Below are 70,762 nucleotides of genomic sequence, written 5' to 3' on the forward strand. Positions count from 1 at the left end.
ACACTGCCGGCTCACGTTCAGCCGGCTGTCGACCAACACCCCCAGGTCCTTTGCCCGCCGGGCAGCTTTCCAGCCACTCTTCGCCAAGCCCGTAGCGTTGCACGGGGTTGTTGGGACCCGGGTGCAGGACCCGGCACTTGGCCTGCTTGAACCTCACGCAGCTGGCCTCGGCCCATCGATCCAGCCTGTCCAGAGCCCTCTGTAGAGCCTTCCTGCCCGCCAGCAGATCAACGCTCCCGCCCGGCTTGGTGTCGGCTGCAGCATGCCGTAGCTTAAAGAGGGATTGGTACAGTAGCTAAAGACCAGTTGGTACAATAGTCAGGGAGGGAGGCTTTTGCTCAGAGGAGGGGTACGTGGTTGGGGCGTGCTGAGTCTTCCAGCCCCCCACCTCGGGAAGGCAGCCTGAGGATCGGAGCTGCCGCAGGTTTCCACTTGCGCCCAGAGCCCCCGGGGTTTTGCCTTGCCGCTGCCTTTCTTTTCCACGTCAGCCTTTCCTGTCCCGTTGGCGTGGGGCTGAGGCCGGCCAGCAGCCAGGCGCCCCTCCTGCCTGTGGCTCCCCGCCCTCTCCCGTGGGAAGGGGAGGGAAGAGAAAGAGGGCGAAAAGCCTGCCGGCTCAGGACGACGACACGTTACCGAGGAAAGCCAGAGCTGCCCGCGGAGCGCGAGCCCAGGTGCGTGCGAGGCGCTGGCGAGGGGCAAGGCGAGGCGCGCGGGGCGGGGCCGCGCCGGCGGGCTGCCCGCGGGGCAAAAGGTGGTGGGGAATCGAACTCGGTGCCCTTGGGCCCAGCGTCCCGCGACCTGGCCGCTCGTCTAACGGAGATCCCCACCGACGGCGGCCGCACAGCGACCCCTACAGGCCTCACGCCGCCCTGCGCCCCGCCGCTCGGACCCGCGCCCTGCGCGCCCGCCCCGCCGACGCGCGCCGCCTCCCGCGCCCACGGCACCCCGACGCCGCCCGCCTCACGCCCCGCTCCGCGCACCAGCCTCACCCTCCCCGCGCACAACAGCCTCTCGCCGCACCCGCCTCCCTTTCTCCCGCTCTGCCCGGGACCTCGAGCCACACACCAACCCCACCTGCCCGCACCCCCCACCCCCCACCCCCGCCTCCAGCTGCACCCGGGCGGCACCGCCACGGCCCCTCGCCTTCCTCGCCGCTTCCCTGCCCGCTCCTCCCCCTCCGGCAAGCTTCTCCTCTGCTGCCAGAGCCCAACACCTCCTGCTGCTGCCAGGTACCCGGGTGCTCGGGGCCTCGGAGCGTCACCAAAATTTCCCAGCTGGCCCGTGCCCACCCCGGAGACAGGCTGCTGCCCTGCGCAGGGGAGCAGGGCAAGAGGAGTTCCTTCTTCCTGGGCACGAGGTGGCCCCTTCCAGCTGGGGCGCTCCGAATGCGCTTTTACACTTGGTTCTCATGCTTTTTGAGCGCTTCAGGTACGGCAGGATTTGACCCCTCGCCGCTCAACACGCGCACAGGCGCGCACACACACACACGTACTGCTGTTTTGCAAAGCAACTCTAAGCCTGCGGCGTCATCATCCACCTGCTCCTTTCTTGATCGAAACGTCCCTGGCCGTCTGTCCTGCTACAGTTACTCCCCTGCGATGCCAGGTAACGGGAGGGTTTTGCAGAGGTGCTGGAGGGGCCGGCGCGCTGGCCTTCTCTCGGTGGTCCGGGGGTGTCCCTTATTCCTCGGGGGGTGGGGGGGTGGGGGGGGCCGTCCTTCTCCTCCTTGCAATGAGCTGGGCTCCTTTAGTCGTGCTTACTTAACCATGACCGTGCAGCAGACCGCGTAAACCACCTACCTACCTATCTTCGCCTTACGAAACTTCCTGCCAGTTAGACTCATAGAATCCTTTAGGTGGGAAAAGACCCTTAAGATCATCAAGTCCAACCGTAAACCTAGCTCTGCCAAGTCCACCGCTAAGCCATGTCCCTAAGCGCCGCGTCGGCACGTCTTTTAAAGACCTCCAGGGGCGGTGACTCCACCACTTCCCTGGGCGGCCTGTTCCAGCGCTTGACAACCCTTTCGGTGAAGAATTTTTCCCTGAGAGCCGATCTAAAGCTCCCCTGGCGCAACCTGAGGCCGTTTCCTCTCGTCCCATCGCCCGTTACCTGGGAGAAGAGACTGACACCCCCCTCGCTACAACCTCCTTCCGGGTAGTTGTACAGAGCGACAAGGTCTCCCCTCAGGCTCCTCTTCTCCAGACTGAACGACCCCGGTTCCCTCAGCTGCCTCCTCAGCAGGCGTGTGCTCTAGACCCTTCACCGGCTTCGTTGCCCTCCTTTGGCCGCGCTCCAGCACCTCAGTGTCTTTCTCGTAGCGAGGGGCCCAAACCCGAAGACGGTACTCGAGGTGCGGCCTCACCGGTGCCGAGCACAGGGGGACGCTCGCTTCCCTAGTCCTGCTGGCCACACGATTTCTGATACAAGCCAGGATGCTGTTGGCCGCCTTGGCCACCTGGGCACACTGCCGGCTCACGTTCAGCCGGCTGTCGACCAACACCCCCAGGTCCTTTGCCCGCCGGGCAGCTTTCCAGCCACTCTTCGCCAAGCCCGTAGCGTTGCACGGGGTTGTTGGGACCCGGGTGCAGGACCCGGCACTTGGCCTGCTTGAACCTCACGCAGCTGGCCTCGGCCCATCAATCCAGCCTGTCCAGAGCCCTCTGTAGAGCCTTCCTGCCCGCCAGCAGATCAACGCTCCCGCCCGGCTTGGTGTCGGCTGCAGCATGCCGTAGCTTAAAGAGGGATTGGTACAGTAGCTAAAGACCAGTTGGTACAATAGTCAGGGAGGGAGGCTTTTGCTCAGAGGAGGGGTACGTGGTTGGGGCGTGCTGAGTCTTCCAGCCCCCCACCTCGGGAAGGCAGCCTGAGGATCGGAGCTGCCGCAGGTTTCCACTTGCGCCCAGAGCCCCCGGGGTTTTGCCTTGCCGCTGCCTTTCTTTTCCACGTCAGCCTTTCCTGTCCCGTTGGCGTGGGGCTGAGGCCGGCCAGCAGCCAGGCGCCCCTCCTGCCTGTGGCTCCCCGCCCTCTCCCGTGGGAAGGGGAGGGAAGAGAAAGAGGGCGAAAAGCCTGCCGGCTCAGGACGACGACACGTTACCGAGGAAAGCCAGAGCTGCCCGCGGAGCGCGAGCCCAGGTGCGTGCGAGGCGCTGGCGAGGGGCAAGGCGAGGCGCGCGGGGCGGGGCCGCGCCGGCGGGCTGCCCGCGGGGCAAAAGGTGGTGGGGAATCGAACTCGGTGCCCTTGGGCCCAGCGTCCCGCGACCTGGCCGCTCGTCTAACGGAGATCCCCACCGACGGCGGCCGCACAGCGACCCCTACAGGCCTCACGCCGCCCTGCGCCCCGCCGCTCGGACCCGCGCCCTGCGCGCCCGCCCCGCCGACGCGCGCCGCCTCCCGCGCCCACGGCACCCCGACGCCGCCCGCCTCACGCCCCGCTCCGCGCACCAGCCTCACCCTCCCCGCGCACAACAGCCTCTCGCCGCACCCGCCTCCCTTTCTCCCGCTCTGCCCGGGACCTCGAGCCACACAACAACCCCACCTGCCCGCACCCCCCACCCCCCACCCCCGCCTCCAGCTGCACCCGGGCGGCACCGCCACGGCCCCTCGCCTTCCTCGCCGCTTCCCTGCCCGCTCCTCCCCCTCCGGCAAGCTTCTCCTCTGCTGCCAGAGCCCAACACCTCCTGCTGCTGCCAGGTACCCGGGTGCTCGGGGCCTCGGAGCGTCACCAAAATTTCCCAGCTGGCCCGTGCCCACCCCGGAGACAGGCTGCTGCCCTGCGCAGGGGAGCAGGGCAAGAGGAGTTCCTTCTTCCTGGGCACGAGGTGGCCCCTTCCAGCTGGGGCGCTCCGAATGCGCTTTTACACTTGGTTCTCATGCTTTTTGAGCGCTTCAGGTACGGCAGGATTTGACCCCTCGCCGCTCAACACGCGCACAGGCGCGCACACACACACACGTACTGCTGTTTTGCAAAGCAACTCTAAGCCTGCGGCGTCATCATCCACCTGCTCCTTTCTTGATCGAAACGTCCCTGGCCGTCTGTCCTGCTACAGTTACTCCCCTGCGATGCCAGGTAACGGGAGGGTTTTGCAGAGGTGCTGGAGGGGCCGGCGCGCTGGCCTTCTCTCGGTGGTCCGGGGGTGTCCCTTATTCCTCGGGGGGTGGGGGGGTGGGGGGGGCCGTCCTTCTCCTCCTTGCAATGAGCTGGGCTCCTTTAGTCGTGCTTACTTAACCATGACCGTGCAGCAGACCGCGTAAACCACCTACCTACCTATCTTCGCCTTACGAAACTTCCTGCCAGTTAGACTCATAGAATCCTTTAGGTGGGAAAAGACCCTTAAGATCATCAAGTCCAACCGTAAACCTAGCTCTGCCAAGTCCACCGCTAAGCCATGTCCCTAAGCGCCGCGTCGGCACGTCTTTTAAAGACCTCCAGGGGCGGTGACTCCACCACTTCCCTGGGCGGCCTGTTCCAGCGCTTGACAACCCTTTCGGTGAAGAATTTTTCCCTGAGAGCCGATCTAAAGCTCCCCTGGCGCAACCTGAGGCCGTTTCCTCTCGTCCCATCGCCCGTTACCTGGGAGAAGAGACTGACACCCCCCTCGCTACAACCTCCTTCCGGGTAGTTGTACAGAGCGACAAGGTCTCCCCTCAGGCTCCTCTTCTCCAGACTGAACGACCCCGGTTCCCTCAGCTGCCTCCTCAGCAGGCGTGTGCTCTAGACCCTTCACCGGCTTCGTTGCCCTCCTTTGGCCGCGCTCCAGCACCTCAGTGTCTTTCTCGTAGCAAGGGGCCCAAACCCGAAGACGGTACTCGAGGTGCGGCCTCACCGGTGCCGAGCACAGGGGGACGCTCGCTTCCCTAGTCCTGCTGGCCACACGATTTCTGATACAAGCCAGGATGCTGTTGGCCGCCTTGGCCACCTGGGCACACTGCCGGCTCACGTTCAGCCGGCTGTCGACCAACACCCCCAGGTCCTTTGCCCGCCGGGCAGCTTTCCAGCCACTCTTCGCCAAGCCCGTAGCGTTGCACGGGGTTGTTGGGACCCGGGTGCAGGACCCGGCACTTGGCCTGCTTGAACCTCACGCAGCTGGCCTCGGCCCATCGATCCAGCCTGTCCAGAGCCCTCTGTAGAGCCTTCCTGCCCGCCAGCAGATCAACGCTCCCGCCCGGCTTGGTGTCGGCTGCAGCATGCCGTAGCTTAAAGAGGGATTGGTACAGTAGCTAAAGACCAGTTGGTACAATAGTCAGGGAGGGAGGCTTTTGCTCAGAGGAGGGGTACGTGGTTGGGGCGTGCTGAGTCTTCCAGCCCCCCACCTCGGGAAGGCAGCCTGAGGATCGGAGCTGCCGCAGGTTTCCACTTGCGCCCAGAGCCCCCGGGGTTTTGCCTTGCCGCTGCCTTTCTTTTCCACGTCAGCCTTTCCTGTCCCGTTGGCGTGGGGCTGAGGCCGGCCAGCAGCCAGGCGCCCCTCCTGCCTGTGGCTCCCCGCCCTCTCCCGTGGGAAGGGGAGGGAAGAGAAAGAGGGCGAAAAGCCTGCCGGCTCAGGACGACGACACGTTACCGAGGAAAGCCAGAGCTGCCCGCGGAGCGCGAGCCCAGGTGCGTGCGAGGCGCTGGCGAGGGGCAAGGCGAGGCGCGCGGGGCGGGGCCGCGCCGGCGGGCTGCCCGCGGGGCAAAAGGTGGTGGGGAATCGAACTCGGTGCCCTTGGGCCCAGCGTCCCGCGACCTGGCCGCTCGTCTAACGGAGATCCCCACCGACGGCGGCCGCACAGCGACCCCTACAGGCCTCACGCCGCCCTGCGCCCCGCCGCTCGGACCCGCGCCCTGCGCGCCCGCCCCGCCGACGCGCGCCGCCTCCCGCGCCCACGGCACCCCGACGCCGCCCGCCTCACGCCCCGCTCCGCGCACCAGCCTCACCCTCCCCGCGCACAACAGCCTCTCGCCGCACCCGCCTCCCTTTCTCCCGCTCTGCCCGGGACCTCGAGCCACACACCAACCCCACCTGCCCGCACCCCCCACCCCCCACCCCCGCCTCCAGCTGCACCCGGGCGGCACCGCCACGGCCCCTCGCCTTCCTCGCCGCTTCCCTGCCCGCTCCTCCCCCTCCGGCAAGCTTCTCCTCTGCTGCCAGAGCCCAACACCTCCTGCTGCTGCCAGGTACCCGGGTGCTCGGGGCCTCGGAGCGTCACCAAAATTTCCCAGCTGGCCCGTGCCCACCCCGGAGACAGGCTGCTGCCCTGCGCAGGGGAGCAGGGCAAGAGGAGTTCCTTCTTCCTGGGCACGAGGTGGCCCCTTCCAGCTGGGGCGCTCCGAATGCGCTTTTACACTTGGTTCTCATGCTTTTCGAGCGCTTCAGGTACGGCAGGATTTGACCCCTCGCCGCTCAACACGCGCACAGGCGCGCACACACACACACGTACTGCTGTTTTGCAAAGCAACTCTAAGCCTGCGGCGTCATCATCCACCTGCTCCTTTCTTGATCGAAACGTCCCTGGCCGTCTGTCCTGCTACAGTTACTCCCCTGCGATGCCAGGTAACGGGAGGGTTTTGCAGAGGTGCTGGAGGGGCCGGCGCGCTGGCCTTCTCTCGGTGGTCCGGGGGTGTCCCTTATTCCTCGGGGGGTGGGGGGGTGGGGGGGGCCGTCCTTCTCCTCCTTGCAATGAGCTGGGCTCCTTTAGTCGTGCTTACTTAACCATGACCGTGCAGCAGACCGCGTAAACCACCTACCTACCTATCTTCGCCTTACGAAACTTCCTGCCAGTTAGACTCATAGAATCCTTTAGGTGGGAAAAGACCCTTAAGATCATCAAGTCCAACCGTAAACCTAGCTCTGCCAAGTCCACCGCTAAGCCATGTCCCTAAGCGCCGCGTCGGCACGTCTTTTAAAGACCTCCAGGGGCGGTGACTCCACCACTTCCCTGGGCGGCCTGTTCCAGCGCTTGACAACCCTTTCGGTGAAGAATTTTTCCCTGAGAGCCGATCTAAAGCTCCCCTGGCGCAACCTGAGGCCGTTTCCTCTCGTCCCATCGCCCGTTACCTGGGAGAAGAGACTGACACCCCCCTCGCTACAACCTCCTTCCGGGTAGTTGTACAGAGCGACAAGGTCTCCCCTCAGGCTCCTCTTCTCCAGACTGAACGACCCCGGTTCCCTCAGCTGCCTCCTCAGCAGGCGTGTGCTCTAGACCCTTCACCGGCTTCGTTGCCCTCCTTTGGCCGCGCTCCAGCACCTCAGTGTCTTTCTCGTAGCGAGGGGCCCAAACCCGAAGACGGTACTCGAGGTGCGGCCTCACCGGTGCCGAGCACAGGGGGACGCTCGCTTCCCTAGTCCTGCTGGCCACACGATTTCTGATACAAGCCAGGATGCTGTTGGCCGCCTTGGCCACCTGGGCACACTGCCGGCTCACGTTCAGCCGGCTGTCGACCAACACCCCCAGGTCCTTTGCCCGCCGGGCAGCTTTCCAGCCACTCTTCGCCAAGCCCGTAGCGTTGCACGGGGTTGTTGGGACCCGGGTGCAGGACCCGGCACTTGGCCTGCTTGAACCTCACGCAGCTGGCCTCGGCCCATCGATCCAGCCTGTCCAGAGCCCTCTGTAGAGCCTTCCTGCCCGCCAGCAGATCAACGCTCCCGCCCGGCTTGGTGTCGGCTGCAGCATGCCGTAGCTTAAAGAGGGATTGGTACAGTAGCTAAAGACCAGTTGGTACAATAGTCAGGGAGGGAGGCTTTTGCTCAGAGGAGGGGTACGTGGTTGGGGCGTGCTGAGTCTTCCAGCCCCCCACCTCGGGAAGGCAGCCTGAGGATCGGAGCTGCCGCAGGTTTCCACTTGCGCCCAGAGCCCCCGGGGTTTTGCCTTGCCGCTGCCTTTCTTTTCCACGTCAGCCTTTCCTGTCCCGTTGGCGTGGGGCTGAGGCCGGCCAGCAGCCAGGCGCCCCTCCTGCCTGTGGCTCCCCGCCCTCTCCCGTGGGAAGGGGAGGGAAGAGAAAGAGGGCGAAAAGCCTGCCGGCTCAGGACGACGACACGTTACCGAGGAAAGCCAGAGCTGCCCGCGGAGCGCGAGCCCAGGTGCGTGCGAGGCGCTGGCGAGGGGCAAGGCGAGGCGCGCGGGGCGGGGCCGCGCCGGCGGGCTGCCCGCGGGGCAAAAGGTGGTGGGGAATCGAACTCGGTGCCCTTGGGCCCAGCGTCCCGCGACCTGGCCGCTCGTCTAACGGAGATCCCCACCGACGGCGGCCGCACAGCGACCCCTACAGGCCTCACGCCGCCCTGCGCCCCGCCGCTCGGACCCGCGCCCTGCGCGCCCGCCCCGCCGACGCGCGCCGCCTCCCGCGCCCACGGCACCCCGACGCCGCCCGCCTCACGCCCCGCTCCGCGCACCAGCCTCACCCTCCCCGCGCACAACAGCCTCTCGCCGCACCCGCCTCCCTTTCTCCCGCTCTGCCCGGGACCTCGAGCCACACACCAACCCCACCTGCCCGCACCCCCCACCCCCCACCCCCGCCTCCAGCTGCACCCGGGCGGCACCGCCACGGCCCCTCGCCTTCCTCGCCGCTTCCCTGCCCGCTCCTCCCCCTCCGGCAAGCTTCTCCTCTGCTGCCAGAGCCCAACACCTCCTGCTGCTGCCAGGTACCCGGGTGCTCGGGGCCTCGGAGCGTCACCAAAATTTCCCAGCTGGCCCGTGCCCACCCCGGAGACAGGCTGCTGCCCTGCGCAGGGGAGCAGGGCAAGAGGAGTTCCTTCTTCCTGGGCACGAGGTGGCCCCTTCCAGCTGGGGCGCTCCGAATGCGCTTTTACACTTGGTTCTCATGCTTTTCGAGCGCTTCAGGTACGGCAGGATTTGACCCCTCGCCGCTCAACACGCGCACAGGCGCGCACACACACACACGTACTGCTGTTTTGCAAAGCAACTCTAAGCCTGCGGCGTCATCATCCACCTGCTCCTTTCTTGATCGAAACGTCCCTGGCCGTCTGTCCTGCTACAGTTACTCCCCTGCGATGCCAGGTAACGGGAGGGTTTTGCAGAGGTGCTGGAGGGGCCGGCGCGCTGGCCTTCTCTCGGTGGTCCGGGGGTGTCCCTTATTCCTCGGGGGGTGGGGGGGTGGGGGGGGCCGTCCTTCTCCTCCTTGCAATGAGCTGGGCTCCTTTAGTCGTGCTTACTTAACCATGACCGTGCAGCAGACCGCGTAAACCACCTACCTACCTATCTTCGCCTTACGAAACTTCCTGCCAGTTAGACTCATAGAATCCTTTAGGTGGGAAAAGACCCTTAAGATCATCAAGTCCAACCGTAAACCTAGCTCTGCCAAGTCCACCGCTAAGCCATGTCCCTAAGCGCCGCGTCGGCACGTCTTTTAAAGACCTCCAGGGGCGGTGACTCCACCACTTCCCTGGGCGGCCTGTTCCAGCGCTTGACAACCCTTTCGGTGAAGAATTTTTCCCTGAGAGCCGATCTAAAGCTCCCCTGGCGCAACCTGAGGCCGTTTCCTCTCGTCCCATCGCCCGTTACCTGGGAGAAGAGACTGACACCCCCCTCGCTACAACCTCCTTCCGGGTAGTTGTACAGAGCGACAAGGTCTCCCCTCAGGCTCCTCTTCTCCAGACTGAACGACCCCGGTTCCCTCAGCTGCCTCCTCAGCAGGCGTGTGCTCTAGACCCTTCACCGGCTTCGTTGCCCTCCTTTGGCCGCGCTCCAGCACCTCAGTGTCTTTCTCGTAGCGAGGGGCCCAAACCCGAAGACGGTACTCGAGGTGCGGCCTCACCGGTGCCGAGCACAGGGGGACGCTCGCTTCCCTAGTCCTGCTGGCCACACGATTTCTGATACAAGCCAGGATGCTGTTGGCCGCCTTGGCCACCTGGGCACACTGCCGGCTCACGTTCAGCCGGCTGTCGACCAACACCCCCAGGTCCTTTGCCCGCCGGGCAGCTTTCCAGCCACTCTTCGCCAAGCCCGTAGCGTTGCACGGGGTTGTTGGGACCCGGGTGCAGGACCCGGCACTTGGCCTGCTTGAACCTCACGCAGCTGGCCTCGGCCCATCGATCCAGCCTGTCCAGAGCCCTCTGTAGAGCCTTCCTGCCCGCCAGCAGATCAACGCTCCCGCCCGGCTTGGTGTCGGCTGCAGCATGCCGTAGCTTAAAGAGGGATTGGTACAGTAGCTAAAGACCAGTTGGTACAATAGTCAGGGAGGGAGGCTTTTGCTCAGAGGAGGGGTACGTGGTTGGGGCGTGCTGAGTCTTCCAGCCCCCCACCTCGGGAAGGCAGCCTGAGGATCGGAGCTGCCGCAGGTTTCCACTTGCGCCCAGAGCCCCCGGGGTTTTGCCTTGCCGCTGCCTTTCTTTTCCACGTCAGCCTTTCCTGTCCCGTTGGCGTGGGGCTGAGGCCGGCCAGCAGCCAGGCGCCCCTCCTGCCTGTGGCTCCCCGCCCTCTCCCGTGGGAAGGGGAGGGAAGAGAAAGAGGGCGAAAAGCCTGCCGGCTCAGGACGACGACACGTTACCGAGGAAAGCCAGAGCTGCCCGCGGAGCGCGAGCCCAGGTGCGTGCGAGGCGCTGGCGAGGGGCAAGGCGAGGCGCGCGGGGCGGGGCCGCGCCGGCGGGCTGCCCGCGGGGCAAAAGGTGGTGGGGAATCGAACTCGGTGCCCTTGGGCCCAGCGTCCCGCGACCTGGCCGCTCGTCTAACGGAGATCCCCACCGACGGCGGCCGCACAGCGACCCCTACAGGCCTCACGCCGCCCTGCGCCCCGCCGCTCGGACCCGCGCCCTGCGCGCCCGCCCCGCCGACGCGCGCCGCCTCCCGCGCCCACGGCACCCCGACGCCGCCCGCCTCACGCCCCGCTCCGCGCACCAGCCTCACCCTCCCCGCGCACAACAGCCTCTCGCCGCACCCGCCTCCCTTTCTCCCGCTCTGCCCGGGACCTCGAGCCACACACCAACCCCACCTGCCCGCACCCCCCACCCCCCACCCCCGCCTCCAGCTGCACCCGGGCGGCACCGCCACGGCCCCTCGCCTTCCTCGCCGCTTCCCTGCCCGCTCCTCCCCCTCCGGCAAGCTTCTCCTCTGCTGCCAGAGCCCAACACCTCCTGCTGCTGCCAGGTACCCGGGTGCTCGGGGCCTCGGAGCGTCACCAAAATTTCCCAGCTGGCCCGTGCCCACCCCGGAGACAGGCTGCTGCCCTGCGCAGGGGAGCAGGGCAAGAGGAGTTCCTTCTTCCTGGGCACGAGGTGGCCCCTTCCAGCTGGGGCGCTCCGAATGCGCTTTTACACTTGGTTCTCATGCTTTTCGAGCGCTTCAGGTACGGCAGGATTTGACCCCTCGCCGCTCAACACGCGCGCAGGCGCGCACACACACACACGTACTGCTGTTTTGCAAAGCAACTCTAAGCCTGCGGCGTCATCATCCACCTGCTCCTTTCTTGATCGAAACGTCCCTGGCCGTCTGTCCTGCTACAGTTACTCCCCTGCGATGCCAGGTAACGGGAGGGTTTTGCAGAGGTGCTGGAGGGGCCGGTGCGCTGGCCTTCTCTCGGTGGTCCGGGGGTGTCCCTTATTCCTCGGGGGGTGGGGGGGTGGGGGGGGCCGTCCTTCTCCTCCTTGCAATGAGCTGGGCTCCTTTAGTCGTGCTTACTTAACCATGACCGTGCAGCAGACCGCGTAAACCACCTACCTACCTATCTTCGCCTTACGAAACTTCCTGCCAGTTAGACTCATAGAATCCTTTAGGTGGGAAAAGACCCTTAAGATCATCAAGTCCAACCGTAAACCTAGCTCTGCCAAGTCCACCGCTAAGCCATGTCCCTAAGCGCCGCGTCGGCACGTCTTTTAAAGACCTCCAGGGGCGGTGACTCCACCACTTCCCTGGGCGGCCTGTTCCAGCGCTTGACAACCCTTTCGGTGAAGAATTTTTCCCTGAGAGCCGATCTAAAGCTCCCCTGGCGCAACCTGAGGCCGTTTCCTCTCGTCCCATCGCCCGTTACCTGGGAGAAGAGACTGACACCCCCCTCGCTACAACCTCCTTCCGGGTAGTTGTACAGAGCGACAAGGTCTCCCCTCAGGCTCCTCTTCTCCAGACTGAACGACCCCGGTTCCCTCAGCTGCCTCCTCAGCAGGCGTGTGCTCTAGACCCTTCACCGGCTTCGTTGCCCTCCTTTGGCCGCGCTCCAGCACCTCAGTGTCTTTCTCGTAGCGAGGGGCCCAAACCCGAAGACGGTACTCGAGGTGCGGCCTCACCGGTGCCGAGCACAGGGGGACGCTCGCTTCCCTAGTCCTGCTGGCCACACGATTTCTGATACAAGCCAGGATGCTGTTGGCCGCCTTGGCCACCTGGGCACACTGCCGGCTCACGTTCAGCCGGCTGTCGACCAACACCCCCAGGTCCTTTGCCCGCCGGGCAGCTTTCCAGCCACTCTTCGCCAAGCCCGTAGCGTTGCACGGGGTTGTTGGGACCCGGGTGCAGGACCCGGCACTTGGCCTGCTTGAACCTCACGCAGCTGGCCTCGGCCCATCGATCCAGCCTGTCCAGAGCCCTCTGTAGAGCCTTCCTGCCCGCCAGCAGATCAACGCTCCCGCCCGGCTTGGTGTCGGCTGCAGCATGCCGTAGCTTAAAGAGGGATTGGTACAGTAGCTAAAGACCAGTTGGTACAATAGTCAGGGAGGGAGGCTTTTGCTCAGAGGAGGGGTACGTGGTTGGGGCGTGCTGAGTCTTCCAGCCCCCCACCTCGGGAAGGCAGCCTGAGGATCGGAGCTGCCGCAGGTTTCCACTTGCGCCCAGAGCCCCCGGGGTTTTGCCTTGCCGCTGCCTTTCTTTTCCACGTCAGCCTTTCCTGTCCCGTTGGCGTGGGGCTGAGGCCGGCCAGCAGCCAGGCGCCCCTCCTGCCTGTGGCTCCCCGCCCTCTCCCGTGGGAAGGGGAGGGAAGAGAAAGAGGGCGAAAAGCCTGCCGGCTCAGGACGACGACACGTTACCGAGGAAAGCCAGAGCTGCCCGCGGAGCGCGAGCCCAGGTGCGTGCGAGGCGCTGGCGAGGGGCAAGGCGAGGCGCGCGGGGCGGGGCCGCGCCGGCGGGCTGCCCGCGGGGCAAAAGGTGGTGGGGAATCGAACTCGGTGCCCTTGGGCCCAGCGTCCCGCGACCTGGCCGCTCGTCTAACGGAGATCCCCACCGACGGCGGCCGCACAGCGACCCCTACAGGCCTCACGCCGCCCTGCGCCCCGCCGCTCGGACCCGCGCCCTGCGCGCCCGCCCCGCCGACGCGCGCCGCCTCCCGCGCCCACGGCACCCCGACGCCGCCCGCCTCACGCCCCGCTCCGCGCACCAGCCTCACCCTCCCCGCGCACAACAGCCTCTCGCCGCACCCGCCTCCCTTTCTCCCGCTCTGCCCGGGACCTCGAGCCACACAACAACCCCACCTGCCCGCACCCCGCACCCCCCACCCCCGCCTCCAGCTGCACCCGGGCGGCACCGCCACGGCCCCTCGCCTTCCTCGCCGCTTCCCTGCCCGCTCCTCCCCCTCCGGCAAGCTTCTCCTCTGCTGCCAGAGCCCAACACCTCCTGCTGCTGCCAGGTACCCGGGTGCTCGGGGCCTCGGAGCGTCACCAAAATTTCCCAGCTGGCCCGTGCCCACCCCGGAGACAGGCTGCTGCCCTGCGCAGGGGAGCAGGGCAAGAGGAGTTCCTTCTTCCTGGGCACGAGGTGGCCCCTTCCAGCTGGGGCGCTCCGAATGCGCTTTTACACTTGGTTCTCATGCTTTTCGAGCGCTTCAGGTACGGCAGGAATTGACCCCTCGCCGCTCAACACGCGCACAGGCGCGCACACACACACACGTACTGCTGTTTTGCAAAGCAACTCTAAGCCTGCGGCGTCATCATCCACCTGCTCCTTTCTTGATCGAAACGTCCCTGGCCGTCTGTCCTGCTACAGTTACTCCCCTGCGATGCCAGGTAACGGGAGGGTTTTGCAGAGGTGCTGGAGGGGCCGGCGCGCTGGCCTTCTCTCGGTGGTCCGGGGGTGTCCCTTATTCCTCGGGGGGTGGGGGGGTGGGGGGGGCCGTCCTTCTCCTCCTTGCAATGAGCTGGGCTCCTTTAGTCGTGCTTACTTAACCATGACCGTGCAGCAGACCGCGTAAACCACCTACCTACCTATCTTCGCCTTACGAAACTTCCTGCCAGTTAGACTCATAGAATCCTTTAGGTGGGAAAAGACCCTTAAGATCATCAAGTCCAACCGTAAACCTAGCTCTGCCAAGTCCACCGCTAAGCCATGTCCCTAAGCGCCGCGTCGGCACGTCTTTTAAAGACCTCCAGGGGCGGTGACTCCACCACTTCCCTGGGCGGCCTGTTCCAGCGCTTGACAACCCTTTCGGTGAAGAATTTTTCCCTGAGAGCCGATCTAAAGCTCCCCTGGCGCAACCTGAGGCCGTTTCCTCTCGTCCCATCGCCCGTTACCTGGGAGAAGAGACTGACACCCCCCTCGCTACAACCTCCTTCCGGGTAGTTGTACAGAGCGACAAGGTCTCCCCTCAGGCTCCTCTTCTCCAGACTGAACGACCCCGGTTCCCTCAGCTGCCTCCTCAGCAGGCGTGTGCTCTAGACCCTTCACCGGCTTCGTTGCCCTCCTTTGGCCGCGCTCCAGCACCTCAGTGTCTTTCTCGTAGCGAGGGGCCCAAACCCGAAGACGGTACTCGAGGTGCGGCCTCACCGGTGCCGAGCACAGGGGGACGCTCGCTTCCCTAGTCCTGCTGGCCACACGATTTCTGATACAAGCCAGGATGCTGTTGGCCGCCTTGGCCACCTGGGCACACTGCCGGCTCACGTTCAGCCGGCTGTCGACCAACACCCCCAGGTCCTTTGCCCGCCGGGCAGCTTTCCAGCCACTCTTCGCCAAGCCCGTAGCGTTGCACGGGGTTGTTGGGACCCGGGTGCAGGACCCGGCACTTGGCCTGCTTGAACCTCACGCAGCTGGCCTCGGCCCATCGATCCAGCCTGTCCAGAGCCCTCTGTAGAGCCTTCCTGCCCGCCAGCAGATCAACGCTCCCGCCCGGCTTGGTGTCGGCTGCAGCATGCCGTAGCTTAAAGAGGGATTGGTACAGTAGCTAAAGACCAGTTGGTACAATAGTCAGGGAGGGAGGCTTTTGCTCAGAGGAGGGGTACGTGGTTGGGGCGTGCTGAGTCTTCCAGCCCCCCACCTCGGGAAGGCAGCCTGAGGATCGGAGCTGCCGCAGGTTTCCACTTGCGCCCAGAGCCCCCGGGGTTTTGCCTTGCCGCTGCCTTTCTTTTCCACGTCAGCCTTTCCTGTCCCGTTGGCGTGGGGCTGAGGCCGGCCAGCAGCCAGGCGCCCCTCCTGCCTGTGGCTCCCCGCCCTCTCCCGTGGGAAGGGGAGGGAAGAGAAAGAGGGCGAAAAGCCTGCCGGCTCAGGACGACGACACGTTACCGAGGAAAGCCAGAGCTGCCCGCGGAGCGCGAGCCCAGGTGCGTGCGAGGCGCTGGCGAGGGGCAAGGCGAGGCGCGCGGGGCGGGGCCGCGCCGGCGGGCTGCCCGCGGGGCAAAAGGTGGTGGGGAATCGAACTCGGTGCCCTTGGGCCCAGCGTCCCGCGACCTGGCCGCTCGTCTAACGGAGATCCCCACCGACGGCGGCCGCACAGCGACCCCTACAGGCCTCACGCCGCCCTGCGCCCCGCCGCTCGGACCCGCGCCCTGCGCGCCCGCCCCGCCGACGCGCGCCGCCTCCCGCGCCCACGGCACCCCGACGCCGCCCGCCTCACGCCCCGCTCCGCGCACCAGCCTCACCCTCCCCGCGCACAACAGCCTCTCGCCGCACCCGCCTCCCTTTCTCCCGCTCTGCCCGGGACCTCGAGCCACACAACAACCCCACCTGCCCGCACCCCGCACCCCCCACCCCCGCCTCCAGCTGCACCCGGGCGGCACCGCCACGGCCCCTCGCCTTCCTCGCCGCTTCCCTGCCCGCTCCTCCCCCTCCGGCAAGCTTCTCCTCTGCTGCCAGAGCCCAACACCTCCTGCTGCTGCCAGGTACCCGGGTGCTCGGGGCCTCGGAGCGTCACCAAAATTTCCCAGCTGGCCCGTGCCCACCCCGGAGACAGGCTGCTGCCCTGCGCAGGGGAGCAGGGCAAGAGGAGTTCCTTCTTCCTGGGCACGAGGTGGCCCCTTCCAGCTGGGGCGCTCCGAATGCGCTTTTACACTTGGTTCTCATGCTTTTCGAGCGCTTCAGGTACGGCAGGAATTGACCCCTCGCCGCTCAACACGCGCACAGGCGCGCACACACACACACGTACTGCTGTTTTGCAAAGCAACTCTAAGCCTGCGGCGTCATCATCCACCTGCTCCTTTCTTGATCGAAACGTCCCTGGCCGTCTGTCCTGCTACAGTTACTCCCCTGCGATGCCAGGTAACGGGAGGGTTTTGCAGAGGTGCTGGAGGGGCCGGCGCGCTGGCCTTCTCTCGGTGGTCCGGGGGTGTCCCTTATTCCTCGGGGGGTGGGGGGGTGGGGGGGGCCGTCCTTCTCCTCCTTGCAATGAGCTGGGCTCCTTTAGTCGTGCTTACTTAACCATGACCGTGCAGCAGACCGCGTAAACCACCTACCTACCTATCTTCGCCTTACGAAACTTCCTGCCAGTTAGACTCATAGAATCCTTTAGGTGGGAAAAGACCCTTAAGATCATCAAGTCCAACCGTAAACCTAGCTCTGCCAAGTCCACCGCTAAGCCATGTCCCTAAGCGCCGCGTCGGCACGTCTTTTAAAGACCTCCAGGGGCGGTGACTCCACCACTTCCCTGGGCGGCCTGTTCCAGCGCTTGACAACCCTTTCGGTGAAGAATTTTTCCCTGAGAGCCGATCTAAAGCTCCCCTGGCGCAACCTGAGGCCGTTTCCTCTCGTCCCATCGCCCGTTACCTGGGAGAAGAGACTGACACCCCCCTCGCTACAACCTCCTTCCGGGTAGTTGTACAGAGCGACAAGGTCTCCCCTCAGGCTCCTCTTCTCCAGACTGAACGACCCCGGTTCCCTCAGCTGCCTCCTCAGCAGGCGTGTGCTCTAGACCCTTCACCGGCTTCGTTGCCCTCCTTTGGCCGCGCTCCAGCACCTCAGTGTCTTTCTCGTAGCAAGGGGCCCAAACCCGAAGACGGTACTCGAGGTGCGGCCTCACCGGTGCCGAGCACAGGGGGACGCTCGCTTCCCTAGTCCTGCTGGCCACACGATTTCTGATACAAGCCAGGATGCTGTTGGCCGCCTTGGCCACCTGGGCACACTGCCGGCTCACGTTCAGCCGGCTGTCGACCAACACCCCCAGGTCCTTTGCCCGCCGGGCAGCTTTCCAGCCACTCTTCGCCAAGCCCGTAGCGTTGCACGGGGTTGTTGGGACCCGGGTGCAGGACCCGGCACTTGGCCTGCTTGAACCTCACGCAGCTGGCCTCGGCCCATCGATCCAGCCTGTCCAGAGCCCTCTGTAGAGCCTTCCTGCCCGCCAGCAGATCAACGCTCCCGCCCGGCTTGGTGTCGGCTGCAGCATGCCGTAGCTTAAAGAGGGATTGGTACAGTAGCTAAAGACCAGTTGGTACAATAGTCAGGGAGGGAGGCTTTTGCTCAGAGGAGGGGTACGTGGTTGGGGCGTGCTGAGTCTTCCAGCCCCCCACCTCGGGAAGGCAGCCTGAGGATCGGAGCTGCCGCAGGTTTCCACTTGCGCCCAGAGCCCCCGGGGTTTTGCCTTGCCGCTGCCTTTCTTTTCCACGTCAGCCTTTCCTGTCCCGTTGGCGTGGGGCTGAGGCCGGCCAGCAGCCAGGCGCCCCTCCTGCCTGTGGCTCCCCGCCCTCTCCCGTGGGAAGGGGAGGGAAGAGAAAGAGGGCGAAAAGCCTGCCGGCTCAGGACGACGACACGTTACCGAGGAAAGCCAGAGCTGCCCGCGGAGCGCGAGCCCAGGTGCGTGCGAGGCGCTGGCGAGGGGCAAGGCGAGGCGCGCGGGGCGGGGCCGCGCCGGCGGGCTGCCCGCGGGGCAAAAGGTGGTGGGGAATCGAACTCGGTGCCCTTGGGCCCAGCGTCCCGCGACCTGGCCGCTCGTCTAACGGAGATCCCCACCGACGGCGGCCGCACAGCGACCCCTACAGGCCTCACGCCGCCCTGCGCCCCGCCGCTCGGACCCGCGCCCTGCGCGCCCGCCCCGCCGACGCGCGCCGCCTCCCGCGCCCACGGCACCCCGACGCCGCCCGCCTCACGCCCCGCTCCGCGCACCAGCCTCACCCTCCCCGCGCACAACAGCCTCTCGCCGCACCCGCCTCCCTTTCTCCCGCTCTGCCCGGGACCTCGAGCCACACAACAACCCCACCTGCCCGCACCCCCCACCCCCCACCCCCGCCTCCAGCTGCACCCGGGCGGCACCGCCACGGCCCCTCGCCTTCCTCGCCGCTTCCCTGCCCGCTCCTCCCCCTCCGGCAAGCTTCTCCTCTGCTGCCAGAGCCCAACACCTCCTGCTGCTGCCAGGTACCCGGGTGCTCGGGGCCTCGGAGCGTCATCAAAATTTCCCAGCTGGCCCGTGCCCACCCCGGAGACAGGCTGCTGCCCTGCGCAGGGGAGCAGGGCAAGAGGAGTTCCTTCTTCCTGGGCACGAGGTGGCCCCTTCCAGCTGGGGCGCTCCGAATGCGCTTTTACACTTGGTTCTCATGCTTTTCGAGCGCTTCAGGTACGGCAGGAATTGACCCCTCGCCGCTCAACACGCGCACAGGCGCGCACACACACACACGTACTGCTGTTTTGCAAAGCAACTCTAAGCCTGCGGCGTCATCATCCACCTGCTCCTTTCTTGATCGAAACGTCCCTGGCCGTCTGTCCTGCTACAGTTACTCCCCTGCGATGCCAGGTAACGGGAGGGTTTTGCAGAGGTGCTGGAGGGGCCGGCGCGCTGGCCTTCTCTCGGTGGTCCGGGGGTGTCCCTTATTCCTCGGGGGGTGGGGGGGTGGGGGGGGCCGTCCTTCTCCTCCTTGCAATGAGCTGGGCTCCTTTAGTCGTGCTTACTTAACCATGACCGTGCAGCAGACCGCGTAAACCACCTACCTACCTATCTTCGCCTTACGAAACTTCCTGCCAGTTAGACTCATAGAATCCTTTAGGTGGGAAAAGACCCTTAAGATCATCAAGTCCAACCGTAAACCTAGCTCTGCCAAGTCCACCGCTAAGCCATGTCCCTAAGCGCCGCGTCGGCACGTCTTTTAAAGACCTCCAGGGGCGGTGACTCCACCACTTCCCTGGGCGGCCTGTTCCAGCGCTTGACAACCCTTTCGGTGAAGAATTTTTCCCTGAGAGCCGATCTAAAGCTCCCCTGGCGCAACCTGAGGCCGTTTCCTCTCGTCCCATCGCCCGTTACCTGGGAGAAGAGACTGACACCCCCCTCGCTACAACCTCCTTCCGGGTAGTTGTACAGAGCGACAAGGTCTCCCCTCAGGCTCCTCTTCTCCAGACTGAACGACCCCGGTTCCCTCAGCTGCCTCCTCAGCAGGCGTGTGCTCTAGACCCTTCACCGGCTTCGTTGCCCTCCTTTGGCCGCGCTCCAGCACCTCAGTGTCTTTCTCGTAGCGAGGGGCCCAAACCCGAAGACGGTACTCGAGGTGCGGCCTCACCGGTGCCGAGCACAGGGGGACGCTCGCTTCCCTAGTCCTGCTGGCCACACGATTTCTGATACAAGCCAGGATGCTGTTGGCCGCCTTGGCCACCTGGGCACACTGCCGGCTCACGTTCAGCCGGCTGTCGACCAACACCCCCAGGTCCTTTGCCCGCCGGGCAGCTTTCCAGCCACTCTTCGCCAAGCCCGTAGCGTTGCACGGGGTTGTTGGGACCCGGGTGCAGGACCCGGCACTTGGCCTGCTTGAACCTCACGCAGCTGGCCTCGGCCCATCGATCCAGCCTGTCCAGAGCCCTCTGTAGAGCCTTCCTGCCCGCCAGCAGATCAACGCTCCCGCCCGGCTTGGTGTCGGCTGCAGCATGCCGTAGCTTAAAGAGGGATTGGTACAGTAGCTAAAGACCAGTTGGTACAATAGTCAGGGAGGGAGGCTTTTGCTCAGAGGAGGGGTACGTGGTTGGGGCGTGCTGAGTCTTCCAGCCCCCCACCTCGGGAAGGCAGCCTGAGGATCGGAGCTGCCGCAGGTTTCCACTTGCGCCCAGAGCCCCCGGGGTTTTGCCTTGCCGCTGCCTTTCTTTTCCACGTCAGCCTTTCCTGTCCCGTTGGCGTGGGGCTGAGGCCGGCCAGCAGCCAGGCGCCCCTCCTGCCTGTGGCTCCCCGCCCTCTCCCGTGGGAAGGGGAGGGAAGAGAAAGAGGGCGAAAAGCCTGCCGGCTCAGGACGACGACACGTTACCGAGGAAAGCCAGAGCTGCCCGCGGAGCGCGAGCCCAGGTGCGTGCGAGGCGCTGGCGAGGGGCAAGGCGAGGCGCGCGGGGCGGGGCCGCGCCGGCGGGCTGCCCGCGGGGCAAAAGGTGGTGGGGAATCGAACTCGGTGCCCTTGGGCCCAGCGTCCCGCGACCTGGCCGCTCGTCTAACGGAGATCCCCACCGACGGCGGCCGCACAGCGACCCCTACAGGCCTCACGCCGCCCTGCGCCCCGCCGCTCGGACCCGCGCCCTGCGCGCCCGCCCCGCCGACGCGCGCCGCCTCCCGCGCCCACGGCACCCCGACGCCGCCCGCCTCACGCCCCGCTCCGCGCACCAGCCTCACCCTCCCCGCGCACAACAGCCTCTCGCCGCACCCGCCTCCCTTTCTCCCGCTCTGCCCGGGACCTCGAGCCACACACCAACCCCACCTGCCCGCACCCCCCACCCCCCACCCCCGCCTCCAGCTGCACCCGGGCGGCACCGCCACGGCCCCTCGCCTTCCTCGCCGCTTCCCTGCCCGCTCCTCCCCCTCCGGCAAGCTTCTCCTCTGCTGCCAGAGCCCAACACCTCCTGCTGCTGCCAGGTACCCGGGTGCTCGGGGCCTCGGAGCGTCACCAAAATTTCCCAGCTGGCCCGTGCCCACCCCGGAGACAGGCTGCTGCCCTGCGCAGGGGAGCAGGGCAAGAGGAGTTCCTTCTTCCTGGGCACGAGGTGGCCCCTTCCAGCTGGGGCGCTCCGAATGCGCTTTTACACTTGGTTCTCATGCTTTTCGAGCGCTTCAGGTACGGCAGGAATTGACCCCTCGCCGCTCAACACGCGCGCAGGCGCGCACACACACACACGTACTGCTGTTTTGCAAAGCAACTCTAAGCCTGCGGCGTCATCATCCACCTGCTCCTTTCTTGATCGAAACGTCCCTGGCCGTCTGTCCTGCTACAGTTACTCCCCTGCGATGCCAGGTAACGGGAGGGTTTTGCAGAGGTGCTGGAGGGGCCGGCGCGCTGGCCTTCTCTCGGTGGTCCGGGGGTGTCCCTTATTCCTCGGGGGGTGGGGGGGTGGGGGGGGCCGTCCTTCTCCTCCTTGCAATGAGCTGGGCTCCTTTAGTCGTGCTTACTTAACCATGACCGTGCAGCAGACCGCGTAAACCACCTACCTACCTATCTTCGCCTTACGAAACTTCCTGCCAGTTAGACTCATAGAATCCTTTAGGTGGGAAAAGACCCTTAAGATCATCAAGTCCAACCGTAAACCTAGCTCTGCCAAGTCCACCGCTAAGCCATGTCCCTAAGCGCCGCGTCGGCACGTCTTTTAAAGACCTCCAGGGGCGGTGACTCCACCACTTCCCTGGGCGGCCTGTTCCAGCGCTTGACAACCCTTTCGGTGAAGAATTTTTCCCTGAGAGCCGATCTAAAGCTCCCCTGGCGCAACCTGAGGCCGTTTCCTCTCGTCCCATCGCCCGTTACCTGGGAGAAGAGACTGACACCCCCCTCGCTACAACCTCCTTCCGGGTAGTTGTACAGAGCGACAAGGTCTCCCCTCAGGCTCCTCTTCTCCAGACTGAACGACCCCGGTTCCCTCAGCTGCCTCCTCAGCAGGCGTGTGCTCTAGACCCTTCACCGGCTTCGTTGCCCTCCTTTGGCCGCGCTCCAGCACCTCAGTGTCTTTCTCGTAGCGAGGGGCCCAAACCCGAAGACGGTACTCGAGGTGCGGCCTCACCGGTGCCGAGCACAGGGGGACGCTCGCTTCCCTAGTCCTGCTGGCCACACGATTTCTGATACAAGCCAGGATGCTGTTGGCCGCCTTGGCCACCTGGGCACACTGCCGGCTCACGTTCAGCCGGCTGTCGACCAACACCCCCAGGTCCTTTGCCCGCCGGGCAGCTTTCCAGCCACTCTTCGCCAAGCCCGTAGCGTTGCACGGGGTTGTTGGGACCCGGGTGCAGGACCCGGCACTTGGCCTGCTTGAACCTCACGCAGCTGGCCTCGGCCCATCGATCCAGCCTGTCCAGAGCCCTCTGTAGAGCCTTCCTGCCCGCCAGCAGATCAACGCTCCCGCCCGGCTTGGTGTCGGCTGCAGCATGCCGTAGCTTAAAGAGGGATTGGTACAGTAGCTAAAGACCAGTTGGTACAATAGTCAGGGAGGGAGGCTTTTGCTCAGAGGAGGGGTACGTGGTTGGGGCGTGCTGAGTCTTCCAGCCCCCCACCTCGGGAAGGCAGCCTGAGGATCGGAGCTGCCGCAGGTTTCCACTTGCGCCCAGAGCCCCCGGGGTTTTGCCTTGCCGCTGCCTTTCTTTTCCACGTCAGCCTTTCCTGTCCCGTTGGCGTGGGGCTGAGGCCGGCCAGCAGCCAGGCGCCCCTCCTGCCTGTGGCTCCCCGCCCTCTCCCGTGGGAAGGGGAGGGAAGAGAAAGAGGGCGAAAAGCCTGCCGGCTCAGGACGACGACACGTTACCGAGGAAAGCCAGAGCTGCCCGCGGAGCGCGAGCCCAGGTGCGTGCGAGGCGCTGGCGAGGGGCAAGGCGAGGCGCGCGGGGCGGGGCCGCGCCGGCGGGCTGCCCGCGGGGCAAAAGGTGGTGGGGAATCGAACTCGGTGCCCTTGGGCCCAGCGTCCCGCGACCTGGCCGCTCGTCTAACGGAGATCCCCACCGACGGCGGCCGCACAGCGACCCCTACAGGCCTCACGCCGCCCTGCGCCCCGCCGCTCGGACCCGCGCCCTGCGCGCCCGCCCCGCCGACGCGCGCCGCCTCCCGCGCCCACGGCACCCCGACGCCGCCCGCCTCACGCCCCGCTCCGCGCACCAGCCTCACCCTCCCCGCGCACAACAGCCTCTCGCCGCACCCGCCTCCCTTTCTCCCGCTCTGCCCGGGACCTCGAGCCACACACCAACCCCACCTGCCCGCACCCCCCACCCCCCACCCCCGCCTCCAGCTGCACCCGGGCGGCACCGCCACGGCCCCTCGCCTTCCTCGCCGCTTCCCTGCCCGCTCCTCCCCCTCCGGCAAGCTTCTCCTCTGCTGCCAGAGCCCAACACCTCCTGCTGCTGCCAGGTACCCGGGTGCTCGGGGCCTCGGAGCGTCACCAAAATTTCCCAGCTGGCCCGTGCCCACCCCGGAGACAGGCTGCTGCCCTGCGCAGGGGAGCAGGGCAAGAGGAGTTCCTTCTTCCTGGGCACGAGGTGGCCCCTTCCAGCTGGGGCGCTCCGAATGCGCTTTTACACTTGGTTCTCATGCTTTTCGAGCGCTTCAGGTACGGCAGGATTTGACCCCTCGCCGCTCAACACGCGCACAGGCGCGCACACACACACACACGTACTGCTGTTTTGCAAAGCAACTCTAAGCCTGCGGCGTCATCATCCACCTGCTCCTTTCTTGATCGAAACGTCCCTGGCCGTCTGTCCTGCTACAGTTACTCCCCTGCGATGCCAGGTAACGGGAGGGTTTTGCAGAGGTGCTGGAGGGGCCGGCGCGCTGGCCTTCTCTCGGTGGTCCGGGGGTGTCCCTTATTCCTCGGGGGGTGGGGGGGTGGGGGGGGCCGTCCTTCTCCTCCTTGCAATGAGCTGGGCTCCTTTAGTCGTGCTTACTTAACCATGACCGTGCAGCAGACCGCGTAAACCACCTACCTACCTATCTTCGCCTTACGAAACTTCCTGCCAGTTAGACTCACAGAATCCTTTAGGTGGGAAAAGACCCTTAAGATCATCAAGTCCAACCGTAAACCTAGCTCTGCCAAGTCCACCGCTAAGCCATGTCCCTAAGCGCCGCGTCGGCACGTCTTTTAAAGACCTCCAGGGGCGGTGACTCCACCACTTCCCTGGGCGGCCTGTTCCAGCGCTTGACAACCCTTTCGGTGAAGAATTTTTCCCTGAGAGCCGATCTAAAGCTCCCCTGGCGCAACCTGAGGCCGTTTCCTCTCGTCCCATCGCCCGTTACCTGGGAGAAGAGACTGACACCCCCCTCGCTACAACCTCCTTCCGGGTAGTTGTACAGAGCGACAAGGTCTCCCCTCAGGCTCCTCTTCTCCAGACTGAACGACCCCGGTTCCCTCAGCTGCCTCCTCAGCAGGCGTGTGCTCTAGACCCTTCACCGGCTTCGTTGCCCTCCTTTGGCCGCGCTCCAGCACCTCAGTGTCTTTCTCGTAGCGAGGGGCCCAAACCCGAAGACGGTACTCGAGGTGCGGCCTCACCGGTGCCGAGCACAGGGGGACGCTCGCTTCCCTAGTCCTGCTGGCCACACGATTTCTGATACAAGCCAGGATGCTGTTGGCCGCCTTGGCCACCTGGGCACACTGCCGGCTCACGTTCAGCCGGCTGTCGACCAACACCCCCAGGTCCTTTGCCCGCCGGGCAGCTTTCCAGCCACTCTTCGCCAAGCCCGTAGCGTTGCACGGGGTTGTTGGGACCCGGGTGCAGGACCCGGCACTTGGCCTGCTTGAACCTCACGCAGCTGGCCTCGGCCCATCGATCCAGCCTGTCCAGAGCCCTCTGTAGAGCCTTCCTGCCCGCCAGCAGATCAACGCTCCCGCCCGGCTTGGTGTCGGCTGCAGCATGCCGTAGCTTAAAGAGGGATTGGTACAGTAGCTAAAGACCAGTTGGTACAATAGTCAGGGAGGGAGGCTTTTGCTCAGAGGAGGGGTACGTGGTTGGGGCGTGCTGAGTCTTCCAGCCCCCCACCTCGGGAAGGCAGCCTGAGGATCGGAGCTGCCGCAGGTTTCCACTTGCGCCCAGAGCCCCCGGGGTTTTGCCTTGCCGCTGCCTTTCTTTTCCACGTCAGCCTTTCCTGTCCCGTTGGCGTGGGGCTGAGGCCGGCCAGCAGCCAGGCGCCCCTCCTGCCTGTGGCTCCCCGCCCTCTCCCGTGGGAAGGGGAGGGAAGAGAAAGAGGGCGAAAAGCCTGCCGGCTCAGGACGACGACACGTTACCGAGGAAAGCCAGAGCTGCCCGCGGAGCGCGAGCCCAGGTGCGTGCGAGGCGCTGGCGAGGGGCAAGGCGAGGCGCGCGGGGCGGGGCCGCGCCGGCGGGCTGCCCGCGGGGCAAAAGGTGGTGGGGAATCGAACTCGGTGCCCTTGGGCCCAGCGTCCCGCGACCTGGCCGCTCGTCTAACGGAGATCCCCACCGACGGCGGCCGCACAGCGACCCCTACAGGCCTCACGCCGCCCTGCGCCCCGCCGCTCGGACCCGCGCCCTGCGCGCCCGCCCCGCCGACGCGCGCCGCCTCCCGCGCCCACGGCACCCCGACGCCGCCCGCCTCACGCCCCGCTCCGCGCACCAGCCTCACCCTCCCCGCGCACAACAGCCTCTCGCCGCACCCGCCTCCCTTTCTCCCGCTCTGCCCGGGACCTCGAGCCACACACCAACCCCACCTGCCCGCACCCCCCACCCCCCACCCCCGCCTCCAGCTGCACCCGGGCGGCACCGCCACGGCCCCTCGCCTTCCTCGCCGCTTCCCTGCCCGCTCCTCCCCCTCCGGCAAGCTTCTCCTCTGCTGCCAGAGCCCAACACCTCCTGCTGCTGCCAGGTACCCGGGTGCTCGGGGCCTCGGAGCGTCACCAAAATTTCCCAGCTGGCCCGTGCCCACCCCGGAGACAGGCTGCTGCCCTGCGCAGGGGAGCAGGGCAAGAGGAGTTCCTTCTTCCTGGGCACGAGGTGGCCCCTTCCAGCTGGGGCGCTCCGAATGCGCTTTTACACTTGGTTCTCATGCTTTTCGAGCGCTTCAGGTACGGCAGGATTTGACCCCTCGCCGCTCAACACGCGCACAGGCGCGCACACACACACACACACGTACTGCTGTTTTGCAAAGCAACTCTAAGCCTGCGGCGTCATCATCCACCTGCTCCTTTCTTGATCGAAACGTCCCTGGCCGTCTGTCCTGCTACAGTTACTCCCCTGCGATGCCAGGTAACGGGAGGGTTTTGCAGAGGTGCTGGAGGGGCCGGCGCGCTGGCCTTCTCTCGGTGGTCCGGGGGTGTCCCTTATTCCTCGGGGGGTGGGGGGGTGGGGGGGGCCGTCCTTCTCCTCCTTGCAATGAGCTGGGCTCCTTTAGTCGTGCTTACTTAACCATGACCGTGCAGCAGACCGCGTAAACCACCTACCTACCTATCTTCGCCTTACGAAACTTCCTGCCAGTTAGACTCATAGAATCCTTTAGGTGGGAAAAGACCCTTAAGATCATCAAGTCCAACCGTAAACCTAGCTCTGCCAAGTCCACCGCTAAGCCATGTCCCTAAGCGCCGCGTCGGCACGTCTTTTAAAGACCTCCAGGGGCGGTGACTCCACCACTTCCCTGGGCGGCCTGTTCCAGCGCTTGACAACCCTTTCGGTGAAGAATTTTTCCCTGAGAGCCGATCTAAAGCTCCCCTGGCGCAACCTGAGGCCGTTTCCTCTCGTCCCATCGCCCGTTACCTGGGAGAAGAGACTGACACCCCCCTCGCTACAACCTCCTTCCGGGTAGTTGTACAGAGCGACAAGGTCTCCCCTCAGGCTCCTCTTCTCCAGACTGAACGACCCCGGTTCCCTCAGCTGCCTCCTCAGCAGGCGTGTGCTCTAGACCCTTCACCGGCTTCGTTGCCCTCCTTTGGCCGCGCTCCAGCACCTCAGTGTCTTTCTCGTAGCGAGGGGCCCAAACCCGAAGACGGTACTCGAGGTGCGGCCTCACCGGTGCCGAGCACAGGGGGACGCTCGCTTCCCTAGTCCTGCTGGCCACACGATTTCTGATACAAGCCAGGATGCTGTTGGCCGCCTTGGCCACCTGGGCACACTGCCGGCTCACGTTCAGCCGGCTGTCGACCAACACCCCCAGGTCCTTTGCCCGCCGGGCAGCTTTCCAGCCACTCTTCGCCAAGCCCGTAGCGTTGCACGGGGTTGTTGGGACCCGGGTGCAGGACCCGGCACTTGGCCTGCTTGAACCTCACGCAGCTGGCCTCGGCCCATCGATCCAGCCTGTCCAGAGCCCTCTGTAGAGCCTTCCTGCCCGCCAGCAGATCAACGCTCCCGCCCGGCTTGGTGTCGGCTGCAGCATGCCGTAGCTTAAAGAGGGATTGGTACAGTAGCTAAAGACCAGTTGGTACAATAGTCAGGGAGGGAGGCTTTTGCTCAGAGGAGGGGTACGTGGTTGGGGCGTGCTGAGTCTTCCAGCCCCCCACCTCGGGAAGGCAGCCTGAGGATCGGAGCTGCCGCAGGTTTCCACTTGCGCCCAGAGCCCCCGGGGTTTTGCCTTGCCGCTGCCTTTCTTTTCCACGTCAGCCTTTCCTGTCCCGTTGGCGTGGGGCTGAGGCCGGCCAGCAGCCAGGCGCCCCTCCTGCCTGTGGCTCCCCGCCCTCTCCCGTGGGAAGGGGAGGGAAGAGAAAGAGGGCGAAAAGCCTGCCGGCTCAGGACGACGACACGTTACCGAGGAAAGCCAGAGCTGCCCGCGGAGCGCGAGCCCAGGTGCGTGCGAGGCGCTGGCGAGGGGCAAGGCGAGGCGCGCGGGGCGGGGCCGCGCCGGCGGGCTGCCCGCGGGGCAAAAGGTGGTGGGGAATCGAACTCGGTGCCCTTGGGCCCAGCGTCCCGCGACCTGGCCGCTCGTCTAACGGAGATCCCCACCGACGGCGGCCGCACAGCGACCCCTACAGGCCTCACGCCGCCCTGCGCCCCGCCGCTCGGACCCGCGCCCTGCGCGCCCGCCCCGCCGACGCGCGCCGCCTCCCGCGCCCACGGCACCCCGACGCCGCCCGCCTCACGCCCCGCTCCGCGCACCAGCCTCACCCTCCCCGCGCACAACAGCCTCTCGCCGCACCCGCCTCCCTTTCTCCCGCTCTGCCCGGGACCTCGAGCCACACACCAACCCCACCTGCCCGCACCCCCCACCCCCCACCCCCGCCTCCAGCTGCACCCGGGCGGCACCGCCACGGCCCCTCGCCTTCCTCGCCGCTTCCCTGCCCGCTCCTCCCCCTCCGGCAAGCTTCTCCTCTGCTGCCAGAGCCCAACACCTCCTGCTGCTGCCAGGTACCCGGGTGCTCGGGGCCTCGGAGCGTCACCAAAATTTCCCAGCTGGCCCGTGCCCACCCCGGAGACAGGCTGCTGCCCTGCGCAGGGGAGCAGGGCAAGAGGAGTTCCTTCTTCCTGGGCACGAGGTGGCCCCTTCCAGCTGGGGCGCTCCGAATGCGCTTTTACACTTGGTTCTCATGCTTTTCGAGCGCTTCAGGTACGGCAGGATTTGACCCCTCGCCGCTCAACACGCGCACAGGCGCGCACACACACACACACACGTACTGCTGTTTTGCAAAGCAACTCTAAGCCTGCGGCGTCATCATCCACCTGCTCCTTTCTTGATCGAAACGTCCCTGGCGTCTGTCCTGCTACAGTTACTCCCCTGCGATGCCAGGTAACGGGAGGGTTTTGCAGAGGTGCTGGAGGGGCCGGCGCGCTGGCCTTCTCTCGGTGGTCCGGGGGTGTCCCTTATTCCTCGGGGGGTGGGGGGGTGGGGGGGGCCGTCCTTCTCCTCCTTGCAATGAGCTGGGCTCCTTTAGTCGTGCTTACTTAACCATGACCGTGCAGCAGACCGCGTAAACCACCTACCTACCTATCTTCGCCTTACGAAACTTCCTGCCAGTTAGACTCACAGAATCCTTTAGGTGGGAAAAGACCCTTAAGATCATCAAGTCCAACCGTAAACCTAGCTCTGCCAAGTCCACCGCTAAGCCATGTCCCTAAGCGCCGCGTCGGCACGTCTTTTAAAGACCTCCAGGGGCGGTGACTCCACCACTTCCCTGGGCGGCCTGTTCCAGCGCTTGACAACCCTTTCGGTGAAGAATTTTTCCCTGAGAGCCGATCTAAAGCTCCCCTGGCGCAACCTGAGGCCGTTTCCTCTCGTCCCATCGCCCGTTACCTGGGAGAAGAGACTGACACCCCCCTCGCTACAACCTCCTTCCGGGTAGTTGTACAGAGCGACAAGGTCTCCCCTCAGGCTCCTCTTCTCCAGACTGAACGACCCCGGTTCCCTCAGCTGCCTCCTCAGCAGGCGTGTGCTCTAGACCCTTCACCGGCTTCGTTGCCCTCCTTTGGCCGCGCTCCAGCACCTCAGTGTCTTTCTCGTAGCGAGGGGCCCAAACCCGAAGACGGTACTCGAGGTGCGGCCTCACCGGTGCCGAGCACAGGGGGACGCTCGCTTCCCTAGTCCTGCTGGCCACACGATTTCTGATACAAGCCAGGATGCTGTTGGCCGCCTTGGCCACCTGGGCACACTGCCGGCTCACGTTCAGCCGGCTGTCGACCAACACCCCCAGGTCCTTTGCCCGCCGGGCAGCTTTCCAGCCACTCTTCGCCAAGCCCGTAGCGTTGCACGGGGCTGTTGGGACCCGGGTGCAGGACCCGGCACTTGGCCTGCTTGAACCTCACGCAGCTGGCCTCGGCCCATCGATCCAGCCTGTCCAGAGCCCTCTGTAGAGCCTTCCTGCCCGCCAGCAGATCAACGCTCCCGCCCGGCTTGGTGTCGGCTGCAGCATGCCGTAGCTTAAAGAGGGATTGGTACAGTAGCTAAAGACCAGTTGGTACAATAGTCAGGGAGGGAGGCTTTTGCTCAGAGGAGGGGTACGTGGTTGGGGCGTGCTGAGTCTTCCAGCCCCCCACCTCGGGAAGGCAGCCTGAGGATCGGAGCTGCCGCAGGTTTCCACTTGCGCCCAGAGCCCCCGGGGTTTTGCCTTGCCGCTGCCTTTCTTTTCCACGTCAGCCTTTCCTGTCCCGTTGGCGTGGGGCTGAGCCCGGGCAGCAGCCAGGCGCCCCTCCTGCCTGTGGCTCCCCGCCCTCTCCCGTGGGAAGGGGAGGGAAGAGAAAGAGGGCGAAAAGCCTGCCGGCTCAGGACGACGACACGTTACCGAGGAAAGCCAGAGCTGCCCGCGGAGCGCGAGCCCAGGTGCGTGCGAGGCGCTGGCGAGGGGCAAGGCGAGGCGCGCGGGGCGGGGCCGCGCCGGCGGGCTGCCCGCGGGGCAAAAGGTGGTGGGGAATCGAACTCGGTGCCCTTGGGCCCAGCGTCCCGCGACCTGGCCGCTCGTCTAACGGAGATCCCCACCGACGGCGGCCGCACAGCGACCCCTACAGGCCTCACGCCGCCCTGCGCCCCGCCGCTCGGACCCGCGCCCTGCGCGCCCGCCCCGCCGACGCGCGCCGCCTCCCGCGCCCACGGCACCCCGACGCCGCCCGCCTCACGCCCCGCTCCGCGCACCAGCCTCACCCTCCCCGCGCACAACAGCCTCTCGCCGCACCCGCCTCCCTTTCTCCCGCTCTGCCCGGGACCTCGAGCCACACACCAACCCCACCTGCCCGCACCCCCCACCCCCCACCCCCGCCTCCAGCTGCACCCGGGCGGCACCGCCACGGCCCCTCGCCTTCCTCGCCGCTTCCCTGCCCGCTCCTCCCCCTCCGGCAAGCTTCTCCTCTGCTGCCAGAGCCCAACACCTCCTGCTGCTGCCAGGTACCCGGGCGCTCGGGGCCTCGGAGCGTCACCAAAATTTCCCAGCTGGCCCGTGCCCACCCCGGAGACAGGCTGCTGCCCTGCGCAGGGGAGCAGGGCAAGAGGAGTTCCTTCTTCCTGGGCACGAGGTGGCCCCTTCCAGCTGGGGCGCTCCGAATGCGCTTTTACACTTGGTTCTCATGCTTTTCGAGCGCTTCAGGTACGGCAGGATTTGACCCCTCGCCGCTCAACACGCGCACAGGCGCGCGCACACACACACGTACTGCTGTTTTGGATATCGGAAAGGAGATGCTGGTGTGTGAAGCTTTTGAACATACGTTTTCGTAAGTCATGTACAGATTGTTTTCTAATGTATGAGGCGTGCGAAGAGGTGTAGGAATGTTTATATCAACCTGATTTTCCTATACTCTTAATAGAATAAATATATTCCTGTACATGATAGCTGAATATTGTAAATGAGTTTCTTTTCATTCTGGGTCCTTGTTTCCTCCTTTAAAACCTTTATCCTTCTCACTTTCTGTGATTCAGCTGACTGCCTCAGAAGTCATGCCTGAAAAGTGAGGGGAGTGTGGGCTTGGATGCCCCCTCTCGACTGGAATTCAGCAGCTGGCGCTGCAGCCACTTTGGCGTTGTAAATCCAAGTCTAAAGTTCAGCGGCGTGCAGTGCAGCACGTTAACCAGAGTAACAGCCAGCTAGAAAGCACTGCAGCCCAGCCCCTTGTCCTCGTCGGCTGTCAGTAATAGCCTGTTCAGCCGTCAGGAATTACGCAGTCTTGGTCATGAGGCACGGCCCGGGATCCCTTGTCACTCGTCCTTTTCCTAAGGTTGAACATCCGTGTGACTGGCTTAGCACGTGGGGGACGGCTGAGACTTTCATTTCAAAAAACCTGTAGTGTTCCGTTCTCTTAAAGACCCGGCTGCTGGATTTGGGATGTCCCAGCACAGCAGCTGCTCGGTCTGACACGTGTGATAACCAACCATCATGCAGGCTGCTGAATTCTGCAAACAAAGAGACACATCAGTGTATGTGCCTCTACAGAGCAAGGGTTGCTTTTTTTGTCTCCAGTAGTACCATTTTTCATGGACAACTACTTTCTTTTCAATTCATGATTTTTGGACACATGTTAGTATTTTTGGCAATGCCAGAGTTAGTTAACGAATGTTCTTGTTTGTCTCCTTCATGCTACAGGTACCATTTGAGCCTGGCACCAAAACTGTTAGCACTGTTAAATTCATAATGAAGTCACTGAAAAATCTAAAAGTCCTTTAACAAATATTGGTGTGAAAGAAACATAATGAGAAAGAAATCTAACTAGTATTACCCATAAAAATACATAAATAATTTGTGAAAGATCTTAAACAAGCACACAACCAATATAAATGTCTTCCTCAAGATCACAAACAGAGAGGGAGTTGGTACTAGCGACTGGGAGAATCAGGACATACGTTCCAGTTCTGGCTTGGGCTGCTAGTTGCAGGCCACCTTCAGAACAAAAGTATATATTAAATACTTAAAATGAGGGGTAAGATTAAAGCAAATTCTTACATTAAAAATAACAAACCCCATACACACTACAATACAGAGCTAATGAGAGTAGCAAATGAAATGTAGTAAGCATTCTCATTTGTAAAGTATCTATTAAAAAAAAAAAGGATGCGTTCTTTCCGATATGCATGTAGAACTTGCACTCCTCTTGTAATCCACCAGAACCATTCGTTGATATTAAAAGTGTCTCAAACCATTTTTATGTTGTTGATTAATTCTTTACGGCATGGATTTAACACAGCCTTTTTGTTTTAATTTAGATTACTCCAAGCTGCAGGATAATACTAGTATTCCTTGACATAGCTGAAATACTATCCTCTTATCCAACAATGAGGTAACATGAAGGGTGCACAAAATAACAGAGTTTAGAGGTTTTTAAGCATCTTATGATGCCAACAGAATTTTTATCATGTATCATTTTTATCAGCATATATCAGTTCTGCCATAAGCTACTGCTTTATGCACATTCATTATTGTACTTACATTGCTGCTTTCTAACAGATTCTTCATTTTAGCAGTAGACATCTTGGACAGTTTGCTGACTAAAAAACCAAAATACACATATGTGCACACAGATACCCTTCTCCCTCCCATATGTACGTATATGTATGCAAGTATCTTATAAAAATTAATTATTTTATTGCTGAACAAAAATATATAGTATCTTGTACTGGATTTACTGGGAGAAAATACAGCTGCTCTGACAGTCTGCAAAAGGAGGAGACTAATTCCAGAGGTACAGATCCACAGCGGCAAATGCCCAGCTGGCAGCTCTCCCCAGCTGATCCGTTGTGCTGTGGCACAGCCTGAAACGGCAGCTTCCCAAATCGTCAGGTTGCAGATCATTCAGGGTAAGACAGCGACGTAATCACTGTCATCAATTTCTGTAAAGAAATCAATTAAAAAAAAAAAAAAAAGTTGTCATTGCAAATGGCTCCTCTGAAAGACCACGGTAAGCAGGATGGCCTGTGGCCGTGTTGCTGGACAGATAGCAATAACTCAATTTGGTTTCTCGGTATTCTCTCTGCTATTGCAGGGCCAATGTTTAGGCCCCGTGACCTATGGACTGGGTCCTCCAGGAGCCCGTATGGAGGCAAAGCCTGCATTGTCTTTTCTGAGCCAGCAAGCTCTGTTATTAAACGGTTGTATCCATGTGAGACCCCTTCTTTCTGAGGAACAGTCAAATGTCAGAAATCATCCATACTTAGTAAATCAGATCAATAGCTGAGATAGCTATATGACTATAGCGTAACACACCATTTCTTCTCTAAATGAATACCCAACAGAAAAGCTCTCCTCCCAACTAAGGGAGGAGAGCCTGAAAAAACCCCTTCTCTCTTAGACCTTGTCAGATTTATTATGTTTTTTGAAAAGATAGTGGAAAGGCAGAAATTGGATGCTCAGGACTCCATCTCCACCGTGGAAACCTACTGTGCCTTCAAGCAGCCACCCTCAGACAAGCTGTTCCTGGGCTAGAAAACAATGTTCAAAACCGTCCAACAACCAGTTGGATGTGACCCCAGTCCCTTGAGGTGTTCCACTGGTTGCACTGGAGTGCTCGGTCCTGCATGTGCTGCAAAGCCAGCTGCTGGTGCAACGCGAGGGACCAGACCATAAAAATACGGTGCTTGCTTTAGGAAGCACTGTGGTGTTTTATGTGATGCCTGCAATTCGGAGAGATATCCATCATGACATTAACCTGAACTCCCCCTGTGAGCATGTAACAAAGCAGTCTGAGGGGCAAGTTTGGACTGCTGTATAAGTGAAATTTAAATTAAAATTGAACAGCAACAATTCCAAACTGATTTGATTATTTCTAAAAGCCTCCATTTTTATGACATCCACAAACATTTTGATAGTGAAATGAAAGGGTTTGTTTTCCTCCCTGTGAGTCCAGACCAGGACATTGTGCATCTTCTAGACAAGTTTATGTTGCAGGACCAGACAATAAAATATGTATTACACTTGATTTTTCCTAAAAATATATCCATGCTACTGCAGTATTTTCCACCTCCCTGGAGTGGCAATGACAAGATACCATAAAAACCTTTTTTAGAACAAATGTGGCATATCCACCTTAGTGATACAAGTAATAATGGGATGCTGGAGACACTGGAAATGTCTCTTTGCTACTGTTTCTCTCAGCAAGTTTGTTGCTGCACTAGCCCCTAAAAATGCAGCTTAGTGCATGAAGTGGTGGGGAGAGCTCACCCCTTCCCATCCTGTCTGCTTGACACAGGGAGCGCCAGAGCTGTTGCACTGTTGTTGTGCACAAAAAACCAGCATCTGTTGTACAGACAGGAGGTATGACTGCAGCACAGAGAGGCTGGCCCACACGACCGCATTTTAGCTAGCATTAGTCATGAGGTATAAATCACACAGAAGGTTGGATACTCCCAAGAATCTTTTCCTTTATGATAACTGTACTTAATGAAAGGATTTCCTTTGCTCCCGCATGCTCTGACTGTGGCTCTCACTACACTTGGTCTTCTAGTCAGAGGACCTAGAAGAGCTTCTAGGTTATTTTGCAGCCTGTGACCTGATGAATACTGCAGCTGAGCAATAAGAAAAGTGGCTTTCAAAAGTGCGTGAGGGATGCTGGCAAGTTACCAGTAGTATCTCTATTCATCCTCCCCAAACCAAGGACATAAAGATGACATGGGATTATAAAACACGGTCCACCACTTTATGAAAACCTCCATCTTTATTGTATCTATTTGCGTAACATTTCTGCCAGGTAGAAATATTGTATTCTTATCTTATCCCTGGCACTTGTAAGTTAGCAGAAGATCAACCAGAGACTGAACTCTCTGGTTCCAAAGCTGTGATCCTGAGCACAAGGCTATATGCTTATTTTCAACAGACTAACTTACAAAATGAGTCATATTTTAATACAAATCACAACAAACCACAAGTTGGCTGGCTTTTTTTTTCCCTTTTTTTCCCTAGCATCTCAAAAATAACTGAGTTAGATTTTGGTATAAAAATAGCTTTCAACCTGGACAACGAAGGTAACGGACAGCCTCAACTCCCAGTGAAGTGCAGGGGCCTGGCAGCTTGGCAGAACCACATAAGTAAAACTGGTCCTCAGCCTTCCCTAGCCTAGAAGCATCAGCACCCATGAAGGAGTGAGCTGTGGGCAACATCATGCTTTGCCTTCTGTCTCTCTTGCAATTTTGAATTGTTAATTTGTAGTGGATGAGGGTATGTAACCTGTGAGCTGGGAATAACCGTTTTCCAGTTAACAAAAGAGAGAAGGAAGGATGTTGAACTTCTGTCCATGCGAGCTGGTCTCAGAGGACACGTAGGAACTATTCACCACAAACCTGTCAATGCAGTCGTCTTAAAAAAAAACCACAAAGGCAGAGCTAAATTTCTCACCATCATAAATGTCATCCTTTCCTGACTTGAAGCGCTGGCTTCTTTGCAAGGCCTTTGGTTTCTTTACTGGGTAGCGAAGGTTTGTTATTAGTCCTTGATTTGGCTTTTCATAAGTGTATATTAGGTCCTTTAATGTCCTGAAGATCCTCTCTGGAACACCTTCAGAAGTCTGTAAGGAAAGGAAAATAGTTTGTTTGTAACTGCCCTTCACATAGAGTCCCCTAAATGAAAGGAACAATAGGTTGTTTCTTGTTTACAAAGGAGCTGTTTTGTAAACAGATTTGGTGACAGAATATTGTACTATCCTTAAACCACTAGGGACACCTGTTTGGTGGCGTGGTTATGGCACTGTGTGTAACCTCCCTCACCATCTTTTTTTTTGAGAAAAGAACATCAGTTTAAAATATTTGCTCAGATGTGTGCTGCAGCAATCCACTACAGCAGTGTCGAAGAGTGACAGCATTACAGACTTCCCTCTGGTCTTAGAGCACAAGTTTAGGGGCAACATATTTAGTTCTCACTTAAAATGTTGTATTTAAACAACTCTGTGACAAGCAGAATCCAAATGTTTTGCAAAATATCAGTGTTTTCAAGCAAAGGACATGTGCAGAGGCAGCGGACGTGTCTGAGGATCCATATGAAAGTCCCCGGCACCAGCTTTCACTTTTAGTTTATTATTTGTCCAGCTTTGTGACTTGCATTGGAGACTCCTGAGGCCAAACATGGAGGATGGCACTCCTAAGCGGGGGAACCACGTTCTCAGAGACTGCTTTTCAATGGGTGGGTTCATACAGCTGGACTGAACCACTTCCACGGCACAGCCTCCCAGTAATCTGTACGGAGACTTTGCAAGGCTGGTGACTTCAGGACAGTGACAGACAGTAAGCACATTAATCAGCTCTAATCACAGCGAGGGTCCAACTACTGGTCATTAAAAGTGAATGGGGCTTTGGTTTCGCTTCATTTGCTATCTAACAAAGAAACATGTCTTTATTTTCCTTGTTTTTCTGCATCCTTTATCTTCCCTACAGCCTGGTATGGGCTGGGTGCCACTGCCTCTGTGTACTGGGTCTGGCTGGGATGGAGTTAACTTTCTTCGTAGCAGCTTTTATAGTGCTGTGTTTTGAATTTGTGACTAAAACAGTGTTGATAACACACCTGTGTTTTGGCTGTTGCTGAACAGTGCTCGCATAGACTTGAAGTTGTCTCTTTTTTGCACTCTGCTCCCCCAGTGAGTAGGCTGGGGGTGCGCAAGATGCTGGGAGGGGACACAGCAGGACAGCAGACCCGAATTGACCGAAGGGCTATCCTATCCCATATGACCCTGTGCTCAGCAATAAAAGCTCAGGGAAAGTGAGGATGTTCGTGGTTATGGCATTTGTCTTCTCAAGTAACCATTACATGTGCTGAAGCCCTGCTTTCCAGGAGGTGGCTAAACATCTACCTCCTGATGGAAAGTAGTGACTAAACTCCTTTGCTTTACTTGTGTGCACAACTTTGCTTCATCTATTAAACAGTCTTTTCTCTTCATCCAGGAGCTTCCTCACTTTTGCTCTTCGTGTTCTCTTCCCCTCACCCTGTCCTGCTACGGAGGAGAGTGAGTGAGCAGCTGTGTGGGTGCTTAGCTGCTGGCTGGGGTCAACCTACCACACTCTAGAAAGTTCATGGCTGAATCTGGCCCTTAAAAAACCCCCAAATGATCTCCCCTCCACCATCAATATATTATTTCAGTCTATTATTTTAGTAAGCCAAAACAATCTGACTTAAAAATTTGAAGAACAGAACTCTTCTTTCACCTTCTTGGCAAAACCTTGTAAGGAAAATTGGCTTTGAAAAAACTAAAAGTGTTTGAGTTAATATCTGCTGATAGGCATGACAGCAAACCCCAGTAGAGTGGCTATAGTCCAAAATAGATTATTTTTTGTCAACAAACCATTCTTCTTCATGGGAAATTATGTCTTTCGTACTCAGTCCAAACCGCTAATAAGCAAGAAATTACCAGCATATGAGAGCTTGGTGTGTCCTTTATGGAGTGAGTTCCTCATTCCACTTAAATGCTACTTAATTGTTGGCAGTCCTGTTGGCTGTCCTACTACAAGCAGAGGAGTGAGCCAGCCTTTTAAGTGTCCTCTCACCTTGCCTAGGGATTTGATTGATGCAGTCTGCTCTTATGCTTATTCAAACAACGAGCAGCATTATCTGGGGTCATCACTTCAGATGCCTCAGAATGGCACAGAATTACAGATAGGTCTCTTTAAGTCAAAAAGATCAGTGCAATATTCCAAATTCCTACAAGATGCTGGGTGCAATGGCAGAGCTTTCAAATAGAAAAAGCTAATTAAGGAACAGGAGCAAGTAACGAAAGTGATAGAATTTTCTTCAATGCTATCAAAAAGAAATGGTCAAATCAGAGAGCAGCTGGTCAACAAATAACAGATCCACTTAGATTATAAGGGAATTCTACAAAGATAATAGCTGCTTCTGAGCTCATATGTAATAATAAGTATAACATTAAAAAGTCAAGAATTGAGTAGAGAAGAAAGCAAAGTTGAAAATATTTTCTAAGGTAATGTGTTCATGTATGTTAATTTTTTTAATCAAAAAAACCCATCTTTAGTGCAATCTTTACAGACGAAATGAGAGTTACTCACCTGTATTCTGAAATATCCTTGGCGTTCCCTGAAGATACGGTAAGTGTAGATGAATTTTTCAAAGCTGTGAAAAACATTGTTGTATACATTATGCTTTTTATCAACTGTCAGATCACTGCAACTTGCTTAGACTGCTACAGCTGATCTTGACAGCCAGCTTTTGTTTCTTTTTCTTTGCTTGTATCTTAAACTGCAATACAATGAAAGACTAAAAACAAAGAAATAAATCTAAAGGAATGCCTGATGCTAAATAGCATCAATTTTATGTATATATATGCATTCACTTTTCCATTTGATTCATATATCGGAGCTTTCAAAATACTTGAGATTTTCTAAGTCAAATGTTTAATTGTCTGTCAGCCAAAATTAGTCATGCATTCTTAAGCCTCAGAAACCCAAGTATTACTTTATGATGCCTTGCCAATTCAGATCTAACCCCCTGTACATAGCTATGCAGGTCTGTTTGACTTTGGACTAAATTTATGGCACTCTTTTTTTTGCCCTGCAGAGTTAGGCCAGGTATGGTAAATGTAGCTAAGAGTGCCGTGTTCAATCTGCAGTCACTGCACTTTGCTTAGCATAGATCTTGATAAAGCACATCCAGCTAGCTCACCTCCACATCAGCTAACTGCCTGAGCTTTCCTCCAGCTTCTTAGGTGCATTTCCTATGCTGAGTTTTGGACTACTACAGCTCCAATAAAATAGATCTGGTAAGTCAAAGCAGTGAAAATGCTTCAAGTTTATACATCCAGAAAGGGCTGGATGTCACTGAGAATTTGTATTACTTGTTCCGAGGCAGTAAAACATGAAATAGACCCTGGAATTCCACTGCAGGTGCCATGTGAGAGAAGAGTTCTTGCTTCCATAGGATGTCTAAGTCCTTGCTCCCCACCAGCAGAATTGCTTCACAGCACTAGAAACCACTTTGTGCAAATGTCAACATGGGAATAAACTGCAGGCAAAGGGCTGGCACACGTGTAATCAAGAACTGCAGTATCTCCATTAGCAGTGAGGAGAAGGGGAACCGTGGTCTGGTCGACTCTCAGACTTTACACTGGGTTGGGCTAATCATCAGACAACATTTTCGCAATGGAAAGACAGTGCTAATATGTACCCCTCCTTCAAAAATGGAGCTATAAGGAAGACCTAAATAGCTACAAAGACAAAAATGAGGCGCCCTTCTTTTCCTGAAGTCATGCTCTAGGGGAAAATGGGCTGGCTTCCAACTAATTACCACATCCACAAGAGAAGCAGTCACCTTTCAAAAGACTGATCTACAGCTGAGAGCAAGGACGAGAGATTCACCTGGGATATGACACAAGACAGCAATGCTGCATGGAAACAAGCACATTGGCATGGGCTGATGCTCTGAAAGATTGTCTTTGCGAATGCCTTCTATCATATTGATAGAAGTTGCGAAGGATGTGAGGGGAGAGAGAGAGAGAAAGAAAACCATATTAATCTAAGTAGTGGTAAAGAATGATTCTGTAGAAAACTTGCAGTTCACCTTTTGCATGAGATCTGCTGGCATTCCTCTGAAGAAGAGAAGAGGTGAGGAGGTTGCCACGGCATACGCAGGAGTGTGAACTTGCAGAATGTTTTTCACGTAATCTGCTTTCCTTGTGGGAGCCTTCAAGTAATTGCGGCACCACAAATTCATACTGTTATTCCCCACACGCTGCCCCACACAGTGACCCCTTGAGCTGTCTGTACCTTCATGTATTCCAGATGTGATCATGTACCAGGCTACTTCAACCTAGAATATGTTTGATTTGACCGGAGTATAGCTAGAGAGGTATACGATACTGGACATATACTCAAAAGCATGTATGACATTAGGGACTTAACAGTGGGCTGAGTCTCTTACCCCCGCTGCTGAAAGCAGACACTGTGGTAGAAGGAAGAGACGCTGCATTTGTGTCAAAGCACAAACCTGGAAATGTCTGCAAACAGCAGGTAGTACTAAAGACATGAGAAGTTGTGCAGTAAAATTGAATGAGACAGAGACAGAAAAGCAAAACAGAAGGGAATCTGGAGTTTGCAAAATGAGAGAATGTTTCATATCTTGAAATATAAGATTAGTCTAACGAGGGGTTTCAAAGAACTTATGAACTAAACCTAAGGCAGACCTTTATATAAGAGTAATTTGATTCCACAGACATCCCACCCTCTCATCTATCTTCTTATGCTCCTCACATGTGATACCTCCCTAAACTTAATTTTGCAATTGTTTCACAAGAAGACTGTTGAATTCTTGGAGAGATGTTAGCAGAAAATGGTCTCCAGTCACCAGCACCCAGAAAATGACTGAACAGGTCCTACTTCTAAGAAAATTATTCTTCCTTTGCATTTCCCAGGGTTTTAATTATTATTATTTCTAATAAAATGCAGGCATTTGAACACTCAGGCTACTGATGGCTTTGGATATATTTTGTCAACAGAAACAAAAGCTCTATCAAATACCGCAATGGCAGATGTTCAGAAGATGAACTGGAGATCATGACTATGACCAAAAAAGGCAGTAAAGTTGCAAAGATATGTAAACCACAAATAATGGGGGGCGGCAGGGGAGGAAGCAGTATTTGAAAACAAGGTCTTTTAACTGGTACACATGTTCATCAGAAGGATTTCAGCTGTAGCTACATGAATTGAGCTGTCATGAGAGGGAGAACCTTAGGACGAAAACCTAGCTCAGAGGATTAGCGCATAAATGAATAGTTACTCTGGAGATAAACTACTTTGCTCTGCAAAAACAGTTACTATGAACTGCGATCAGGATAAGACTTCCAGTTAGAACAGATTTACTTTGATTCAAAGAGTTACATCACAGGGATGCATCTTCTGTTTTTTCCTCCTTGAGATACCTGTGGAAATTCACATGTTCTTGGCTTAAGATTATTTTATAAATGTGGGTGTTCATTTTTTAAACATAGACATAGAAGTTGTCTATGTCTATGTCTAGTTGAAGAAAAAAAACTACCAGGAACTGATCATTTTTGAAATTAATTCTTTACCTATCATCCAAATTTTGAAAGGTTACTGCCTGGATGTTATTTGGTTACTGTAATTTTTACTGAATAAACATGAAACTACCATTAAAATGGAAACTTCTGTTTCCACATTAATACAAATTAATAAGGTGCCTGGTCTGGGCACAGGGGAGATCCAGTGGCAGAAAAGCAGGGTGAGAGGAGCTTTTTTTGGGAGAATGACATGTTGAGCCATAAGGAGGACAGCAGCAAGAGCAGCAGGTCTGGACTGAGGCACTGTCAGAGACCTAGGACAGCTTTGGATGAAAGCAGCAGTGTGCCATGGAGGAAGACGTATCAGCAGAGCTGTGCACCGTGCCCAATTAGAGAATAGATGCTTTTGAACTGGTCCCACCATTCTGACTCCCAGATCCTCCATGGCAGTGCCCTCCCCCCACACCCCAATCAGTAGAGGACAAAAAACCCAGTTGTTTTCTGTAGCAAGTGGATCAGTATCTCTGCCCATGGATCAGCTAATTTGAGAGGTGTGCATCAGTTTGTGCATCAACTATGTTAGGTGGTAAGCAATGCTTTAAGATGTAATTATAATCCAAAAGTTGTCTTGAAACAGCACTGAGAGTTTCAGTGTTGATTGCCTCCAGTTTTAGGACAGCTTTCCTCTGCCTAGTCAACCACTGACAGACAGTCCAGTCTCTGAGGCAATTCTGAGCCACTACACTATTACCATCCCATTTGCTATCTGAAGACAACCCTTGCTTTCACCTCTGCAGGCCAGTATCTGTTATACCATTGCTGCCACCCCTACAGTTTAATTATTACATTTGTTAACGCATGAGTTAAAGTCAACCACTAAAGTTTTTAACAGTTTTAACATTAAAACCCCACAAAGGCTAGCTGGAAGTCACATGCTTTTTCAGTCACATGCCTGCCCAGAACACTCTTGACAGACAAAAGCATGTCTGCAAGCTATCACAAGGTAGACGTGCTTTGCCCATTAAAAAAAAAAAAAAAAAAAAAGAAGAAAGGGAAAGCAACTGTGTTAATGTAGCACAAAGCTTAATCTTTATGTCACCTTGCATCTGCCCACAATGTACTCTGTAGATGTGCTCTCTGTTATATCAGTATTTCAAACTCATTGCACGCACCTAAGCAGCCCTTCACTTTCTCATCTACCTCTACTGCATAAGATCTCAACAGCCATCTTCCCATGTCAGGGACTAATACTGCCATTCTTCCTCTGTGCCAGGATCCCCATTTGTCCTTTCTGACAGGGTATGCATGCCCTTTCCCTCCCACGCTCCCTGCGCTCCCCACACCCCCTACATTGTCTCCTTCCACACCATACTGAAGGCAGGTTCCCACAGCTCCCTTCCTGAGGGCTCTGTTTGTCCCCCACTTGCCATTTCTGTTCTCCTTACTCTGTCTTTTCACAGACTTCCTTTCTTCTACCACCAACCCCATAGTAGTCCATTTCCCTCTCCCTTTTTCTCCTTCTCCTTTGATTGTTTCAAAAGAAATGTTTTTGATTATTGATAAAAACATTTTATGATATTTTTGAATGAATTAGATGTAGTGTTAAAAATTTTTCATGTCACACTTGAACACATCCTCGAGGAGAGTGTAAAACCTCGTAGAGTCAAACAAAGAAAGACGCAGAGTTACTAATTTATAAACTTTGAATGCATAACGAACAGATCAATTATATATGAAAAGTGTAAAACAGGCTTCTTGAAAGGGAAATAAAGGTGCTATTCCCTACAGGAAAAGAAAATAATAAAATTTTAATTGTAGTAATTAAAGTTAAGGACTAGCAGTAGTAATTTTCTATGCCCATCTTGTTCATGGACCTGTCATATGAATTTGAACAGGACTTTATAGCTTTCTGTCTCAGCTTATGTTCTTAAATTAGATAAAATTCCTTTGAAGCACAAGGCTAAGCTTTCATCACATAGAAACCCTATGAAGAAGGAACTGTTTTGTAACCTACCGTGAGACTTTTCAGTGTCTCAACAGTGCTAAAATGCTATTTACTCATCATTACAGAAGCAGTAACTTTCAGTAAGGTTCTTACCATGTTTTGGCAGGCTAAGCTATTTTCTCTGGGCTCCCCTTATTGTCTGCAGAGAGAGACCAGCATTAGCAGATTACAGTTAATCTATCCTCTGTTGTATAAAATGTCTTTTGCAAATGCCACCCTCTCACCACCCACCATAAAGGCAGCCTAAGGCAACCAGCATTACCTGAATACATATACACACCCCCTTGGAGTCTGTTAATATTAAGGAAGAAATATTAATGTTAGAGAAGATGAATGCTTATCTTTGGATCTATTTAAAAACTCATAAAAAATTTAGTATTAGAGTACTTACAAAACACAGAGACACAAGGCTCCTTCCACACTTTCACTGTCTCGTATTAAATAGCTACCATTCTTTCCATTCTTGCTCAGCAGTTCTTCACAGGTTCTTCTTGTTATCTTTCCATGAAAAAATGGGAACTCCATGGATGAAAGAAAACAAGGTCTCACCTTTCAAACCAATTCCAGAGAAAGTCAGAAGCCTGGCATTAAAAGAAGACTTATTCCAAATGCAGCTGTCTGCAGGCAACTGAAATTGGAGGTGCTAAGTACATACAAGAGTTCATCTGTGTTGTTATCACTGACCTGTCCGTAGTGAAGTCGGCTATCAGCCTGTGCTTACAGATCATGAATGCAGTGAAGGCAGGAAATGGTTTGTCTACACTGGTCACAGTCTACATCAGAAGGGCAGAGTCTTTTGTCACATTATATCAGCAGACATTTGAGTTGTGTATCACACTTCTAAGCTATGCAATAGCTAAGTTGACACCTAAGTATAGTTATATTTTTAAGTTAACTTTTATGTTTAAAGTTGCTCAAAGCCCTGCAAATACGGTTCTTGCTCATAGTTTTGAAAAATGCTGCTTGGTTTGATTCCTTTCCTTTCCTTTCCAAGGCCAGACTTGCCTTCTAACACAGTTGTGTGGTTTTTGTTGTGGTTTTTTTTTCTTTTTGCCTTTTGCCACCCCTGGGAAGCTGCTGTCAATTCAATATGGACAGGATACAGCCACATGTAGAACTGCTGCTCCCCGATGGAGGAAATGCCGCAGGAGATGCTCTCCCAGGCACTTCCCCTACTGGAAGCCAAGGACCAGTGGAGGAGCACAGAGACCTGGAGAAGCAGAAGATAAGAACCAGGCTGGGCAGTGTTTGTGAGGGAGAGCAAATTGAGGGAGGACCTAAAGATGTGGGGGAAGCAGTGATTCAGATGGCGAGAATGGCAGGAGAGACAGAGTCCTCAAAGGAGGGGAGAAGGACCTGGGACCCCTGCAATACAGCCCGCTCTCGAGGTCAAAATGGAGTCCAGACACACAAGTGTTGGCACTGGCAAGGGTCTTCCTGATTTCAAAATGTGCTGTTTGCACGTTCACCTCCCAGCTCTGACATGTAGGGTCAACTCTTTCTGAACTATGAAGTCCTCATGATGTGTCATGATTTCCCAGTTGCTAAGCCATGCTGGTGACCCCCTCACCCGGAGGCAATGACCCCCTGCAATTTCAGTTCAAGATGGTAACATCCGGCACAACTACTGCCACTTACCCCATTAGTACCGGTGACACTGGACCTGTGTGGTGTGATTCCAGGATTCACCTTGCTGATGATCCACACAGAAGACAAGGGAATGCCAAAAGATGACATTTGGATATTTCCCCCTTCTTTTTCACAATTCCTCCCCCATTTCACAAAACTCCAAGAAACTTGTGATGGCAAGTACTCCACAGTTAGGATATGCCAGAGTTACAGCATGCTGCTGGCAAAATCTCAGTTCTCCTCCCTTTGTGCAAATGAAGTATGATAAAGGATCAGGTGTGATGGTGGGGATGGTCAATAATATGACTTTATTGTTTTTCTGTGTTTTGTTTACCTCACTAAAGCCATAGATTGGGCTATATTACAAGAATAAGTCAGGACTGTATAGTGGAGGAGGAAATTATCTATCTCTTGGTTTTTTTGTTCAAAATTAATAGCTGAATTTGCAGAAAGAAAATGAGTGTTTGTGATGTCCTGATCAGCCTCAAACATTAAGTCATGGAAAGCTCCAGAAAAGACGGCAATTCTCTGTTCATGCAGAGTTTTAAACAGAGTTCATCAAAATAAGCTGTAGAACCACACAAGGATTTTCATAGAGAAACAAACTGTGAAATACAGCGACCACTGGCATCTTGACCACAGAATGGGGAAAAACATCCTGTGGAAAAAACAAGGTACATACTGACTGAGCACTAGTAAGCAAGGACAGCTATGTTGCACATGCAGCTGTTACTTTCATGTTTCTTACTCTGACAACTTTATACACACAAAAATCTTATATTAACATTAGTGTGTTTAACTGCAAGTTAATCATGCATGACTGTAAGAGCATTTCCAGATAGCATCTTTCTTAGTCCAGGAATAAACCAAAAAGGTACAGCTTTGTGTCAAAGAAATTTAGGGAGTTCGAAAAAAAAGATTCCCCTAAGAGAGAAACCTAGAAATGGCAAGTCCAAGGTGAAGCTAAAGCTGAGGTCTGTACTGCAGTGACCACCATTTACCAATAAAACAAGTCCCCATCCCCACGGGGATAGCAAGAGTGGGGAGGAAAACACCCCTCCTCACCTTGCAAGTGCCCTTAAAAGCATGTCACAAAGGTTCTTCTTGCTATCAAATACACCTGTATTTTCCTATGGATTAAAACTGTTTGGGGCTTTTGTCTACACATCTTATAAATAAAATATTTCCATGAGGTATTGCGAGGTGAATGGCTCTTCCAGAAGCCCAGCTCTGAAAAGGGAGAGCAGCAGCTGCTCAGCGCTGCCCTGCTTCAGGCAGGTTCTCCCTCCTCTGCATTGAAAGGAAAGCAGACAGGAAACAACTGCAAATTCCTCTTTCAGGAAGGTAATGACTACATACATGTTCTTCATGATTTTCCCTAAAGACCTTATTAGCTATGCGCAGAAACAGAAGACAGTAATTTCAGTAGATATTGCAGATCTGAACCTAGAAGTTACTTCAACAGAAATGGCAGCCACATATTACCCACTGACCGCTTAGTAGAGTGCTTCTCTGACGACAAGAAAAAACATGAGAAGGAGAAAGTGCTTTAGGAGAAATGGGGGCTGGGACCTCCTTTCAGCAGCAATCACCATCCACAGTCTGCACCACCTTCCTCCTCAGGCAACACCAGGAGCAGCAAGTTCATTCTTGCCCAGCCTTTTCCTTTTCCTGCCAATGGCAGACGCAGTGTTGACACCGGTCCTTAAGTTGGCACATTTCTGTTTCATCGACGCTCTTCAGAAGCCTTGAACTAGCTCTGGGAAAGATATGGTGAGGTTTGAGATGACACTGAGGCCCAGGCAAAGGGCATCAGGCAAGGGGAAGCAGAGAGCAGGGTTTGGATGGAGAAAATGCACCAGTGGCAGGAAGACAAAGCGTGGAGAGGGGATTCTGCGTGGAGCAGCAGCAGCAACAACTGGGGAGACTGGGAGAAATGGAACAAGGAGCAAGACAACGGAGTGACTGGGAAGATACTGAAAAAATATCGAAAGGGAAGAATCAATGGACCAAAAAAAAAAAAAAAGTTGAAAAAAAAATGCTTAAGTGGATTTGGGACATAAAGGAGAGTTTAAATCAAGCGACTTGAATGATAGCGAATTTATCAGAGGCCTCGCAACAATTTCAAGAGGCTCAATGGGATGAGAAATTTTGGACTAGCAATCAGGAGCTACAGTTGAGGGAAGGGCTAATATTGTAGTGGTGTAATAGCTAAAGATTATCAGAAAATTAATGAAAAAAATACTCATTTGTGTAATATTTGTAGGTCTAAAAAAAAGAAGAGGACAAGTGGACAGGATCTTGGGAATACTGAGAAAGAAGATTTGAGAAGGAAAAACTCAGGTTAAAGGGAGAAAGGAGTTAGCCTGTGATAAAATAATTCAGTACTCCAAACAGAAAAAGCTTTTAAAGAAAATGAAACAAGGACAGCAAAAGGGTTAGAATTGAGAGAAGACCTTAGCATAAGTGAAAGGGGCTGGAATAGACACCAAAGATTAGTAGATTTGGTAATAAATAACTGAATGTAGTGAAAGATACTAACTATCAGCCGTGATCACTAATACATGTAATATTCCTTATTTCGTTTGGCCAGTTAATGAGCTCACATAGTATCAGAGCAATGGTGCTTACACTGGTGAAAATGACAAATTTTGAGCTTGGTACTCAACTCTGGATACTACTATTGATGATATTCTGCTCAATCTTCTTATTTTCTAAGCCTGAATACCACCAAACTGAATCATCTCTAAAGTTCTCTGAGTGTGGTTTCGGGTGCCTAAAAGAGTGCCTACTGCTTGTAGTAGACATCCTAGGACATCTGAGATAGCCACACAGGGCTGGCAGGTGTGACACTGGGCTGGCGTGGGCAGACCCATGACCTTCTAGAGTGGCAGATGGGGGTCAGTCAGAATAACTACAGCATCTCAAGCAGCACTAGATGATGATGAATTGCTCCTGTTGTGTCTAAGGAAGCCAACTCCTTTACCTGCTTCTTAAAGCATTAGTTTCTGCTCTAGACACAGAAAAATGAAAATGAAACCACCAGCTTCTTTTCAAGAGAAAGCATAATGGGCCCAATAGCTTTGTCTTCTGAGGAAGGTTTGCTTTCCTCACTATATTTGTGCACCTATCCAGCAATTCCCTACTATAAAACCAAGTATTGTCTCCATTCCTCTTTAGAAACACTTCCGTCATGCTTTCCAGGAGAAAAAGCAACTCCAGGTGCTTCTGCTTCTGTCCCATCAACCACAGCACTGAGTCAGAACCTGGGACCACGGATTTTCTTAGTGGTAAGCAACTGCATAGCCAGCTTTGTTAAACTTCAGCAACAACTCGAATTTTCCAGCCATCATGGTAAGTTCCTGTTAGGAAGGGAAGAAATTTCCTGTGTCGCTAGTCAGGTGGTCTACTTTGTGCAATGCACTGCATTTGTTCACAAGCACGGTCCCATATCCAATGTATTTCTGTTGGCTGGAGGCAGGGGCAATGACGTGTTTGATGTGGCAAGATTAGAGCTTTGCTCTGGTTAGTCTAAGATCATTGTTTTAAGAATCTCTCCCCTTGGAAAACATCATGAGACAAAGAGGGAGGAGTTGTGCAATGGTGGATTTTTAGTTCCTTTTAAGGTTTCCAGTTCTTTATTCAAACAAAGAAGTGATATTCCCAGGCAGAAGTTCTAGCTGTAAAACAGAAACTTCAGACACAGAAAACCTTCCTGTGGTTCACCATGCACTGTGCACGATGTAAGCACAGCTCTGGCAGAGTTGAGAATTTAAAGGATACGTCAAGGCAATACAGTTTCCACAGTTCCCTGACAGTGTTCGATAGAAGAGCACACCCAGGAATTAATACGATCCTTTTACCTTACCTTACCTATCTGTAGTATTCAAGTGGAGCTGAGAATAGGAGCTTGGTTTAAAAGCAGAAATCATAAAAATATACCAGAGAAAAAGGTCTGGGAGGGAGAAAGAAGAGAGAGGCTGTAAATACAGTCTGGTCTGTCACTAAACCATAAACACAGTGGCCAGACACAGGAACGCCACATTATCTTCTTGTATGCATACATATACATATATATGCTTTGCTCTGGCACTGGTGGGCTAGTCCAGGGCAAAAATGCAAGGCTCTGGCAAAGACAAAACAGGACTTGCAGATCACAGCCTGGGATACCTGTTGATGGACGCTGTGTGAACACCTGGAAGGCGGTGGGAGACGTTCTTGTCAGCCACCACAGAGCTGCGCTATGAGCCTCACCACGACTTGTACCACACAGCATCAAATCTTTACCATGTATGTTGGGATCACGTAACAATATATCTCTGTGGGCCAAATTTAGCTGTAAACTCTGAGCAAGCATTTCCTAACAAGTATTTCTGGCTTAACAAATATAGCAAGTATTTTTGGCTTACACAAACCTGCATACCCAGGCTGCCGTCTCAGCTGAGTCTGAGAAGTGGTCAGAAATACGAGCTGATGGTATTAATTGTGATGAAATCTGTGTATGTTTCAGTTTATGGGCTAGGGGGATGCAGAGAGAGAGCAGCACCTGGGTTTCTTCGCCACTGTTCACTGACAGAAATTTCTAGACTGCTTGATGTCTGAGAGGCTCTTGTTTGAATAGAACAGAACTGGAAGGGGTGTTGCCTACATGACAGTTAGGAGCAGAGTCTTTCTCAGTGAATTCAGGATACTGCATAGCATAATAATTTTTGTGCATCCAGAGTGGAGCCGGGGCTTCTGGTGAGTGCTGAGGAGTGCTTTCCTGGAAGCTGCTGTATCCCCGGCTGGTGAAAACCACAGCAGGTGAGCCTGGTCTCATTTCTCACCTGCAGCTCGTTCTCATGTTGGCTGTGCTCGTAGAGGTGACAGTTTGAAGCCACTCTAATTCATGCTGTGGACAGTTTGTGACAATAGGGGCTTTTCATTTCAGAGGAAAAAAAGACCAAGAATTGCTTCAAGTTCTGTGTAGTTTGTGATGAGAGGCCTGGAAAGGTAAAATGGCAGTGATGCCCTAAAGCAGTGGGGCTTGAGTGGTTGAGGCAGTCACGCCAGGCTGAGCCTCTGGGCATTATCACTCAAATCTTAGCTACACCAAACCAAGCTGGCTGTTGTGAACCTGTTCTTAAAATCATTTTACTCTGCTCCAAAATAGAATTAGGTTGTTTTTTTTCTCCTCAACCACTGAAGGAGACTTCACAGTTCCTAGGATAGCCTCCTGCAGTGACTAACTAGCCTTTCAGATATTAGAGAAGGGGGAAAAAAGCGAAGCTTTTTTTCCTGAGAGACTGCCTCTTGGCCTGCTCCTACGCCTACGTGGAAAAAAAATAGCTAGCTTATCATGTCCTAAAAATCTTCTATACATCCGAACACTTACATCCTTTAGTCAGTCTTGTGTTATCTAACCTAAATGCAACCACTTCCTTCAGTCCTTCCCCACAAGTCACATTTTCTTGCAGTTGTTCTCTTTGTTTTTCTCTGACACCACTTTGGCTAGTATTTCTATAAAATTTGATGCCTATAAGTGAAGAAATCTTTTGATTATAAGAGCAGGTTAGTTAGCTACTCTTCCTTACACAGAACAGCTGTTACAGAAACAAGACCTGCAATGTTTTTTTGCAGCAGTACCAAGTCCTGGGTGACCATAACTCTAATTTTTTTCTGCCATATTGCTGCCTTTACCCATTTTCAGTTTTTCCTTCTGTTAGGGTAAAACTTAGTGGCACCTTTTCATAGTGACATCTCATATTATCGAGCACATTTGGAGCTCTGGTTCTACTACCTCTCCTGGCTGCAGCTCTAACACAGCAAAGCTCTTGATAGCACCTCTTGCAAGAATAGGAAATCTGAGGAAAAGCTAGGTTGCTTGACAACATTGAGAGTTAAGTGTTCAGGGAATAACTGGGGAGGGTATGGGAGATCAGGGTTAGATCGAAACCTGTGGTCAAAAGCAGCTAAAAGCAAAGCCGGTGTACTTGACAACTGGTGTGAATAAAGCAGGAAGCTGAAGGGTCATTTGTTGTTTGACCAGAGAGCAAAAAACACAAGATAAGAAAAGAGAAATAAAGCTGAGTTCTAGCTAAGACTCCTGAAAATTTGAGTTCTCATTGAGCTATGTCGCTAGGCAGTCACAATGCTGTGGCTTACTGTACAAACTGAACCAATAAAGGTTTTTGCAAGATGTACTGTTATAGTAACAAATTACATTTAATTTTGCAAAATTCACAACTGTAGCATGAAATCTACACCAGTCTGTACTTTTGCAATGTATTGTGCCTGGGTACAAAGATTTTTTGTGATATTTGTTGATGGCAAGATTTACTTTAGATCAAAAGAAAAATTGTTACGATGTAAATTCAAGAAGAGAATTTAACTAGTGTGTCTATTACTTACGGATTGCTGCTACAGCTGTCTGTGCAGTGCCGGAATAATTCCCCAAGGCTCCAGAACTCTGCCATTAGTTTTCTAATCAAATGTAAACCTAGAAGGAAAAGCCTGATTTATAACCCTCTTAACATACTGTCTGTTTTTTTAAATACAAGTAAATTGAAAATGATCCTTCAAACAGCAAACTTCTCTGTGCTAAAATTAGAATTAAAAAGTCATAGAACCAAACAATTGAAAAAGGTTATATATCTATAAAATGCATGAATATGTGTAAGTAGTGGGTTTTGGTCTTGAAATTATCTAGAATTTTGCTTAAAAATTTACTTGCAAGATAGAGCCACAAAATAACATTTTCCTTCTCACTGGCAACCCTGTTGTCAGGGTTCTGAGTGATCCATATTCAATTACTTCCTGAGCTTATAATATTTCCAATTTTTGTATTTAATATAATTCTTGCAAAAAAAAAAAGAAAAATTAGAAGAACTGAGAGATGAAAAAAAAAGGTTTCCATTGACATAAGAGTTTTCAGTGTCTTTAAACTGAAGAAACTGGTGGCATAAAGTGGCCCCTCAAAGAGACCTTGGTGCCTCCTGAAAGACTTTGGCCAGCCAGGGGGGAGCAGATGCTTGAGGGATGTGGAATCCCACTGGCACTGGAGCACTTCAGCTGCTGCACAAATGCAGAGGAACAATTCAGCCTGTCAGGAAACACATTCCAGGTGCTAGATGCCACCAAATCTCCTCTGTAGACTTCAGTGAAACACTAGTTTCACCAAGAAAATTATTTACTTGAAGTTCATTCAATCCATCCTAAACGGCACAGATCTTTGTAAGAAGTAGACTTTCTTGTAACAAATCTACACTACTACGATAACAGTCTTCAACACCTAGAAAGCACATTCTTCAGCTTTGTTTTCACAAAAGCAGCTCCCTCTCCCAGTCTGACAGTCCTGATTCATGTTAACTGTTATATACTCTGAAAATTCAGCTCCTAAGACATCATTGGTCTCAAATCCCAAACAATTCATGAAGTGCAGTAAGAAGTCAGTTCACATCACAATGTTCCCAATGTACTGCCTTCCGGTTAAGAAATGTGCAAATAAAGCTGTGGGAGATGACAAAACCCACTTACACTTAATCACATCTCTATACTTCTGCTGCATACTACATCCAATATAACTTCACTATAAAACTCCCTTTTGTAGCTTTTCTCTTACTATTTGACAAGACTCTGACTAGGGTGTTTATCTGTCCTTCACATCTAGAGTAGTATCAACAGTGACATTTTTTTTACCTTCTCCATTCTCTTTACTCTTACTAATAGATCTTTTTACACTTACTAATATTTTCCTAGTCATTAAGTTGCCACTGTCCTGTCCAGAGTGCTGTGTACCTGGCAACTACAGCTTGCCACTTTGGAAGAGTGGCTTTTCCTAGTGCTGCTGGTTTCTCATCTTTGCATAATCTTGAAAACAACGCTTTTTCCTGTAGTAACTAGGCACTGCATATTGTAAAGAAAAACAAACAGGATGACAATGTGCAAACTTCAGAGGGCTCTTGCATAATTTTCTGAACCACTTGGATGCATTTAATTATTATCCTTCAACTACCAAACTTCCTTCACATACTCCTATTCCTTTACTGATTGTCTGGACAACACTACAGAGAGGTGGTCAGAGAACCAGGCTCTCTAAGTACACGATGCAGTGCATGCACAGGACAAAATGATGGTCCTTATCTCAAGAGTTTACAAGACAAGTTCACATAGAGCCTAGGCATGAATCCATGTCTTCAAGCAAGGCAGACAGACATGAATCCCCATATAGAGGCTTATACTTGAGAGAATCAACTAGGCTAAAACTCAAATGGGAGTTTAAGTCATAGACACAGAAATAATGGGGTCAAAAGAATAGGCTAGAACAGTTTAAAGCAGAATTTGTGGAGCATATCAAAAGCAAAGAAAGCGTTAAAACTGCCCACCTGGTTTGAACCAAAAACCATTTTTATATCCCATTTCCAACAACGGTCACTAGCAGATAGGTAGAAAAAGAAAGTGTAAGAAATAAATACACTTTTTTGTACAAAAGTGAATACAGTTTTTGTACAAGAGAGGATAAAAACTGGAAGGACAGCTAGGATAAGAACCTTATCTGTGAAGATGAGTAGGAAAGGATATGCCCTGGGGTTGGTAGACAGAATCTGCAAAGTTCAGATGAAGACTGAATACGGGAGACCAGAGATGCCCCACTGAAGGTGACATTTCGCACATTTTGTTGTGCTCTGTGGTGGATAAGATGAAGGGAGGAACAGTTGTAAGGAAGGCTGGATTGGTAGCCACAGTTTCCAGTGAATGCTTCAGCTAACTTAGACAGAGGGGTTTAACCCATGAGGGTCTGTCAGCGAGTTTTTAACAACTTGTGGATGCATTTGTGACTGCAGCAAAAAGAGGCAGGAGAAAGATCTCAGTCAGAATCTGCTGGGATTCCTCAAAGAAAAGCTAGAAAGAGGCAAAGGGAATCCCTCGAGGAGAGTGCAAATCACAACAGAGCAAATCACAGGATAGAAGGGACAGAGATAGACAAAAGGGGCACAGAATGAGTAGGATGCAATAGGAAGCATAAGTGATATCATGGGAGGAGTCCTTAAAGTGGGGGACACTAAAACCATGGGAAGAGCAACAGATGGCTCAAAGACTAAGTTACAACTTGCAACAAGCCACAGGTGAAGGGAAAGGTGGAGGCAAGCCACCAGAGGAGGGAAAGGAAGGGAATTAGGAAAAAATAAAAGGTGGGTGAAACAAAATCCAATCTTCCTTAAAAACAAGCAAAGGCTGAAGAAAATAATATAAAGGGGAAAATAACTAAAGACCATTTGACCTTATTTTGTTTAAAGACATATGAGCAAACATTGATCATACAACAAGTGATTCATTAGAGCAGTATGAAGCGTTAGAACTATGATCGTCATGTAAACATAACCCATGAACTGCACTGCAAAATGGTTTTCCTGCACTGTTTCAGCTGCTCTGATCAAATTCATGTGGCTAGTTTTGATCTTCTCCGGCACAGCTGTATTTGAGCAGAGGAACTTTTCTCTTTTTTGAGGACAGTTTCTAAAAGTGACCTGAGTGGAGGCCACGTGAGGATTCCCACCTGCTCTGTGGATTTCAGAGCCTAAGAGCATCATGTTGGCAGCTTACTATTTACCTGCAAAGGCACCTCCCCGTCTCAGTGAGAAACATTCTCCCTAACCCCTAGCTGGTCTTCTACTAGTTTTCATTATTTTGCAAAGGATTAGATTAAGATTTAGGAAACTAGTTTAGAGTTTAGCTTTTCAGCCAAAATTATCTCTTCTAGATCCCCAGGCTAGTTAGTGAGCCTCTGTTCTTTTTGACACAAATTAGTAGGGGCCAACGTTTATCAACGTTATGTTTTTACACCATGCTTGGATTTTAAACTGCTGAGACAGGCAGGAACACTTTTTCTGTCACTTGATTAAGTGGGGAGAAAGGATGGACTTGAAGTATGGCAGCACAGCTATAACTCTCTAACTCTTGCTGATGGAGCTCTCAGTTTGGTTTCATTTTGAATCCCTTTGGCAGATAAAGCTTCCCGCTGCTACTGTTGCTACTATCAAATTCATATCCAAACCCAAATGCTCCATCTCACAGCATGAAAGCTGTGTGAAATGATTCTCTGACTTGGTGTCTCTGAAAATAACTCCACTGCACTGGTTAAATTAATCGTAAAGAAGGAAGCAGGAATGAAAATTTGCGGCATGAATACTTCCATTTTTGGAAATCTGGGAGTTTATCAATAAAGCTCACTTAACTCCTGTAGAAGAGAGTATGATAAGAACATGTGATTGCATAAAGACTGTTATGATCTATGTATACAGATGTGCTCCATTAAAAAGTAGCAAAATAAACCTTGCTATGCAGTTTTCCCAGTGTCTCAGCTCTTAGCTCTGCAACCTGACATGCTAGTACTAAAAGTGTGGCAAGCACTGACTGTTTTGTTTTGTTAAGTCCATCCTACTTGCTGCTCACTGCCTCACTTCTGTGATCTAGAGAAGACACATGTTTGGATATGAATTCACAAGGACCTTATTTCTCACCTGTGAAGAAAAAACTTGTTATAGGACACCACTAAAAATATATGCACAAAACTCCAAATGCTCTGTCACCGTAATTAGGACAGAGAGAAAGAAAATGCAATGCAAAAACTCTTCCGTTACAAACTGCAAGGGCCCCGAGCGCAGCCCCCCATGGGGGCAGCTGGCACGGCTGCAGGGTGTCCCCAGGGGAGCGTGACCTGGACCCAGGAGCTGCTTTCAGTCAAGGTCCAGCAGGAAACCTGACCACCTGCCTGGTGCCAGCTGTGGGTCCCAGCCGTGGGTCCCAGCACAACCCCACAGAGCAAGCCCTGAACATGACTGTAAAAGCGCACAAGCGGAACATCTGGATTTACAGCAAAAACAGGTTTTGCCCACAGACTTCCTTGCAAATTTGAAGATTATTATTATTCTCAAACTAAAAAGCAATTTTTAACAGAGCTATCAGCAAACTATCAAGTAGATCCGGTTTCTTGTGCACCCTCTAAGAGAACCCAATTAGACCCCTCTGCTCTGCAGCCCTCGGTCTTTACTAGATGTAGGCATTTTGTTTTAGCTTGGAGTTATTTCTTGACTGCTAAAAAATACGGAAGATCTGTCATGCTGATCTATCACGTTGAAGTAATTCAACAAATTGCCCTGTCAAACTGAAAGGAGCTCTGTAGGTTTCCTCAACAGCTTTCATAAAATAACATCTCATTCGGCTTGTTACAGACAAATATACAATGGTTACATTTAGTATTGGGCAAACAGCAGGTAGACTTTGGCTGTAGACTTTGACTTTAGAAAGGCACTGAACTGTTAAACTTTAGACACCCAAAACATGCGATAAATTCCTTTCATAGTGGGAATGAAAACAGATTTCTGGGTAATGTTACAGAATTTGTCCAGTTCTTTGTTGTAAACTATGATTAAATTATGTATAGAAACTAATAAGGAACCAGCAAGGTTACTGGTATAAAACAATGAAACAAAGAGATCTCCTGCCTGTATTACTGTATTATAATTAAGCAATACACACATATCTATCTAAAGAAAGGCAGAAGGTGTTTTTCTGCCATTCTAAGACTAATCCTATGAAGGGGTATGAAAGAATGGGATCTGTAATCTAGACTGAGCTCAAGAGACTTCCTCAGGGCTCCCTTGCCTAAAAATTTTTGATTGGGACATGCCATCATTTTCTTTCCCCTTTTTACCTTTCACTCAGCTGAGTTAAAAAAAAAAAAAAAAGGAAGGCTCTTTTTCCTCATCATGGGAAAGAGTCAGGCTGATGGGTGCATGGCACTGTGTGTCCGGTGGTGGCTGATAACCCCAAATACACTGCATCCCTTTTGCTTTGACTTTACTCCCTGAATTGAGGACTGCAGCAGGTTACTGAGGCCAGCCCCCAAATTTTAACACGTCCCATTTTCATGGACCCATTCCACTCCTGTATAAGGTGAAAAAAAAAAAAAATCTTATGTGTTAAAGAACAGGAACAGAAGGCAGCAAGTCAGAGTTTTGCACACCCATGTCAGCATGGGGCTACGCTGGTTTCTTGAAAGACATCACTCTGATGGTGCAGGAGGAGCAGGGCTGCCTTATGGGCTGCACAGCAACTGCACAAGCAAAAAGCACTGGTGTGCCCTTTATTAAGGACTTTCTTTGGCTCCAAAATCCTAGATGTCCCCAACACAGACACTCTATCAGCTGTCTCAGGAGGGGTTGAGACTTACTCTGTGTAGTCATCACCTGGCAGACCCTGGATGCAGATATGCACAATTGCTCTTCCTGCAGAAGGGTACTCCTGGGTTTGCTGTGGTAGTCATCAAACTCCTTGCACTGTTCCACCGTCATTTCCAGAAGAGAAGTAACCCTTTCATGAGACAAAAACAACATAGTGAGATCAGGCTATGATAGCTAAACAACCTCATGTGCTCATCCCTGGAGCAACAAAAAGCAGGGTCTCCCTCTGCCAGGGGAAGAGCAGTTTCTTCAAGAAGCTGTAGAGGCATACTTTTAGGAGACATGAAAGTCCAAATAGGCCCAGTGTTGCCTGCCAGTGATTTTTCTGCAACCACACAGTATTTTATTGTTATCAATCTCCATTTACACTCTGCTTGGAAAAAAAAAGAGTTTAAACTTTCATGGTACGCAAAGAAGACACATGTATTCAAGCATCTAGTATAAAGTGACAAATTGGGAGGGGTGGGGGTTAGCCATCGTCTCAGCTTTGAAATAGCTTTACAGACACTGAGAAGGGCTGAGTGTGGGATTGCCAGTACAGTGGAGTTGCTGGGCTTCCCTAAATAACATATAAAGCCTCCCAGGCCTCCAAACCTTCTTCTCCCTTCTCCTTCAAAGCATCAAGGATATGAAGTGTAAACACAAATGACAGAACCTCTGTGGGTACTGACTGCCCTTCTGGGGATTAAGTGAAATGTTTATATCTTCTCCACAGAGGCAAGAGATGTAACCCAACTGGTTTTGGATGCCTGACTGAATTACACAAACTATGGCCATGGAAGATCTATAGAGCCATGTCACCCAGCTCCTGACACTGGCTCTTCACCCTGGGGCCACCTGAATCCCAAAATTTCTGACACAGCTGCAGGTGATTGCTTACAGGGGCAGATCTCAATTTATGCTTCAGGTCTCAGGAAAATTCAGACTGACTCCTTGTCATTACAGGATATTAATTAAATCTCTTGGGTTTAATTAAAAAAATTATAATGTGTTACTTCTCTCTATTGCTCATCCCAGATTGTTTACCTCAGTCCTTCTGGTAAGTGGCTTTTGCCAAGCGTTTCTTCCCTGCAGATTACGGAGCGGAGCTGAAGTAACGCTCCCCAGACACTCGCTCCACTGTGCTTGCAGCATTCCCTTCCTTGTAATAGCTGTGAAGCCGTGTGCTTGAAAACAGCATGTTAGCCAGCGCTGAGCAGACAGGCTTCCCAACACAACTACTACCAGGAAGGCTGGAAATGCAAAATACTTCCTAACTGAGCCTTACCCCCCACCCCAATAAATACAGCAATGGAAAGCATATGCCACTTCCGTTAGCATGGAAGTTCACAAGGATTATCTTTCGAGTGCATAGTGCCTTCTGGTGTGTCTTTACACAGATGCAGTTTAGGTTGTGACTGCTTCAGGGGTTGGGTTTGATTGTTAGGTTAGTTTTGTTTAAGCCTGCTTCCTCCGGTCCCCAGTCTTCTTTGCATTTTCATATTTAAGATCAGGTTTCAAAAAAAAAAAACCCAAAACAAAAGCAAGTGATAGGCCCATGTTCAAAACTGAATAATAACAACCACAAAGCAAGCCATCATTTCACTGAAAAGCAGTGTTCTCGAGGAGTAATGTATTAAATGTAAATATAGAATCATAGAATCATAGAATAGTTTGGGTTGGAAGGGACCTCTAAAGGTCATCTAGTCCAACCCCCCTGCCATGGGCAGGGACATCATCAACTAGATCAGGTTGCTCAGAGCCCTGTCTGTCCTGACCTTGAATGTTTCAGGGATGGGGCATCCACCACCTCTCTGGGCAACCTGTTCCGGTGTTTCACCACCCTCAGCATAAAAAATTTCTTCCTTATACCTAGTCTAAATCTACCTCCCTTTAGTTTAAAGCCATTTATGAAAACAAAGTTTAAAGCCAAATATGACAACAAAGACTTCTCTGTTCCTCTAAAATCAGATCTGAAAGCTGTTCAAAATCTCTGTGTGATCTCTAGATGGCACTGTGACTCTATATAACGATTAATCTAAAATGAACAACACTATTAAAAAAGTGTTTGCATTGCCAATTGGGTAAGAATTCACAGCTGCCAAGTGACTAGTTTCCAGTTCTTTATATATCAGACGTGTAATAATAGCTGTATTTATAGTGCTTAATTACTTCTTGGGTTGCAACACAAGCTTATGCTTCACAAGATATCCTCTTCAGTTTGTTCACAGTTAATATGGCAAATACAGCCAGCTGGATACTTTTATACTTGTATGTTCTTTCCTAAGTAAATTGAATTAGCTAATTAGGGGCTCACTTGACTATCATTCAGTCCCTGTACTCTCAGGATATGGTATCTATAGCCAGGTTGTTATATCTGATTAGAAACACTTAACTGAAGGGTTAATTGGCTGTTCACAATTGCTGGGTATCTGTGTGATCAATCAGTGTTAGTGAATTCACTGCTAGCCACCATCTTGCTAAAGGCATGGAGAGATATGTTATCCAATGTCTTAAATCAGTAGAGATAATATTTTTTCTGCTTCCAGAGTGGAAATAAACATCTTTTAAAAGTGTTAAAATATAAATCAACTTTCCAATCTACATTACTATTCAGAATTGCTACTTGCAGAAACACTAGTGTAGGTGGTGGCTGATGCACAAACCAAAAGCAGGTTCAAGATCACAGGGGTATTCCATATTATCAGAGAGACTGGTATTTAGTCACCTCTTGATTTATACTGATAAAAGCCTCTAACATTATTTCCTTAATGGAAGCAGTGTGATAGCTGTCATGATGAAAGATCAGGCTTAGCATTTTGGATAATTATTCTGTGTGTTGGGGCTGCAGTTGGGTATCAGCTCTAAGAAAGTTACAGAATTAGGATGAGAGAAGAACACAGTTTTCTACAGAGAAGCTTAATCTGTTCCAACCCACCAAGAAGACCAGTGCATTATATAATCCTCTCTCATTTATAATAAATACTTACAAAAAGTGGTATGTGTTATCATTATGTGAGCACACTATGTTTCAACAGGAGATACAGACAAATGTTATAAAGAAGCCTCAACATTAGGAATCAAGTCAAGTAAAAATGACAAAATTCTTTGTGGTCTGCACTCACATACCAAAGATTCCTAAGCTGTTCTGCCACTCACTGCTGGAAAGCTGTGCATCTTTCCTAACTTCAAGTCAAATGTTTCCGATTTGCACAAAGATGATTTCACTGCTATGAAATCAAGGAGAAGTCTAATTAAAACCCATGGTGCTACACCTAAGGCACTCAGTTGGTTCAGTTTCTGTCGTCCAAAGAATGGATGCAGATTGTATTCAGACTTGGTGATAGTGATTTCTTAGCACACTCATTAACCAAGATGATAAGAAGACTGGGAGAAATAATAACTGCAACTGAATTCCATTGAAGTTCTAGACAAATCTCTCCATGTAGCTCATTTCTTTACAGTACCCAAAAGGGACCAGAGACCCTTACGGTATAAGGATAATCCATACAAATATTGTAAATAAATACTGCCGATTCATAATTTTGTGTTTCAGATTCCAGTGGGAAAATGAGACACACCAACTGTAAGATAAAATTAGTAAATTCTTGAATAGATGAAGAGAAGAAACTTAAAAAGCTTTAAACAACATGAGCAGCAACATTTGTAAAAAGCAAGCCCCTTGACCTCAGCTGACTATCAGGTGATGCTGTGACATCTACATATGTGTGCACACCCCCCCCACCCCCCAACAGTGATGGAACAGCCCAGCAAAGTTGGTAATTCTTCCAATATCCCTTGAAAATCTTCCTCAAGATTAATCTCCTGTTTTGGACTCCTATAATGACAATTATCATAGCAACAAGGAGCTTTAGCAGATGTCTCCATACCGAGAAAACTCAATCAGTGCCCTGTCCTCAGAAGTGGGCTTGAACGTTCCCTGATGCAAACTTGTGTTACAGGTACCTGGTGCCAGTGCAAGGGGAGAGAGGGGTGATGGGCATTTACTGTCCCATGCTGCCAGATGAAAATGATCTGGCCCCAGCTGCTGCTGCTGCAGTGTGCACTTCTGGCTGGCTTGAACTCTGGCCCCCAGCAGCCTAGGGAGGAATGTTTTAGATCAACAAGAGTATTTTGTTGTTGTTGTGCAAATCTGCTGCTATACAAGCAGTAGCATGGTGGCATTATTGATTACAACCAACTGAGTTTCGACGATCAAAAATCCTCTCCAACAAGTAGGCATTACATGCAATTCAGCTGCTGTATGACTTACAGAAACAGATGGACCAAGACAGGCTTGGAGTTACAGCAATAAATCAGTTTATACCTGCTGCTTGCCTCAGTGTTGATGAGACTGTGTTCTGATCTACTCCTAGCTAGAAATTTGAATTAAATGAGAAGTTAATCTGAAGTAATCTAGTTATTATTTTGCAAAATGAATACTACCTTTTTACTGCCCATGTCCAGAAAAAAACAAACGTGAAAGCACTTCTTGTTAATGGGACAGCAGTTGCAGCTTTTTGGTCCCAGCTCCCCTTCCCCACTTCTTCGTTCAAAGACAAGAATAAAGAAACTGGCGGTGTGCATGTACACTAAAAAATGGCACTTCAATAATTCTGCCTCTCATTTATCAACTTGCACTGTGCTCCTCAGAAATCTGAAGATTCATTGGTTTTAATGAGCTATATCATACCAAAAAGCTACAATAAATGACTTGCCAGCAAGGTCTACCTGCTTCTTGTTCTTATATGCCATTTACTTACAGATTTAATTTCAGCATTATGGCTGAAACGTAACACTCCTGATTCCAGAACACAAATTCACATTTGGCTTGTTGCTACATTACAGAAAATAAAAACTAAGCTTGTTTTCTGTCAAGATAGGAAGTATATTTTATCTAGGGAACAGAAGTAACATTCAAAGACAATGCACAAACCAGGCTTCCAACTCAGTGGAAAATGTAAAAGGTCATTATGAAAGACAAAAGTCATACTGAGAAAGGTTTTTGGGAAAAAAATCCTTATTTCTAATATAGCTGTGCCATGAAGTTCAGATTTTGATCCAAAACCACCTATTTAAAGGGGTCCAGATTTTGACCCAAACCCACTTATTTAAAAGGCTCCAGATTTTTTTTTCACTTTGATGATTCTGGCTGAAAAAAAATCAACATAAAACATTCTGTTTCAGTTCAAAGATTTCAAAAGATTTTGTTTCAAGATTTGTGATTTGAATATTTCAGAACTTTGCTCTGAGAAGCAATAATGTTTTAACCATTGCCCTGCTTCACAGTAAAATATATCAGCTTTTAGCCTTTTCCTGCTGGAAATTCCATTTTGCAGATGTCCAGATTTGTACTGGGATTTTCTTCCATTTGGTTAAAAAAACCCTTTGCCTGAACTTGTTATTAAACAATTACTGAAAAACATTCTCCAGTTAAGTAAAGGGAAACTGATGCAAGTATTCTTCAGTTAAGTAGGTGATAGAAGAAAAACTCCAGCATAAACAGAGGCCTTAGTTATGGTTACACTGTAACTTTCCTGGGGAAATAAATGCAGGAACAACTAGAAAATCTGGGGAGGAGTTTAATGGGAACTTGCATCACAGACAAGTTATGCCATGTTTTTGAGCTTGCACTGGCTACAATCAACTTTTTTTCAGGATCCTCAGGTTTAATTCTGGATCAGCGGGTTTAACTATGGTCCTTCTTGCTAGCTGACAATTTTTGGTGAGCACACTGCTAAGCAGAACTTCTTCAGGTTGTACCAGCTGTACCAACGGGTATGCTGCCATCTTCAGTGAAGCACAACAAACAGTGTTCCTTGCCTGTATGCTGAGGACCAGTGTGCAACAGCCTGCAGAAGCGGTGAGCAGCTGCTTTGTTCTTACATTGTCGATGTATGTTTTTTAGCAGACATCACAGGGTTGAGGTATCTTGACTCTTTGCTCCCAGAGCACCTGCCCCATCACACATCCCAGGCATAGAGATGAGGAAACAGTTGAATACCTTCTTTGGGAAGCTTCTTTGATATTTACCTGACAGTATAAATCATGCCTATTTGCACTTTGACTGTCCTGGAAAAGTTATGCTAGCTTTCTACATGCAAAATGGGACTTTGGGAGTTTACACAGAGAGCAGCCCCGTGTACCAGTTGTGATCATTTAGATAGTGGTAGAGTAATCCCTCCTAGCGGGCAGTGGAGAATTGGTAATGTTTGTCCCAGCCATCTAATTAAGCACTCCCATGCTACTGAACATGAGGCCTGAATATTTTCCTCCCTTTTCTGATAATTCAGATTAAAGTTATTTTGATTTGTTACAACTGAACATTTGCTATAAATTAATTCAACTTATTAAATTTTTCATAAGGGAAAAACCTTTGTTTTATTCTATTTTGTCAGGACACTCTTCACAGGCCCAAGCTTTGCTGGAGCTGTGTAAAACATCTAAAATCAAAGGACTCATTACAAGCTTTCAGAATTTTAACTTGGAACTTTCCCTGGGGCTTTCCCTGGCTTTAACTTGAATTTCATTTTTCATTTCTTTGCTTATGATGTGATGGGGTTAGTTAAGTGTAAGTAGTTACTGAAAGGCAACAGTTTCTTGGACTCCAGCCTATTTGCCATGCCCTGAGAGTCTCAGCTATTGTTCTTGGTTCTTTTTCTGTCATGTGTCTCCTTGTTTATCTGTAAGAGGTACTGTACTAGTACAAATTTATGGACTATTTATTTTGATGAGTGTTGTTGAATCACTAATGTCTTTTGCTGCACCTACTTCAGCAGCTGCTTCAGCTTCCTTGATGTTATTCACGTGCTTCTGATGCGTTTTGTGTTTTGTGCTTCATTTTACAGTGATTTTTTTTCTCTGTTGCAGGTGTTCATGGAAGAAATAAGGCTCGCCTTTACTTGTTTACTTTCTTAATATACTCATTTAAAAAAAACAAAACAAAACACCCAAGCCATTAGCATAGTGACGTTTCTCACATCACAGCATAAAAGGGGATCAGAATGTGCTTGTGCGAGTCCAGCTTTTCAAAACTGGAGCTCTGCTCTCTAGTACCACTTGAAATTGTTGTGATAATGTCTGTTCTATTAGCTGATTGCTGTTAGCTGTCTTAGTGCTGTCTGGCATTTTGTTCCTTAAATGTGCTTTTTAGTCTTGCCATACAGCAAGCATGATTGCATTTGATGTCAGCTCCTTTGCACTCTAGTATTACAAGTGTGAACCTCAGTCTGCCGAAGGCCACATCCAAATCACATGTGGCTTACCAAAACTCGTGGCTCTTGATTCCTGCACTGAATATGCATGTTCCTGACTGGTTACAAGAGTCCTGCCTGCTTCTTGGTAAAGGCTAACACTAGCAGTTGCAGTAATCACATCCCGAGTGTAACCCCCAGGTAGGATATAGGAATAATCCTTTCACCTTTAAGAGGGACTAGACTACAGTTTGATTTGTCATGGCAGAGGTTTAATTAACAGTACTTACGTGGGATCTCAGTAATCAATTTCCCAAGTAAGAAGCAGTCCCTTAGATAAGATGACATCTCTCTCATTGAGTGATCAGAGCTTCTAAGAAGCGTTTCTTGCAGTTCTGTCTTACTGTGGCTCAGGAAAATCCAGAGATCTTTGCTTGCCTCTCTGAAAAGTAAAAAAAAAAAATTATAACCTTCGTTGCACAGTTGGATGCATGCACAAATTCCCGTCAGCTAGTTTGTCACTCATTTGTACAGTTAGCAAAACTAGCTGTAAGGCATACACTGTGGCATCTAACCACTAAACCCCAAACCCCTAAAAGAGAAATACTATTCCGCTCCAGACTGACAGACAATAGCAACACCTACACCACTTCCCTGCTTGTATGCACTTGATTTCTCCACAGGCTGTTTCAGCCTTGGAGGTTCAATGGTAACCTGCAGCAGTGAGGCCCTGGCTGGGGCCCCAGCTGGGGCCTCCCCAGTGCAAGCAGGGGAGGAGAACGGGGCTCCCAGCCCAGCCCAAGCATGAACCTTGCACCTCCATCCCCTGGGCACGTTGTGCGGGACTGGCAGCACCAAGGGCTTGAGGAGCAGCGTGACAAGGATGGGGTGAGCTGGCTGGGCAGCTCTGTGTGACTGGGAGCACAGCCTAGCGTGCGGCCCCGGGTCACCAGGAGCCTGCAGTCAGCATCAAGGGGGGAAAACACACTCCTACCAAGGGAGCAACGAGAGAAGCTGTCCCCAGCTTGACTTGGGAAGGTGCAAGAGGAGATAAGTGATGGGGAAACAGTTGCAGTTGCAGCAGGGTTGCAGTACCCTGCTCCTGCAGGAGGGAGAGGCTGGGAGGAGGCATAATGCTCAGATGGGTTCGGGTGGTGGGGCTAGTCAGAGAGGGTCCCAGAACAAAAGCTGTGTTTTCACCTTCCTGAAGGCAGGCTAGCATCTGGGGCGCTGCTCTGGGATGAGAAAGGCATGACTGGAAAAGCAGGGAGACTAACAGCTGTCACCCAGCCTCGCACCTATGGGGAACAGAGCTCTGCATATAAAGGTTCCTGCCTGCTTGCTTCTCCCTCCCTCTTCCCCACTCCCCAGACCCAGCCAGTTTCTGGGGAGGCAGAAGGGCCACAGTCCCCGAAAAGTCCTGTCCTAGGAAGTGTTTAGATGATAGTTTGGTTGTTGGCAACTCCATTGCAGGGACCCTGACGTAAGCTGTATGTCCTGTGGGGCAATGCTGCACTGCCAAATTGCAGCCTGAAAGCATGCAATCACCAAGCTTGCTTTCCCATGTAGTTCTGAAACTGGTGCCACACCCATCGCTTTCTTCACTGAGATTTTACTATCCTCAAGCTGGACATTTAAGGTTTCTGTACTGTAGGGATGGACACTCCCAGACTGTGGGCAATTGTAAATTTTTATTTTAACCTTCTGTTATGGCTGACCTGCCATTTGCATGTAAGATTTTTCTTTCTGTTTTCAAAGCTTAGCTCAGAGCAACTGTTTTGCACTCTGATAAAGATGTCGTGAGACACAGCTAACACACACTTCCAAATACCTGATTGTTTTCCTTTTGAAAAGGCTTTTATCAGTTCCTGGCCTTTACTTCAAGACTCCTGAGATTTGCAGAAACACATGGGAATCCTATCTGATCAAACATTATATCCTGCTCTTAAAGAGAGAACAGTCAGAATAAGTTTCTTCTGATTGTGTGCTGCTATGTGGAACACAGCTAAAGTAGCAGCCAGGTACTGCTTGCTTTCTGGCCTATTACTTCAATCACTTGCAGAGGAAATACTAACTTCAGTTGTATCAGTAAAGAGAAGAAAGGTCTTGTGATTGCTACAGTTAACAGTCTGTAATTTAGGCATTAGATCTCTGTCAATACAGACATTCAGTCATAATGTTAGTCACAGCTAAATGGAGAGAGGGATTCCATTTTCCTTTTGTTCCACTACAAGTCAGGAGGTGATCTGGGGGATTAAAATAACGGTGCAAAACTGGCATAAATGAAGGGACTCAGACTCCAAAACATTTGATCTTGGTAATTTTCTGCAATAACAAGGTAATTATTATTTTACATTTAACATCTTTCATACTTTTAAGTCTGATATAGACAGCTACAATTGAGTGCCACCTATATGGTAGTCAATCCCATACATTTTATAGTACTTAATTATAAATCTTTATTTCTGGAGCATATTTACTGTGGAGTCAAATTATAGAAACTGGAGAACAGTATTGTTTCTAATTACAGTAAGGACAAAAATCAAAGGCTCCGTTTAAATGGGATGTTCAGTTTGCAGCCTATCTGGGTGTGTTATATAGGGTATTTAAGGGACAAAACCACAACCTTTTTGTGTGCAGAGAGAACTTCTGTCTCAAGTGTCAAATCAAGCTCTGTTTCGTAAGATGTAGAAAGACCTCTTTCAAGGAATCACAGTATTTCCTTAGGGAAGTGTAAACTTATGCATCAAAATGAGCATGCTGGCTAAAAAGCTGGAGAGTTATTCTTAAACCACTTTGAGCAAAATATTTAGTGCTCATTTTGTTTTGCAAGCACAGGATTCAACAGTACATGATTGAAAATAAGGAGCTGAGACTTGGGCTTTTCCCCAATTTCTCAAGCTAAACATTATTTCACATTTTAAGGTGACTTTGTGATATGGTCAGTGGGTTCTTTCATAATACCTTTGACCTCTGTACCCCTACCCAGCCTTTTAGATATGTTCTTTGTACTTAGAGTTGCACTGCCATACTTAACCTTGCTAATGTCACCAAGGTCAAAATAACTCCAGGTGTCAGTCTTGAATACTATAATTGTACCACCATCGTGTGCTTTGAGACAAAGCAAAAGCTTTCAGCCAGCCTTGCTGGTTAATAAATTCAGCCCTTACAGGTGTTACACAAGGGCCATCTTGCGACACACCGTACATGCAAAACAATGATAGTAAAAGCAGGCACAGCTACTTCACGGAAATTTCTCAGACATGCTTGGGGCACAAAGCCAGTGCATTTCAAATTAGTTCCCCGGGTCTTCCTTTTTTTCCCTTTTTAAAAATGGGGGTTATGCTTCCCCTTTTGCAGTCAGTGGGAACTTCACCGGACTGCCATGACTTCTCAAATACGATGGATAGCGGCTTAGCAACTTCATCTGCCAGTTCCCTCAGGACCCGCGGATGCATCTCATCGGGTCCCATGGACTTGTGCACCTTCAGGTTCCTTACATGGTCTCAAACCTGATCTTCTCCCACAGTGGGTGGTTCTTCATTCTCCCAGTCCCTGCCTCTGCCTTCTGCAACTTGGGTGGTGTGGCTTGAGCACTTGCCGGTGAAGATCGAGGCAAAAAAGTCGTTGAGTACCTCAGCGTTCTCCATATTCCAGGTAATCAGGTCTCCCGTTTTCTTCCAGAGAGGGCCCACATTTTTCCTAGTCTTCCTTTTATCCCCGACGTACCTATAGAAGCTTTTCTTGTTGCCCTTGATGTCCCTGGCCAGATTTAATACTATCAGGGCTTTAGCTTTCCTAACCCGATCCCTGGCTGCTCAGACAATTTCTCTGTATTCCTCCCAGGCTACCTGTCCTTGTTTCCACCCTCCGTAGGCTTCCTTTTGTGTTTGGGTTTGTCCAGGAGCTCCTTGTTCATCCATGCAGACCTCCTGCCGTTTTTGCCTGACTTCCTCTTTGTTGGGATGCCTTGCTCCTGAGCTTGGAGGAGGTGATCCTTGAATATTAACCATGCTTGGGCCCCTCTTCCCTCTAGGGCTTTATCTCATAGTACTCTGCCAAGCAGATCCCTGAAGAGGCCAAAGTCTCCTCTCCTGAAGTCCAGGATAGTGAGCTTGCTGTGTGCCCTCCTCAGTGCCCTAAGGATCTTGAACTCCACCATTTCATGGTCACTGCAGCCAAGGCTGCTCTTGAGCTCCACATTCCCCACCAGCCCCTCCTTGTTGGTGAGAACAAGGTCCAGCATAGCACCTCTCCTCGTTGGCTCCTCTATCACTTGGAGAAGGAAGTCATCATCGATGCATTCCAGGAACCTCCCAGATTGCTTATGCCCTGCTGTGTTGTCCCTCCAACAGATGTCGGGGTGCTTGAAGTCCCCCATGAGGACCAGGGCTTGTGAGCGTGAGGCTGCTCCTATCTGTCTACAGAGGGCCTAATCCGCTCAGTCTTCCTGGTTGGGTGGCCTGTAGCAGACCCCCACTGTAATGTCACCTGTCCCTGCCCTCCCTTTAATCCTGACCCATAAGCTCTCGGTCGGCTCCTCATCCATCCCCAAGTGGAGCTCCATGCACTCCAGCTGGTCATTGACATAGAGGGCAACACCCCCTCCTCGTTTCCCCTGCCTGTCCTTCCTAAAGAGCCTGTATCCCTCCATCCCAACACTCCAGTCATAGGAGCCATCCCACCACGTCTCTGTGATGCCAATAAGGTCGTAGCCCTACAAGTGTGCGCACATCTCTAACTTCTCTTGTTTATTCCCCATGCTACATGCATTTGCATAGAGGCATTTAAGTTGGGCCCCTGATGAAGCTGCCTTACTGGCTGGAGTGGCTGGAATTCCTTTGTGCTGCTCTTCAGGCGCTCTCCTGCTGACCTGTGTTCCTTCTCCAGGCTCTGGGCATCTATTGCTGGCCCTGGCATCAAACTGGTAGGAGTGGGATGGATTGAGGTTGCCCTCCTCTGGAAACTTTATGGGCTTATTTCATTACTCTGCTGTTGTTCATTACAGTCCTCCCATCTCTGCCCTCCCCTACCAGCCTCTGTAAGAACAGTCTAGCTTTACGTTTCCTCTATGGTTAATGATTGTTTTTCTTTTCCACTGAGAAGCCTCATAAGTGACTGAAAAACTTGTGTACTTTCTGCATTACCAATAGAGTTGAGGAAAAAAGTTAAGTTCCACTTCGTATTTGTATGAGAGCTGCCACTTGTCTAACTTGGCAGCTACGGTAAAGCAATGTATTATCATGCTGTCTTTGCATTGTTTTCCATTTTTGTAATTAAAACTTGTTGGAAGAGCTTACATGTCCAGTGTGAAGGTATGGTCCTGATACATTTGTTACAAATATATTTTTTTAGCTGTTGGCACTATCTGAACTTTTACTTGATCATTATTATGTTGATTCTAATCAAGAACAAAGTATTATTAGTGCTTTTTTTATATTACTAACGGTCAGAGGCAAACTTGCATGCTTTTCTTCTTTAAGAATATTTGGGCATTTTCTTCAGTGAAAGGGGAGATTTTCAGCATTCTTATATCACAAGTTTGTTTGTTTATTAGTAGGAATCATTAGGCTAGTTGAATGCTCCTGTTCAAATTTAAACTTTGAGAATAATAGACTGAAAAGACGATGTTTCATGGGATCAATCATATAAAAATAATATAAAAACTAAACAACGTTTTAAAAAGCAAAGCCTGATACAGAAGTTGATTAAAAAGACTTGCCTAATGTTTTGTCTGAAAACTGTTTCCCCTTTCACTTTTTTGAAGAAGATAACAATTTTAGAATGAAGGAAATATTTTGCTGTGAATTGCATGCAAGTCAAGAATAAAAGATTGAGAAACAAACTTTACTGATTCACAAAGGATAGAATGAGTTCTTAAAGAGAAATGCAGTGATTAGTAGTGACATGCTAACAGAAGAAAATCTATCAAGATTTAGGTGGGGCAGAGTGGTGGTGGTGGGGACATCTTCATTTAGGTAACAGTGATCTGTTAATCCAGCTCTCAAGGAACTGATTCAAATCTGATCATACATCAGATTTGTTTAGAATAATTCTCTCTGTTCTCAACACTAGGTGGGTTTCAGTAGGTAGAAGTATTTCTTTTGAAATTAATCTTTATCATAGCAACATTCAAGACTGAGAATTAAGTAGTTAGCAGCATGGCATTGTTCTGTACATAAACACTCCCCTGTCTCCTAAGTACATATTTATAGCCTGGGAGGAACACTCATAACTGAAATGTGGTATATGTATGTAGTTACTTTGGTGGTTTCTGAAGAGTAAAGCAGTGCTTTCCAGTGCAACCTGAGTGTTTCTGTCTTGCAAAATCTACTACGTTATTCGCAGTAAACAGGATCTTGACAGGTCAGAATTGCTCTGAATCTAATCCAGCAGAATGCTCAAATGTAGCCTTACCTTTAAA

The 70,762-nt window shown here is 52.3% G+C and overlaps 1 protein-coding gene across 1 annotated transcript; it reads right to left on the reverse strand.

The window, feature by feature from the left end:
• Window positions 1-33,071: 33,071 nt before the first annotated feature.
• SH2D1B (SH2 domain containing 1B) lies at window positions 33,072-43,841 on the reverse strand. The gene is made up of 4 exons (XM_076328845.1): window positions 43,708-43,841; window positions 38,349-38,412; window positions 35,698-35,866; window positions 33,072-33,200 (listed from the first exon to the last, which is right to left on the reverse strand). The coding sequence occupies exons 1-4, from the start codon at window positions 43,839-43,841 to the stop codon at window positions 33,163-33,165; spliced, it is 405 nt and encodes a 134-aa protein (XP_076184960.1). The 3' UTR covers window positions 33,072-33,162.
• Window positions 43,842-70,762: the final 26,921 nt, after the last annotated feature.

Source organism: Aptenodytes patagonicus, chromosome 1 (assembly GCF_965638725.1).
Source record: "Aptenodytes patagonicus chromosome 1, bAptPat1.pri.cur, whole genome shotgun sequence".
NCBI lineage: Eukaryota > Metazoa > Chordata > Aves > Sphenisciformes > Spheniscidae > Aptenodytes > Aptenodytes patagonicus.

Coding starts and splice junctions, on each gene's coding strand:
- SH2D1B (XM_076328845.1), bottom strand. CDS start 43,841: ATGGAGTTCCCATTTTTTCATGGAAAGATAACAAGAAGAACCTGTGAA. Junction 38,413..43,707: donor GCCTTGTGTCTCTGTGTTTT/GTAAGTACTCTA, acceptor TGTTTTTCACAG/CTTTGAAAAATTCATCTACA. Junction 33,201..35,697: donor AAAGGATGACATTTATGATG/GTGAGAAATTTA, acceptor ATTTCTTTACAG/AAATTGATGACAGTGATTAC.